Source organism: Ranitomeya variabilis, chromosome 2 (assembly GCF_051348905.1).
Source record: "Ranitomeya variabilis isolate aRanVar5 chromosome 2, aRanVar5.hap1, whole genome shotgun sequence".
NCBI classification, from domain to species: Eukaryota; Metazoa; Chordata; class Amphibia; order Anura; family Dendrobatidae; genus Ranitomeya; species Ranitomeya variabilis.
Window position 1 is genome coordinate 33,435,892 of NC_135233.1, and position 72,089 is coordinate 33,507,980.

Here is a 72,089-nt window from a genome sequence, read left to right on the forward strand (position 1 = left end):
CAGTTAATTTATGTTTTATGGGGGCAATCACTTTGTCACACAGGGTCCGGTAGGTTTGGATTTCTTTTTCCTTAATAATAAAGACCTTCATTTAAAAACTGCATTTTGTGATTACTCATATGATCTTTGTATAATATTTAAACTTGTTTGGTGATCTGAAACATTTAAGTGTGCCAAACATGCAAAAAAAAATAGGTAATCAGGAGGGAGGCAAACACTTTTTCACATAACTTTATGTATGATCAATAAGGTCCCATATTACCCACTAAAAAAAAAAAGAAGTGGTCACAGATGCGCACTACCGCTCCTTTGATTGTGGAAAGTAATGAGAAAGATAGATGCATACAGCGCCTGATTATTTCTGTCAGTCCTACGGACTTTGAATGGTGGAATAGTGCGCCTATGTGACCTCATACCATTCAAATGAAGAATAGATGATCAGGACCCCCAACTATTGCACTTTTATCTCCTATGAATAGTTAATAGATATTGTTCGTGGGTCAACCCTTTTAAGCAGCAAGAATGCTCTGGGCCCGATTATCTCTTCACTCCATGTCTTTTCTTCCTTTCCATGGCTCAGAGTCCCCTAAGCCACTTAAGAAGACAACAGTATTATAACTGGTAGGTGGGAGCCCACAGATTTGGCATTGGTGTCCTGGTCCTGGTGTTATCCCTCAACCCTATAGTAACTACTGTACCTGCTGTCCTGAAACCCACACTCAGTCATCAGAGACTGAGTCCCAAGAATGGAAACCTCTCTTAGTCACCTAGAGCATGCCAAAGGCAGCGGGCTATGGAAGAAAAACCTACATTTGTATCTATAATTACAGAGGTTGTCGAGTACTTTAACACTGATGACCTATCTTGAAGATTGGTCATCAATGTCTGATCGGTGAGAGTGCGACACATGCCATCCCGCCAATCAGCTGTTCTAGGTGCCAGCGGCTGTTGGAAGTGCTGAATTACGGAACTGCTCCACCTACTGATAGCAGCTGCAGCTGGACACTGCACATCTAACCCTATAGATTGGAATAGGGGTGCATGTGCAGTACTTGGTCGCGGCCACTATCAGTAGATGGGGCAGCTCCGTAACTGAGCACTTCCAACAGCCGCCAGCACCAAGAACAGCTGATCGGCGGGATGGCAGGTGTCGCACCCCCACCGATCAGACATTGATTGTCTATTCTCAGGATAGGTCATCAAAGGTAAAGTAGTGAACAACCCCTTTAAGTCTTCAAGGTCCTTTTTACACAGAGCCCATTGGATCTAAAAATTAGTGAAGAACACAAGTCATATGTTTCTATTCACACAACTTTACAAAGTTTTTTTTAACATTATGGTTGGAAATGTCCTCTACTACGTATTTGCATCAAAACAATATACCCCTTCTACAGGAGGACGAGATTCGGGGTCTAGAGGAGGAGTTTACACTGGAGGAGGTTTTGGAAACTATCAAAGACCTGAAACAAGGGAAAAGTCCGGGTCCAGACGGGTACTCAGCCGGTTTTTATAAATCATTCTCCTCATTATTGAGCCCGATTTTTCTTGAAGTGTGTAATTCGGTCTCCTCGGGTGGTTCCTTTCCCCCTCAGGCTTTGGCCGCTCATATCACGGTCATACCAAAACCAGATAAAGACCCCTCGTTACGTAATAATTATCGTCCAATATCTCTTATAAATTTAAGGTACCGTCACACTAAGCAACGTCGCCAGCGATCTGTGACGTTGCAGCGTCCTAGGGAGCGATATCGCTGTATTTGACACGCAGCAGCGATCAGAATCCCGCTGTGAAATTGCTGGTCGCTGCTAGAAGGTCTGCACATTATTTGGTCGCTAGGTCGCCGTGTATCGCTGTGTTTGACAAGCAAAAGCAACCATACCAGCGATATTTTACACTGGTAACCAGGGTAAACATCGGGTTACTAAGCGCAGGGCCGCGCTTAGTAACCCGATGTTTACCCTGGTTACCAGCGTAAAATGTAAAAAAACAAACAGTACATGCTCACCTGCGCGTCCCCCAGCCTCTGCTTCCTGACTCTTACTGATCGCCGGCCCTAAACTGAAAGTGAAAGCACAGCGGTGACGTCACCGCTCTGCTGTTAGGGCCGGAGCTCAGTCAGTGTCAGGAAGCAGAGGCTGGGGGACGCGCTGGTGAGTATGTACTGTTTGTTTTTTTAACTTTTACGCTGGTAACCAGGGTAAACATCGGGTTACTAAGCGCGGCCCTGCGCTTAGCAACCCGATGTTTACCCTGGTTACCCGGGGGCCTCGGCATCGTTGGTCGCTGGAGAGCGGTCTGTGTGACAGCTCTCCAGCGACCAAACAGCGACGCTGCAGCGATCGTCATTGCTGTCGCTATCGCTGCAGCGTCGCTTAGTGTGACGGTACCTTTAGACATTAAAATCTACGCTAAAATGATTGCGAATAGATTGAGCCCTCTCCTTCCAAACGTGATAAACCAGGACCAGGTTGGTTTTGTCCCTGGTAGGGAGGCGCGTGATAATACCATTAGGACCATCTCTTTAATAGACAGGGCGGGACGGGAGGGGGGTGATCCCATGTGTATCCTGTCGATTGATGCTGAGAAGGCCTTCGACAGGGTACACTGGGAGTTTTTGATCTGGGCGACAACATGATGCATAGAATAAAGGCCTTATATACCTCCCCTAACGCCCAGGTGAAGGTGAATGGCACCCTTTCAGACATGTTCGAGATACGGAATGGTACAAGGCAGGGGTGCCCGCTTTCCCCTCTCCTATATATCCTGGCAATGGAATACCTGGCCACCGCCATACGCAATAACCCCTCCATAAGAGGAGTTAAATTAAGATCAGAGGAACACAAGTTGGCGCTTTTTGCCGATGATATCCTCTTATATGTTACCTCCCCCATAACTAGCATACCTAATATCATTTTAGAATTATCGAAATTCGGTCACCTAAGCAATTTCAAAATTAATTCCCATAAATCCATGGCCTTAAACATATCCCTACCACCATCTGAGGTGAGTGGGCTGCGAGCCTCTTTCCTGTTTGGATGGCGCTCCGATTCACTTCCATATCTGGGGATCAGAATAACAGCCAAAACAACTGGTTTGTACGATGCAAACTTTAAAAAGGCGTTGCAAAAAGCGGAGCTGGACTTAGAGAAATGGCATAAACTTCAACTGTCTTGGTTTGGTAGAGTTAATGTAATTAAAATGGACTTATTGCCTCGCCTTTTATATTATTTCCAGACAATCCCGTTATATCTTCCCGCGTCCTTCTTCTCGCGACTCAAGAAAGCGGTCATCCGATTGGTCTGGTCTCATGCTAGATCAAGAATATCACATTTTGTATTAAGCAGGTCCAAGAAGAGGGGGGGAATTGGCCTACCAGACTTCCTAGTATATAGTCGTGCCACATTAGGTACTTGCATTTTAGACTTATACCACAGCAGTAACAACAAGAAATGGGTGGGCCTGGAGGGTGATCTCGTTGGCGTGGATCCTCAGACGATACTATGGAACACGGGAGGGGGGGGAGGTCGAACCTTCCATTCATGACTAGGAAAATGCTTCTACTTGTACGACAGAGTGGCAGAAATACTATAACCTCTACAGCCCCGGGTCCACTAACCCCAATTTACGACAATCCTCACTTCCCCACAGGTCTCCGTAGGGAAAATTTCCTGAGTAAAAATAGAGCTTCAAGACCCATTATATTTGACTTCATAAATCAGACAGGTATTAAGTCCCTACACGAAATATACCAGGGGAGGGAACCTCCTGAGGGCTCTTGGTTCTTTTACGAACAGCTAAAGAGTTTCATAGGCACATCATTTAAACTTAATAAGTCCATGGGGGTGTTGACCCCTTTCGAGAAAATTTGTCTCGCTGAGGAGCCCCCGTCTCATAAGGTGTCCCTCTTATATAATATTTTCCAGGAGAGTCAGACTCCAACACATGACTTCCCAATGTTTTTCTCAAGAAGGGAGAGTGACTTGGGGATTTCTTTGTCCCAAGAGGAAAGGGACAAGATTTTGCTGTTCACCTTTAGGACTTCGCTGTCGGCTGTGTCACAGGAGAGGAGTTATAAGGTTCTGTCGAGGTGGTATAGATGCCCCTGCCGGGTACACACTATGTTCCCGGTGATACCGGATATTTGTTGGAGCTGCACATCAGAAAAAGGGACTTATGTCCATATCTGGTGGGAATGTCCACCCATAAAGAAATTCTGGATGCCAGTTTTCGTTCTCCATAACAAATTATCCTTTCGCAAAATACAACCCACAGTGGAACTAGCCCTCTTGTCTCTGTGTGACATGTCGATATCTGGTTTTAAGAGGAGTCTTCTCAGACATTTTCTTACGGCTGCCAGGAATTTGATTCCTAGATACTGGAAGCAGGATCGTTACCTTTCAGGCTCAGATTTTGTTGCGGAGCTTAACAACATTTACAGAATGGAACAATTGATAAGTGAATCCATAGGGGATTCGGCTAAATTTTTTAACACTTGGGCTTCATGGATTGTATTCAGGGAGACCCCGGAGTTGGACATTTGGTTGTCCAGGTCCTAATCCATATCTGGAGCCGATTTGGGAGCGCTCGCGTAATGGCTGTTGCCCCTATCCTCTGGCCTGCTGTCGTGGCCTAAAGCCAATGTTGGTGACTTAATGTTCTTCTCTCCACTACATGGGGCCTGGGGTCGGCCCGGGAGGGATACCGCATTCCTCATACCTAGCGTACCCTCTTACCTTCACCCGCTTTCCTTACCCCCCCCCCTTTTTTTTTTTTTTCCTTCTTTCTTTCTCTCTTTCTCTTCTTTCTTTCCTCCTCGTTCTGTTTCTTTACTTCTTTCTACCTCTGCTTACTTATTTCTAGCGACATTTTATACTAATATAAACGATTTATTATAGCTAGTAATGTTTGATTACCTTTGATGCTGTTTATATGTTTCAACTATGAAAAGTATCACTGCTAACTTGAAAGTTTTATCGTTGGCTGTGGCCAACTTCATTTAATATTTGCTGAGACTTTCTTCTTTGGTGCGATCTACGGGTTGTACCCTGTTGAGTTTAACAATTGTTTCAGCACTGTACCATTGTTTGTATTGTTTATTTGCTTCAATAAACCTGATTTATACAGAAATGTCCTCTACTTACCATTCCAAAGAGGAAATATTTAGCCCAGTAAAAACATTTGTAAAAATCAACATATTTGAGTAAATGTAGCATAACATTAGTTTGGATAATGTCTTAAGTACTAGAGTATGTGTCAGTAAACATCATGAGTAGCGTCTATGTCGTTTTCTATATTGTTTTCTCATAAAGAACTTTTTGGAATCACAGACAACTGACGAGCTATTTATCATATGTCCTGCGGGTGACAGCTGAAGAACTGTTAATAAAAACAAATTCAGCGCTCTTCAAAGGGAAGGAGAGAACTAAAGTAACCAGATCCTCCGTACAGTATTCTCGTTACTAAGCTGAGAAGCTTTGAAGAATCTCTCACCAAGCATGAGCATACATTGGAAAGAAAAAACTTAATAGATATCTGCGGCAGAAATGTTTAATGGAGGTCAACCATTTATACCTTATGTTGAAATATATATTATGCAGATAGATTTTTCTTCTAACAGATTCATTTCGAAACATCTGCAAAAAATTAGTTGCTATTCTTAAAGAGGGGCTCAAAATCTAGAAACGATTAAGGATAAAAAACAGAAAAACTCATTTGTCAGTCTTCGAGGGTCTTTGTAAGCTTCTGAAACAGTCTTGGAAAAATCTAGCCAAAAATATAAAAAAGGCCCTTCATTCCCGTTCACTTTATGTTCGACTGAAACAACCTAAAAGGTTTTGCTTAGATCAGAAAATTACCAATTGTTTAAATCAGGCTTTTGCGTTACATGTATTTTTTTTTTTTAAATGTTGGCAATTTTTTTTCCCCCCGAAAATGTTTACATTAGATATATGTCTAAGAGGATAACTTATAGAAGGCTAACAAAATACTATTATTATTTAGCGGCCTTCAGCTCGATCTCAAGCCATGGCAAATTGATGGATGAGCGATCTGTAGAAAGTCGCTCCTGTGCAAGACTAGATAGGTCCATCAGGGTCTTCTACGTTATCTTGATTGTATCAAGCCATCGGGTTGCTGGTCTTCCTCTTCGCCTTGTACCTTCTATCTTCCAATTATAATGCCCTTCTCCAGTGATTGCTCTCTAGGTATAATATGTGCATAGTAGGCAAGTCGTAGCTTGAAGATCACTTCTTTGAGTGACATGTCCAGCTTGATTGTTCCAAAATTAGTTTGTTCTTCTTGCCATCCATGGTATTGGTAACATCCTACTCCAGCTCCACTTTTCAAAGGCATTGATTCTTCTTCTGTCTTGTTTCTTTATTGACCAGTAGTGATGGGCAAACTCGTGGATGTTCGGCCCATCACTATGCATATGAATGGGGGGCACGAACATCCACGCTATCAGCTGAATGACAGCGTCTCAAACATGGGCTCTGATTGGCAGTAAGACTACTACTGACAGTCAGAGAGCTGCAGTTCTCATGCTATCAGATGACAGTGTGAGCCAGCAGCTGTGATCAGCGATAAAAAGGTTACCTCCGATCAAAGGTGTCTGATGAGAGAGTACTACTTCCATCAGCCTACGTCTGCTGTCACTGAAAACAGCAACAGCGGGCGCTGCTGATAGAAGTATTCATCAGCCGGCACCTATTCTATAAATAAATAATAAAAAAAATGACGTGTGGTCTCTTCTATTTTTAATAACCAGTGCAGGCAAAACTGACAGCTGCGGGCTGCAACTTTCAGCTGTCAGCCTTATCATGGCTGGTTATCAAGAAGAGAGGGATCCCCGTGCTGTTTTTTTTTAAATTATTTAAATAAATAAATACACACCTTACGCCTAATCCACCGATGCCCATGTTCCCTCTTAAAAATGAAAAATAATAAACAACTATATATCTCACCTGTCTGACGTGAAGATAATCCATACTGTCCCATGACGATCCGGATGATTTGAATAGCGGACACATCAGTGATGAGACTGCTATCTGCGTAATCGCTCCTGCAGTCTGTAAGCGCTGAGCTGTCTTGAGAAAGTTCACTGGAATTCAAAGCTGATGAACTCCGAAAATGTAAAAAGAAAAAAACGCATAGGGATCCCCTGTAATTTTCATAAGCAGCAGAGGGAAAGTCGACGGCTGATGTTAATATTCTGGGAAGGAAAGCAATATCCCTAAAGATTCCCAGGCTATTAATATCAGCTGCTTGGTTAGCCTTTACTGGTTATTTTATGGGGAGCCCACAGAAAAAAAATGGAATAGGGTCCCCCCATAATTTCATACCAGCAAAGGCTAATCATATAGCTGTGAACTGATAGTAATAGCCAGGGAAGGGGCAAGGGAATTTGGCTCTCCTCCAGGCTAAGAACATTGGCCCTCAGCCACCCCAGAAGTGGCGCATCAATAAGATGCGCCAAATCTGGCACTTAGCCTCACTCTTCCCACTTGTTCTGTGGTGGTGGCAAGTGGGGTAATATTTGTGGGGTTGATGTCACCTTTATCTTGTCAGGTGACATCAAGCCCTGGGGTTAGAAATGGAGTGGTGTCTATAAAATGCCTCCATTACTAACCCCATAGTAAGTTGGAAAATAAACACAGCTCTGAGACCATGGTGGACCGATCTAAACTCGCACAAAATTAATCTTCCAACTGAACGTTCATCCATGAAGTCGTCATTGCTCGAGATTGAGTAGTAATACTAAGTATTTCTAATTGTTTGTGCAGACACATGCACATTTGTGGCCTGCTGGAGCTCATTTTGCAGGGCTCTGTTAGTGCTCCTCCTGTTCCTCCTTGCACAAAGGCGGAGGTAGCGGTCCTGCTGCTGGGTTGTTGCCCTCCTACGGCCCCTTCCTCCTGGTGTACTGGCCTGTCTCCTGGTAGTGTCTCCACACTACGCTGACAGACACAGCAAACCTTCTTGCCACAGCTCGCATTGATGTGCCATCCTGGATGAGCTGCACTACCTGAGCCACTTGTGTGGGTTGTAGAGTCCGTCTCATGCTACCACGAGTGTGAAAGCACAACCAACATTCAAAAGTGACAAAAACATCAGCCAGAAAACATTAGTACTGAGATGTGGTCTGTGGTCCCCACCTGCAGAACCACTCCTTTATTGAGTGTGTCTTGATAATTGCCAATAATTTCCATCTGTGTCTATTCCATTTGCACAAGAGCATGTGAAATTGATTGTCAAATAGTGTTGCTTCCTAAGTTTGATTTCACAGAAGTTTGATTTACTTGGAGTTATATTCTGTTGTTTAAGTGTTCCCTTTATTTTTTTGAGCAGTGTATATAATATATATTTAACACAAAAACCTGATTTAAACAATTGGCCATTTTCTGATGACAGCTTCCCGTTAAAAAAGTAGGGAAGGTTTCTTCTGCAGAAGGTTGCCTCCTTGACCAAATTAAACAGGTGGAATTTTACATGCCTGTAATACTGGGAGAAAACAATAAAACATAAGGTAAAACCCCCCTTTTTCTTATTTGTAAGACTGCAATTAGGAATATAAGAAATACTCCAGCAAATAAAAGTCCAGATATCCAATAAGGACTGACACTCATTGACTATTTTGTGAACGTGGGATGAAAATCCACACAAACATGTGACGAAAGTAGAAGCTGCATGGAGAGGTTGCCCCTAGTTGGATTTAATCCCAAGACCTCAGGAAATTTTATACTGAAAGTCCTACAATTAACATTTATTGAATTCAGTAATAGGTACAAGTAGTTAAAGGAGTTTTCTCATCATCGACAATGGCAACACATGGGTACCATATAATACCAATGCCTGATTGTCAGGGCGGTCAAACTGTCTTGACCCCGTCAATTTGCAGATCAAAGTATTAGAATGGCTATGAAAGTGTTGTGATTTTTTGACTTCATTGTCTATGCTTTTTAGAAGTGGTGACATGAATAGCCAGTTACCATCACCATGGCATTGTCATTTGACAAGCAACTTTAAAAGTGATATACCAGAAGAAAATGTTGAAATATGAAGACTTATAACAATAAAGGTCCATATAGAACTACATTTTATTCTTAACGGAAAATTCTTATTCCCCCTAGACCTCAAGAGACCCTATAAAGAAGAACCACTGATCCGTGTATGTCCTAGTGGTCAGACCCCACTAATCAATGTTACCTATCCTGAGATAGGTGATAAAGGCTTTGTCCGATGAAAAAAGTTATGAATTAGTTTTCACATTATTAATGTACAAGGAATGACCTTCTCCTGTAGGGTCTGTTTTAAGTTCTAGAAGACCCAACTTAGGGCTTGTTCACACGATCCTTTTTTTGCTGCGGATCCGCAGCTGTTTTGAGGCTGCGGATCCGCAGCTGTTTTTCCATGCAGGGTACAGTACAATGTTACCCTATGGAAAACAAAAACCGCTGTGCCCACTATCCTTTTTTTCGCAGGCAAATCCGCGCGGATTTGCCTGCAGAAAAAAAGAAGTACCATGTCTATTCTTTCTGCGGATTCCGCTCCTGTTTTCAACATGCACCAATAGGAAAGTGCTGTTGAAAACCCGCAGAGGAATCCGCAGAAGAATCCGCAGGAAAATCAGCACTGCAAAAGCACCGCGGTTTTGCACTGCGGATTTTCAAAAACAGGACCTGAAAAATCCGCAGCAAAAAAAGGATCGTGTGAACATAGCCTTAAAGTAGGTTCTCCTTACCTTAAGGGAAGCCAGGGCCCCGGGCTGTTCAGACTCTGGGCCCCCTGTCATGTGACGGGGTCATGCGATGGGGTCATCATATACCTGAACCAGATTATTCCAGAAAAATAGTTGCTGAGTGAAACTCCACTTCTCACCTATCACACATTAACAGTTCCCATCACCAGATCACACATATAACCGGCAGCTTTTGTTTTGGCCAAAAGATTTTTCAAGCCGCCGCCATAACACGGTAGACACTTTTGGCCGGGCCCTACTGTACTGTAACCTGTTAAATATTTGTTAAAATAAGCAAAAATATTTAGTTATATTTTTATTTATTTTTCAATTTTTAAAATGACCAATAAATATCACATACCAGGAACAAATACAACACCATGACCAGACCACATATTACCACCAGTGACTGAATAATATCACGTACAAAGAACAAATACCACCGCACCATGACAAGAACACATAGTACCACCACAAAGTGACCAAACAGTACATACAAGGAACAAATACCACAAACACAGACCACATATTACCACCACATAATGACCTAATACTGCAATACTGATCAGTAATAAAAAAAAACACAATACTATCACCATAAGTGCCATTATACACAGGAGATCTGTCCTTAGTATGCAGTGTCTGTGTAGAGGTAATACAGTGATTCCTGGTGATATTATGCACAGGAGCTCTGTATATAGTATATAGTGTCAGTGTACAGGTAACACACTGACTCACCAGTGACGTCTCTAGATGAAGTCCTTCATCTTTCATCCAGCACAGACCGCCATCACTTCTTCCAGCCAGGGCTTATCTCTGCAGGAAATAACACAGTTATCTCGAGCTCCACTTGCAGAACACATTACTAAATTTTTCCCAACTTCTACATTACACCACATGAAGAAAAAGAGGCAACATAGTGTCACTCTACACAGTAACAGGCCTGCCCCCTCTTTTAAAACAGTATACTCAAAAGGTTAAATAAATACATCACTGCTGTAATAATATCCCTAAATTAGTCCCTTTGGTAATAATATCCCCCATCCTGGCCCCGTGTGTCTCATTCCTGGCTTCAGCCATATGTTCTCCCATCCTGCCCTCATGAGTATCCATTCTGTCCCATATGATCTCCCCATCCTGCCCCATCTGTCTCCATCGTATCCATCCTGCCCCATGATCCTGCAAGATCTGTCTCCAATCCTGCCCCAGTGTCTCCAATCCTGCCCCGTATCTCCATTCTGCCCATGTCTCCAACATTCTGCACCGTGTCTCCAGCATTTCTGCCCCCAGTGTCTCCAGCATTTCTGCCCCCCCCCAATGTCTCCAGCATTTCTGCCCCCCCCAATGTCTCCAGCATTTCTGCCCCCCCAGTGTCTCCAGCATTTCTGCCCCCCCCAGTGTCTCCAGCATTTCAGCCCCCAGAGTGTCCAGCATTCTGCCCCCAGTGTGTCCAGCATCTCTGCCCCATCTGTGTCCAGCATCTCTGCCCCCAATATCCAGCATCTCTGCCCCCAGTTTCCAGCATCTCTGCCCCCAATGTCCAGCATCTCTGCCCCCAGTGTCCAGCATCTCTGCCCCCAGTTTCCAGCATTCTGGCCCGGGTCCCCCGGATTGCCGCTCTCAATAATAAAAACCCAAAAAACGAGTTCTTCTCACCTGACCGCGCTCCTTCGGCGAAGCTCCCTCCTCGCAGCTGAAGCGCGCACTCGCTGGCGACTGCCAATGACATCAGGCGGTGGTGATGTGTGCCCTACTGCTGACGTCAGCTGCCAGCCTCCGATTGGCTGGCGGCTGTTAACTATTGACGTGCGGGCGCGCACGTCAATAGCGTTAAACTGTCACAGCGCCGGTAGGGGCCCGGTGAGCAGTTGGGGCGGGGCCTGATGCGGGCCCCCTTTGCCCACTGGGCCAGTAATGCCCTGATGGTGGTGGTCAATCTGAGCGGTAGCCCAGGGTCCCTCCCCACACCATTGGGCCCTGGGCTACTGCCCAGACTGACCTCATTATAATCCGCCCCTGAAGCTCCACCAGTTTGATGTCACCTTCAGCCCAGTACACCTGCTCGTTTCTGAGCTGTATGAACAACGTTCACTTTAATGATCGTATTTGATCTTTATTCTGTCCTTTCAAGTCACGGAATGCGTGAAATAACACATCAAGAGAATATAGTAATCTCAGTTTGATGTACGCTTGCCTTCTTTCAACTTCACCGGCTAGTTCACAGCGCATACGATTTTCAAATTACTCGTCGAGGGGAAATTACATTTGATCGTTTTTTTATTCTAGTTTTTGTTTCAGAAAAAGTTTATATGATGAATAATATAAGAATTAAACATAAGGTGAATTTGGCATAAAGGCTACCAAGTCTTTTAATCTGTCGTAGGGAGAAGAGTTATTCGAAAACGGGAGGTTTTAGAACGGCTTCATGTTCATCAACTTTTCAATGTGCCAGGAGTAGTTAAATTCCCGGCAGATGATCAAATGGAGGTTTCGTGCATACACGAGGTCTTTGTCTTTAACCGCTAGGATTAAAAATAAGGGTTAGGGCTTTTGGATTTGGGTTAAGCTTTCTTCATAATGTCTTTGTTACTTGACCTGTCAGACACCCATCCGTGACAAGTGAGTGTATCAGTTTCAAAAGAAGTCACTCTCCTCCTGAAATTGCACAGAGGCCGTGTTGAGGCAGCCGATTCTTGTTTTCATGGGCTCATATTCTGCGTGCTTGTCTGGAAATATTTCAGAAGTTTTTTTTTTTTTTCACAAATCTTCTCTTCATGTCTTCAAATGGCTCATAACTGCATTCGGGACATTTTAAGAAATGAAGGCATCGTAATGAGAAGAAAATAAAGAAAGTGAAGGCTGATATTATATAACCCACTCAATGTTTTTTATGGATTTTTCTACGGGCCAAAAAACGCCCACGTTTTCGAGAAGCAAGCTAGCGCGGGCAGAATATTTGTATCATATTTAACCCATTCCGTCTCTTGGCAGCAATGGAAGCACCTGACATTTATTTTTCTCTAAACTGGTTTAACTTTCCCCAAAAAGCAGTGCTCAGAGGGCGATTGCAAGACTTTGCAAAACTTTTCAGGTTAGGTTCAGGACAAGAAAAAAATGTCCTCTGATGTACTGCCCCATTTACAAGAACCTATGAAAAATCTGCAGTTTGGGTGCGCAATTTGCACTTGTGAAGTTCCATGAGACATTTTTGGCAACATGTTTTTGTAAGATTTCTTTATTAGAATCATATGAGATTTGTGAATCTACGGGGGCCCAGTGACGACAATTGTAACGCCGAGGTCCTGGCTTTGGATCTAACCAAATGCAACATCTGTATGGAGTTACTATGTTCTTCCCGTATTTATGCGGGCTTCTTCCAACGCTGTATAAACATACTGACAGGTTAATTTCGAATTTACATTGTTTGGTCCCTTTCCCCATTGGGACCTATTTCAGTGATGAGACTCCGTACAGAATTTTTTGAGACTTTAAAAAATAAATTCTATGGTTGTTCAGTTATTGTAAAAAGGGATTTGAACACATTTCTTTTAATTGACATATGGTCCAAGAGTATAAAAAATAAGAAATAGCGCGTATCACTCCATGGATGCCCTTCCACTCCTCAGTCATGCTACCCAACGTCTATCTCCACTCTCATCTCCTCTTCCAGGTTGGTCAATGCCTGACCGCTATTGAAAATCAGTAGTCGCATTGGTGACTGATTGACTGCAGCTCCTGACTAGGTGAAAAGGGATTAGAACAGTGGTAGACATAATCCGCGAGTCGGAGGAATGGTGGGGTATCCATAAATGAGTGGGTGCGATTACTTTATTTAATAGCGCACTTGGGACACAAGTTAATTGGAAGGAAAATAGAGAACCCCTTCAAAATTGGCAAAATAAGAGGGAACTTGTCATTAGGTTATCCTTTCATAAACTGGCTTCACCACATTATGACACATTGTTTTACTTACCTACACTGTATTACCCACAAAAAACTGTTGGAAACTATCTCATGCTGATAATGAGCCCCGACTCATTCAGTGGGTGCCCCCTTTGTACCTGCGAATGCAACCATTGCTCCCCTAGCTAACGTAGATGACGTTTATTGTATCACTCTCAGAACTAGTCAGTTCTTGAGCTTGAGATTGGTACATGCGTGATTCTCTCTGCCGTGCTAAGGGCATGGCAAAGTGATTTTCTGTGCATGTTCCAGTCTTTGGAGTAAATTGCTGGAGATTTCTCTTCCGTCAGTCATTGCTCACCAACAAGAAAAGTTTAAAAAAAGCAGATAATCTCTACTCACCAATCAGAAACCTGTTGTCACGCTATAGTACTGAGGGTTCACACACAGGTAGCAGCACCAAGATATAGCAGCCTGGACACGGGAACGAGGCAGGGAAAGTTAACCCCTGACATGATCAGACTGGGAAAGACAAAACCCGGCCTGGATCCTGACACCTGTCCTATGAATGGCAAGGACACTAGATCAGGACCCAACTACCCTGTAAAATACATAGGCACATTACCACCACCTATTTTTCCACATTACCATAAGTTATCTTTTTTGCATACATAATTATATTTCTCGGTTACGGGGCAAATATCCCATAAAAGAACCCAACAAATATTCTCATCTAGTAACCCCAGTTGCTTTTTTTATTACATTGAATAGAAAAAAAAAATGTATGAAAAAGGAGTAGCGAGTCATGCCCATGCATATGGGCCACCTCCGATTTGTACAGAGCTGCAATGCAACCTAACATTTACCAACATTGATGTTGCCAATTCAAGGACTCATTAGTTCACCCAGAAATGCCCATTTGTAGGCAGACTTTTGTATATCGCAACCCCTTTCCAGCCCAGGACACCACACAGATGTGACAGTATGGTTTCTAAAAAAATTGGGACAGTCAGAATGTAAGCAGCATCAATATCAGTCTATGGGGCTATACACTCAGATCTACCTCTCTGGCCCAGATGTCACCTCTCTGCTGTCCTGAATCCCAGAGTGTCTATTAGCCATATCCTCCTTCTTCAACTCTCGCTTCCTAAAACTCAATGTAGACAAAACCGAACTCATCATCTTTCCCCTATCTAGTGTATCCCCCCTACCTGATCTATTATAGTAAACGGCATCACGCTCTCTCCCGCACCTGAAATTTGCTGCCTCGGGGTAACTGTCGACTCTGCCCTGTTCTTCAAACTGCACGTCCAAACTCTTGCCACCTCCTGTCGCCTCCAACTCAAACATATTGCCAGAATCCGTCCCTTCCTCAGCTGAGAATCTACTAAAACTCTTGTGCATGCCCTCATCATCTCCCACCTTGATTACTGCAAGACCCTCCTCTGTGGCCTCCCCGCTAACTCCCTAGCACCATTCCAGGCTACCCTCAACTCTGCTGCCCGGCTAATCCACCTCTCTCCTCACTTCTCCTGTGCTACTCCCCTCTGCAAATCCCTCCACTGGCTCCCAATTCCCCAACGAATCCACTTCAAACTACTAACACTGATCTACAAAGCCATCCACAACCTGTCTCCTCTCTATATCTCTGAACTAATCTCCCACTATCTTCCCTCACGCAATCTTCGATCCTCCCAAGACGTCCTACTCTCCTCCACACTTATTCTTTCCTCAAACAACCACCTCCAAGATTTCTCCCGAATATCCCCCATCCTCTGGAATTTCACGCCTCAACACATCCGATTATCCACCACCCTCGGATCCTTCAGACGGAACCTGAAAACCCATCTCTTCAGGAAAGCCTACAGCCTGCAATAACCATTCTGCCGCCTTACCAACCACCCGAGCTGCCACCTCACCAACTACCCGAGCTGCCGCCTTACCAACCGCCCGAGCTGCCGCCTCACCAACCGCCCGAGCTGCCACCTCACCGCCACCAGAGCTGCCGCATCCCCGACCTTCTGTCTCTTCCCCAGTATCCTGTAGAATGTAAGTCCTCAAGGATAGGGTCCTCTCCCCTCTGTACCAGTCTGTCATCATAAATTTGTGTACTGTAAATGATATCTATAACCCTGTATGTAACCCCTTTCTCATGTACAGCACTATGAAATTAATGGCGCTATATAAATAATAATACAGCATTTTCCGTCACATTCATACTCAACTTGTAGCAATGCGTTGCCTTATAGACGTTCCATAATGAGTGCCTTTGGCTCTGCACATTAGTGTTAAGAAACCGTATACCACGAGGCCTAATACTACTGTGAATGTGGCGATCTGATGCATGGTTAGTAAGCCATATACGTTAGAAATTAATGCCAAAAATATTCACTCGTGAATCTACAAAACACCTCTACTCAACGTCATAGCGATCGTAAGCTTTCTCCTAGGGCATTTCTCAGAAATTTCTCTTTTAGCTTAAAAAATCTCAGCTTTCTCAGGGGATCCCTAGCAAATAAAGCGAATGCGTGTTTCTTAGCAAATTTCTTTTCAGGGATATGACCATTACCTAATAAGATGGTGTTCCCTAGATAGGTCTGTAACAGACCCTCATCGTGGCATCGTAAAAAGAAACAGCAGCTAAAAGTGAGAATGTCAGAAATGTGGGTAATAGACGGTCCCCACGGGGCCAAGTCCAACTCTATTGTAATTGTATGAAAACCAGATGGATTGTTGACTTCACGAGAAATGTTCATGGAAGGACTGACTATCAAATAGTTCATAGAGGATTTCTAGGCAGCAGCGAATACTCCTCTTTGGAGATGCACATAATATGGATTTTGCACATTATCGCCTGATTGACCAAGACAAAGAATAAGTTTTGGGATTGATTCTTGGCTCTACCGAAGTCTGAGATATAAACATCCTCATCATCAGGGTCCAGACCCCAACTGGAAAAAGATTGTCCTAAATCAACCTATGTCACACTATCACGGTCTTCGGTAAGGAAGGCGGGGGGCTAAAACTGCCCCTGAAACTGGGACCCTAATTATCCTTGTCCTAGGGGTATTCTTAAAGGTAGAGAGACCAGAGTTTCCGATCTTACTGTGCTCCTGTTAATGTCCTAGGCTGTCACCCCCCTACCCTAGGAGGCCTGGTACAAATAGGTTAGTGTATATACAGGTAAGAAACAGGGATAACAAAAAGCAACTTATATACAAAAACACTCACCAAGGGTAGAGAGGAATAAAGAGAATTATAGGAAGGTACAAACCAAATGTGAATAGGATAATAGAGAAAGCATACACGCAAAACAGCATACAACAATCTCCAGCAGCACTATAAACTCCAACTTCAGCACACCAACTCCAGCAAGCTAGAAAGTAAAACTTTCACAGGCAGAGATGAGGTCTGGCCACGTTCTATAGAGAGAAAACAAGCAGGTCAGGAGCACCTGTGAGTTGGAGCTGCATGTCCCTAACCAGCATACCAAGAGTTGTTAACCTCTTTAGCGCCAAAAGAAACAAAGTCCATTTAATATGAGGAACAAAACACACAGGCTAAATGGAAGACCTGCGATTCATAGTACATAAAGATCGTCTAACCCCAGATCTCCCAGGAGGGTATGACACACTCGTGACAACAAGTGATGAGCGAGTATACTCGTTGCTCGGGTTTTCCCCGAGCACGCTCGGGTGGTCTCCGAGTATTTGTGCCTGCTCGGAGATTTCGTTTTCCATGCCGCAGCTGGATGATTTGCAGCTACTAGACAGCTTGATTACATGTGGAGATTCCCTAGCAACAAGGCAACCCCCACATGTACTCAGGCTGGCAAGCAGCCGTAAATCATCCAGCTGCGGCAAGGAAAACTAAATCTCCGAGCAGTCATAAATACTCGGAGACCACCCGAGCCTGCTCGGGAAAACCTGAGCAACGAGAATACTCGCTCATCACTAATGACAACCCAAAAGCTAATAAACAAATTTTCATCCCCAATGATTTAACAAGGTCTTCAAATTGAGGAACATTTCACTGGCGACAAAAACACAGCTCGTACGTAGTCTGGTCTTTTCTGTAGTAACATATGGATGAGAAACCTTTACGATAAAGAAGCAACGCTTTCGAAAAGTGGTGATGGAGAAGGATGTTACCTTACCACGGACAGCAAGAAGAACAAACAAATCAATCTTGGAACTGATCGAGCCAGACATGTCACTCGAAGCAAAGATCACCAAGCTACGACTTCCCTACTTTGGACACATCTACGAAGAGAGCAATCAGTGGAGAAGGACATCTTCATTGGAAGAATACAAATAAGGGCTCTTTCACACGTCAGTGTCTCCGGTACGTGTAGTGACAGTTTTCTCACGTACCGGAGACACTGACACACGTAGACCCATTTAAATGAATGGGTCTATGCACATGTGCGTGTTTTCACACGGACCGTATGTCCGTGCTGAAAACACGTCGACATGTCCGTTTTTTACCGGCAGCACGGACCACAATACGGACAGCACATGTGCACATGGAGAACAGTGTGCACTCTCCTCCGTGTGCACGTTCTGCCCGCAGGAGAGACAGCGCTACAGTAAGCGCTGTCCCCCCCGCTGTGGTGCTGAAGGCGGAATTCATCTCTTCTCCCCCGCCGGAGAGAAGAGATGAAAGATCAAGTTGTTTTTTTTTGTGAACAATAAAGTTTGCATGTGCGTCCGCGTCCCCCCCCCAGTGCGCCGCCTGGTCCCTTGCCACAGAAATACTCACCTAGCTCCCGCGACGTCTCCTCTGTCCTCTCCGCGCTGGCCCCTTCTCCTGTGTGAGCGGTCACGTGGGACCGCTCATTACAGTCAGGGAATATTCACTGACTGTAATAAGCAGCACCACGTGACCGCTCACACAGGAGAAGCTGCCAGCGCTGAGAGGACAGAGGAGACGTCGCGGGAGCTGGGTGAGTATTTCTGCGGCAAGGGGCCAGGCGGCGCACTGGGGGGGGGGGACGCGGACGCACATGCAAACTTTATTTTTCACCCCCCCCCCCAAAAAAAAAAGATCTTTCATCTCTTCTCTCTAACGAACGCTGGGGGAGAAGAGATGAATTCTGCCTTCAGCACCACATGCGGGGGGGACAGCGCTTAGTGTAGCGCTGTCTCTCCTGCACGGTCCGTGTGGTCCTCAGGCGGCACACAGGCGGCAAACGGATGCCGCACGTATGTGCCACTTGAGCACACGGACATACGGACACGGATATCTCCGGTACCGGAAATATCAGGACGTGTCAAAGAGCCCTAACAAGGAGATGAGAAAGACCAGCAACCTGATGGCTTAATACAATCAAAGTAACAGCTGGAAAGACCCTGGTAGACCTATATAGGTTTGCACAAAAGCAATCTTCCTACAGAAACAAGTCTATCATTACTGTAACATCTCTGGGGAAATTTGTGGTTAATCCTAGAGAATGAATTGATTTGCTGTACAATGGTCCACTAGTCTCATCAGTAGTCCATGGACACCAGATGAGAACCCTACAAACTGCCTCCCTGGCAACCCATCAGGTTACTAAGCGTCTTGCAACATCATGTGTCTAGTCAGACATCGCGCCTAAGTATTATAAGAGGCACTGGGGATGCCAGCAGTAAGGAGGTGACTAGCAGGACTCCCGTCCAACGGCCATGGAATACTGATGTGGCAGCTGGACTAGGTTCCTGCAAATTTATTCGCTAGTTTCTAATTACTACCTTATATTCCTCTGGTTAATTTGATCCGTTATCCATGCTAGTCTTGAATATTTGTGGGTTAATATCCAATATCCCTGGAGGTCTAGTAAATAACACAAATTATATATATATATATATATATATAATATCCTGCATCATACAGACCCTGTTCTACACAGATGAGATGTATGGACTGTGAAACAGCTGCCTGTATACGAGTCTCTGACTTGTCCGATGATCCCAGTCATATTACCCCTTGATGAGATCAGATATTGGTTTAACGTTGGTTGCCATTAATAGGTGGCGTCTCCTGTAAAGTTTCTTAGTGAAGGAGTTAGTGCTTGAGGTCTAGACCGAAATGTAATTGCAATTTAAAGCGACCCTCCACCCTGAATAGTGACAATATATTTGTCATATATCCAACTGGTGAGCTCCTTTTTGCATCCACTGCCTCCTGCCCTGGCATTCTGGTCTTCCACATCCGCGACGACAACCACAGTAGCATACACAGGGTAGTGGTAAGTCTAAGCCATGCTTCCTATTCCTAACCGGTGGTGGCAGGGATCAGACTTACTACTGCTCACCGTGCCAGTCTGGTTCCCATCTTGGATGCAAGATGACCTGATCGTGCCTAACGGAGGGCACCAGGGTAGAGTGAGTGTACCGGATAAGGTATAGTCACCTTTCAGTACCAGGGTTGACAGTGGTGTTAAGAGAAGAAAGTTATTAGGTCCAGAATAGGAGTTGGAACTCCCCGGTTATAGTCTCTTCAAGGCAGTCCCCAGTCTATGTGTTCTGTTAGGAGATCTGATCCTCATAAAAGTGGATCTTTTGCAGCCAAAGGTATCATACCTCAACTAGAACCATTGATCCTAGGGTAGAATACCTAAGGCTATATGATCCATATTATACAAAAATACAAAACGTGGATTTTCGATACGGTCAAGTACATAACACCTAAGATAGCTCTAAATCGAGGTGGCGTATAAAGCATTTAAAGGGTTTGTCTAGTCTGTAAAATCTACTTTCACAGAACATCATATGGAACTCTCTGCTACTAGATGAGAGCGCTTTGGTCCTGATCCTCATTTCTTGGCCAGAGAGAGGTTATGAAGAGAGTCGCTCGCTCTGGAGAACCAGTCCAGTCAATGACGTCAACGGACAGTATGTAACTCTTAAGTTTTCCTATGATAGTGCTGTAGGGAAATCAAACACTAACTGCAAGGTTTCTCCACTGATACAACTGATGGTTGGAGATCCCAGCAGGACCACACCGTATGATCGATCAAGCTTTTGCCATAAGACCCTTCGGGGTTGTCCAAAGTGAAGAACCTCTTTAAATTAAAAAAAACCCACAAGGTTGGAAGAGATAGAAGTAAACACATTAGAGTTAATGGTTAGCGTATTACTACATTGTTATGGCATGCCGACTTCTCCTTTGAAAAAAAAAGATGTTTTTTGTAAACCAGAGACACCTGGAAAGTTACTTCTCAGCCCTTCCTGGTCTCAGATTTCCTGCTTAATGTTACACATTATGCGGTTAGCTTTTTACAATTTGCGGTTGTTCTCTAGATTGCCTTTCTTTGGTAATACACGGATAAGCTTTGCTTAACACAAAGGAAGTAATCTTTCTAAAATTGCTGACCAGATCATTAAACGACTAGCCAGATTTCACAAGCCGAATGCTGCGAGGAGACGTGCGTTTAAAGGCTTGGAAAAGAGCCGCCGCTCTGCACAGCAAACTCCTGATAATTGGGGATTTAACGAGGCTGCAGATCGCGAGATTTATTTCCGTACAGTCATAAAGCATTTTTTTTTTAACACTATGACATAAGGTCTAAGGAGGGAGCATTCTCTGGATTAAGATGGGGTATACAGAAGTAGCGAAGTTGATTTTGCCATGGGTCATAAGAACAAGAAATATTCTGTTTTCCAAACTAGAAAAAAGTTTACTTGGATATTCTGATTACTATCGGGGAATTACACACACAGTTCGGTTGTTTTTATTGTGCACCGTGTAATACCTTATTTCACCTGCAGTAGTGCTGCAGGAAAACTGTAGGCTTGATAGTGGCTTTCCTTGAATATTGCAGCTGATCACTGTTGATCTCAACTGCAAGAGAGCTTGTAATAAGCATATTTTTAAGGGATTTTATAACAAAAAGGCATTGCCAAATTGGCGAACTCCTTTTAGAGTATTTTAGGGGTTTTTCTTCACATTTGGCTTTGAACCTAAGGGTGCTCCAGTGCCGCCTCTTTGGAGGACTCCACCAACCCAACAAATTACTTGACCTTGGATTCCAAGAGTGGTCTTCAATAATACATAAAACGCCATCAAGCAATTAAAGATCATTTTTCAACACTTGTTATCATCTACCCTCACATTGATCTTAGGGCTTATTCAATGCTAAGCACCAGAATTAAAGTTGTCACTTGGAGAACAGTAGTAATCCTCCATAAGGACCTTCCTTCTCCCATAATCACGAGAGAAGTCATTCTCCGCACTTTACACATCGACATCAGATCCTCGACAGAGGTCATATAACAGCAGCAGATAATGACAAGTGTGGGAAACGAGACTGCACTCTTCCTGGCCTTTATATAACATCGCTCATAGGAAGAGAAGATCTCGAGTCCTTTTACTTCCTCCCGCATCTTATCTGTACAGCAGACATTACACTATAGAACATAATTCAGTGCTACAAGCGCATCATAGTCTTAATAAAAGAACAATTCACATGAGAAAATATTGCTATACAGTTGCAGCATTACAGTCTATTATAGTATTGTATATAAGGGCAGTATTATAGTAGTTATATTCTTGTACATAGGGGCAGTATTATAGTAGTTATATTCTTGTACACGGGAGCAGTATTATAGTAGTTATATTCTTGTACATAGGGGCAGTATTATAGTAGTTATATTCTTGTACATAGGAGCAGTATTATAGTAGTTATATTCTTGTACACGGGAGCAGTATTATAGTAGTTATATTCTTGTACATAGGGGCAGTATTATAGTAGTTATATTCTTGTACATAGGAGCAGTATTATAGTAGTTATATTCCTGTACATAGGAGCAGTACTATAGTAGTTATATTCTTGTACATAGGAGCAGTATTATAGTAGTTATATTCTTGTACATAGCAGTATTATAGTAGTTATATTCTTGTACATAGGAGCAGTATTATAGTAGTTATATTCTTGTACACGGGAGCAGTATTATAGTAGTTATATTCTTGTACATAGGAGCAGTATTATAGTAGTTATATTCTTGTACATAGGAGCAGTATTATAGTAGTTATATTCTTGTACACGGGAGCAGTATTATAGTAGTTATATTCTTGTACATAGGAGCAGTATTATAGTAGTTATATTCTTGTACATAGGAGCAGTATTATAGCAGTTATATTCTTGTACATAGGAGCAGTATTATAGTAGTTATATTCTTGTACATAGGGGCAGTATTATAGTAGTTATATTCTTGTACATAGGAGCAGTATTAGTTATATTCTTGTACATAGGGGCAGTATTATAGTAGTTATATTCTTGTACATAGGGGCAGTATTATAGTAGTTATATTCTTGTACATAGGAGCAGTATTATAGTAGTTATATTCTTGTACATAGGGGCAGTATTATAGTAGTTATATTCTTGTACATAGGAGCAGTATTATAGTAGTTATATTCTTGTACATAGGGGCAGTATTATAGTAGTTATATTCTTGTACATAGGGACAGTATTATAGTAGTTATATTCTTGTACATAGGAGCAGTATTATAGTAGTTATATTCTTGTACATAGGGACAGTATTATAGTAGTTATATTCTTGTACATAGGGGCAGTGTTATAGTAGTTATATTCTTGTACATAGGGGCAGTATTATAGTAGTTATATTCTTGTACATATGGACAGTATTATAGTAGTTATATTCTTGTACATATGGACAGTATTATAGTAGTTATATTCTTGTACATAGGGGCAGTATTATAGTAGTTATATTCTTGTACATAGGGCAGTATTATAGTAGTTATATTCTTGTACATAGGGGCAGTATTATAGTAGTTATATTCTTGCACATAGGAGCAGTATAGTATATTCTTGTACATAGGGGCAGTAATATAGTAGTTATATTCTTGTACATAGGGGCAGTATTATAGTAGTTATATTCTTGTACACAGGGGCAGTATTATAGTAGTTATATTCTTGTACATAGGGGCAGTATTATAGTAGTTATATTCTTGTACATAGGAGCAGTATTATAGTAGTTATATTCTTGTACATAGGGGCAGTATTATAGTAGTTATATTCTTGTACATAGTGGGCAGTATTATAGTAGTTATATTCTTGCACAAAGGGGCAGTATTATAGTAGTTATATTCTTGTACATAGGGAGCAGTATTATAGTAGTTATATTCTTGTACATAGGAGCAGTATTATAGTTATATTCTTGTACATAGTGGCAGTATTATAGTAGTTATATTCTTGTACATAGGGGCAGTATTATAGTAGTTATATTCTTGTACATAGGGGCAGTATTATAGTAGTTATATTCTTGTACATTGGAGCAGTATTATAGTAGTTACTGTATATTCTTGTACATAGGGGCAGTATTATAGTAGTTATATTCTTGTACATAGGGGCAGTATTATAGTAGTTATATTCTTGTACATAGGGGCAGTATTATAGTAGTTATATTCTTGTATATAGGAGCAGTATTATAGTAGTTATATTCTTGTACATAGGGGCAGTATTATAGTAGTTATATTCTTGTACATAGTGGGCAGTATTATAGTAGTTATATTCTTGTACATAGGGGCAGTATTATAGTAGTTATATTCTTGTACATAGGGGCAGTATTATAGTAGTTATATTCTTGTACATAGGAGCAGTATTATAGTAGTTACATTCTTGTACATAGGGGCAGTATTATAGTAGTTATATTCTTGTACATTGGAGCAGTATTATAGTAGTTACTGTATATTCTTGTACATAGGGGCAGTATTATAGTAGTTATATTCTTGTACATAGGGGCAGTATTATAGTAGTTATATTCTTGTACATAGGGGCAGTATTATAGTAGTTATATTCTTGTACATTGGAGCAGTATTATAGTAGTTACTGTATATTCTTGTACATAGGGGCAGTATTATAGTAGTTATATTCTTGTACATAGGGGCAGTATTATAGTAGTTATATTCTTGTACATAGGGGCAGTAATATAGTAGTTATATTCTTGTATATAGGAGCAGTATTATAGTAGTTATATTCTTGTACATAGGGGCAGTATTATAGTAGTTATATTCTTGTACATAGTGGGCAGTATTATAGTAGTTATATTCTTGTACATAGGGGCAGTATTATAGTAGTTATATTCTTGTACATAGGGGCAGTATTATAGTAGTTATATTCTTGTACATAGGAGCAGTATTATAGTAGTTACATTCTTGTACATAGGGGCAGTATTATAGTAGTTATATTCTTGTACATTGGGGCAGTATTATAGTAGTTATATTCTTGTACATAGAGGCAGTATTATAGTAGTTATATTCTTGTACATAGGGGGCAGTATTATAGTAGTTATATTCTTGTACATGGGGCAGTATTATAGTAGTTATATTCTTGTACATAGGGGCAGTATTATAGTAGTTATATTCTTGTATATAGGAGCAGTATTATAGTAGTTATATTCTTGTACATAGGGGCAGTATTATAGTAGTTATATTCTTGTACATAGTGGGCAGTATTATAGTAGTTATATTCTTGTACATAGGGGCAGTATTATAGTAGTTATATTCTTGTACATAGGGGCAGTATTATAGTAGTTACATTCTTGTACATAGGGGCAGTATTATAGTAGTTATATTCTTGTACATAGGGGCAGTATTGTAGTAGTTATATTCTTGTACATAGTGGGCAGTATTATAGTAGTTATATTCTTGTATATAGGAGCAGTATTATAGTAGTTATATTCTTGTACATAGGGGCAGTATTACAGTAGTTATATTCTTATATATAGGAGCAGTATTATAGTAGTTATATTCTTGTACATAGTGGGCAGTATTATAGTAGTTATATTCTTGTACATAGGGGCAGTATTATAGTAGTTATATTCTTGTATATAGGAGCAGCATTATAGTAGTTATATTCTTGTACATAGGGGCAGTATTATAGTAGTTATATTCTTGTACATAGGGGCAGTATTATAGTAGTTATATTCTTGTACATAGTGGGCAGTATTATAGTAGTTATATTCTTGTACATAGGGGCAGTATTATAGTAGTTATATTCTTGTATATAGGAGCAGTATTATAGTAGTTATATTCTTGTATATAGGAGCAGTATTATAGTAGTTATATTCTTGTACATAGGGGCAGTATTATAGTAGTTATATTCTTGTACATAGGGGCAGTATTATAGTAGTTATATTCTTGTACATAGGGGCAGTATTATAGTAGTTATATTCTTGTATATAGGAGCAGTATTATAGTAGTTATATTCTTGTACATAGGGGCAGTATTATAGTAGTTATATTCTTGTACATAGTGGGCAGTATTATAGTAGTTATATTCTTGTACATAGGGGCAGTATTATAGTAGTTATATTCTTGTACATAGGGGCAGTATTATAGTAGTTACATTCTTGTACATAGGGGCAGTATTATAGTAGTTATATTCTTGTACATAGGGGCAGTATTGTAGTAATTATATTCTTGTACATAGTGGGCAGTATTATAGTAGTTATATTCTTGCACATAGGAGCAGTATTATAGTAGTTATATTCTTGTACATAGGGAGCAGTATTATAGTAGTTATATTCTTGTACATAGGAGCAGTATTATAGTAGTTATATTCTTGTGTAAAGAGGCAGTATTATAGTAGTTATATTCTTGTACATAGGGGCAGTATTATAGTAGTTATATTCTTGTACATAGGGGCAGTATTATAGTAGTTATATTCTTGTACATGGGGCAGTATTATAGTAGTTATATTCTTGTACATAGGGGCAGTATTATAGTAGTTATATTCTTTTTAATTGGTGGCTTAATTAATTAATGGAGTTATCCTGTACTTTTATAATGTTCATCTATTCTGACATTAGATCAATAGAAGATGGATGGGATCAAACACCCCACCGATCAGCTGTTATCACCCCTGGAGGCGGTTGGTATAATGTACGGAGGAGCAGCACACCACAGCTCCGTATACAGCTTAGTGGCTGCTTCTCAGTACTCTTTTCAGTTAGAGCAGATCTCCATTGCTCAGCAGTGGCCACTGAACAGTGCGTGGAGCGCTGCGCTCTTCTGTTCACATGCAGGAGCCGATCAGTTGGGGTGCGGTGTGTCGGACCTCCATCTATCTTCTAGTGATGACTTATCTTATGGATTGATCATAAGTAGTGATGAGCGAGCATGTTCACCTCTCGATCGTCCATCAGGGTGCTTGGGTACACGTCAAGTATCGCAGGTGCTCTAGTGCTATGATGGAGTTCCCGCCCAACATTTCGCAGCTATCAGACCGCCAATAAACATGCAGGGATTGCCCGCCCGCCATACACGGTAATGCCGTAGCCATGTTTATTGTCGGTCTAACTCACCCCAGAAAACACTACAGTCAGCCTCCTGCTTGATAACAGGGAGCAATAGACTTATTACTTTTAATTCAGGGATAAACTTTTAATGGATCATATCACACATAGAAGCAACGCGTCAATGCAAAGCACAGTGGCCCAGCTGCGACTGTGCAGCAACGCTCCCCCACAAGGTACCAATTGTAAAGCGTGGCATCCTTTGATAAACGCAGGTCAAGCTGTTTTCTGTTCTTCTAACCTTGGAGAGACGTTCGTGAAAGCCAAGTAGTTACTTTCAAGCAGGATAATTTGAAGCACAGCATCGGGAATCTGTTTCAAGCCCGGCCAGGCCCTCCGCTCTCTGCCAGCAAGAATATAGACATTTTCTACACCTCTACCGCACAAGGTGATGCCCGCGAGTGTATTACCCCCATCTTCTAACCGGCCGTGGAAGGGAAAGACGCGGCCATTGAGGCTAAAAAACACACAAACTCCGCGAGCGCTGGCACCGGGGGTTCACTACTATTGGGCAGCCGCCATTATTTTCACTGCACAAAACATTTTGGAAAAATAAATTGAAAAATTAGATATTTTGGAAAATATTTCGGGATTTGAGACACTTCCAGTTCGGAAAAAAACTTGATTGCGTTGTTTCTGATAGAATATATATATATTCTATAAAAGGTATTTGTGTAATGTCAGAAATGTTATGCATTCACAGAATGAAGAGTTTGTTGTGTCGGATGCGGAGAGATAAGGGTTTTATCTTCAGCTCTCCGGAGTTATCTGTCGGAATCACTTTCACTATCTTCCTTTTTGGCCCGGGGTTTCAGCTTTACGCTCGGCTCTCCATCGCTGTCCTTGTCCCAGTCCTTCATGGACGCCCCCATCATGAAGTCATCGCGGAGAATATTCCATTCTGATGCCTTTTCTGTTTTCACAGAAGCCTGAAATGAGAAAAGAAATGGAAATTAATGTCTAAGTGCAGAAAAGTAGGTATCACATTACAAAAATATATAAATACAGTGATAAAAAGGCATTTTGCATTTAGCGGTGTGATGTAAGAGCTGTGTCCACCTCGAACTGCGGCAATATGTCTATCTATGCAGCTCTCTCTCCCCTCTCACAGCACGCAGTCTCAGACACAAATACTGCAGCTGCATCTCCCTCCTCCCTGCGTAATATTTACTGTATCACCATAAAGACTTTATATGAAGAAAGTTTCTGAAAATCTACAGAAAACAAACTGGGAAGGAAAGAAGGACTACAGACTGACAGAAGGTAAGGAAGATGCCATGTTGCTCTAAAACTGAATGTTTAATGTGTAAATTACTTAGAAAAAAAAATCAGGTTTTTACATTGCATGTTTTTTTTTAAATCCTTTTTTCCCCATATCATAATTTGCATTACAAATAATAAAAAAAATCTTGCATTTCTCAATTTCTCACACTGACAGCTGGGAGCCGTTTTAGACTCTTTCCTGTTCTTTCTGGAAACAACACATGAATATGAGCCGCAATGAACAGACTGGCCCTATCTTTTGTATAGAAGCATCTAATGAGAGTGTGCAAAGGTACTTGTGCAGAAAAGGGGAGGAGGTGAGCTGTGACATTGCCTGTTTTGCGATTTGTGGATCCTGTGTTATCAGCTGTATATTAGGTGTTAAATGTTAGTGCAAGCCTGCTTCTGCTGATAAAGGAGACTGCTGAAATGCTGCCTGAAAAAACAGGAAGTCTAAGAGAAAAAGAAAAAGCCTCAGGGGCTAGTTTGAAAATTGGAAGATTACTATTATTTGAAATCGACGAACATTCTATGTACACAACACTATCATTAATACGATTATCTTCTGCACATAAGGGTATCATGTTCTCGGCAGCACATCACCAGTTTACACGGAACATGTGCTGCCAAGGATTTTTATACCGGCATAAAAACCATCATACACGAAGAAGAAGAGCAAGATAATTGGCAGTCTGTTCAGACAGGACGGCAGGTTGGAACGAGGGTGACCTTGGCCTATTGGCTCGTCTCAGGGACCTACTACACAAACCCTCTTGGTAAGTAAATCAGGGTGCCATGTTCTATTTTTACAGGTGATCCCATCCCTCAAATAAGTGGTACAATTCCTTTTAGTAACCAGTCATTGACCAACACATTCTGCTAAAGTGATGCCTTGATGACGGGTAAGGTATGCATCCCAAAATCTCATACTGTAATACAGGCATTAATCAATTTTATTCATGGATGAGAAGCACATGTGTATATACCATGTTCAGAAACCACATCAGTCACTAAAAGCTATCTGGAGTAAAACTGTAAAGAGTAGAGGGGGAGGGGAGGCATGCAGCAGAAGTATTTGCGCTGTAAGACTCCTGTGGAGGGAAAAGCAACAAAGGGGAGACATCAGATTGGCTCAGACGAATATATGTCTAGAGAAGTACATTTGTACATGCCTGTTCAGAAATCACTTCAGTCACTAAAATCTATCTGGAGTAAAACAGTAAATAGAGAGGGAGGAGGGAGATGCAGCTGCAGTTTTGCTTGGTGAAGCTGCGCTCCGAGATGGGAGTGAATGTAGGGCGATATCTTATTGGCTCAGACTTTTAAAGCATTATACCAGAAATCTCAACCATCCAACTGATGCATGTGAAAAGAATCACCATAAATGCATACGTGATGCACCCAATGTGGCTGCGCTCCATTTACTGCACTAATGAATAAATGCTCTGTAAATGACCATCAGTAGTACCATAGAACTATGTTAATATCATGGATTTTGGTGAATTGTTTTTCTTATACTGCTGCTTCGTTCTGCTCCTCTTTTCTTCGTCCTGAAAATTGACAACTGGGTGTTACCGTTCCTTTTGGCAACATGGGGTGCCAGATCGTCTGACCCGGCCAGCAGTGTTTGGTCAGTGCGCAGTGAGAAAACTGAATTAGAAGGAAAAGACTAACTAACACCAGGTCGTCAATCAATTCAATAATTTCCAGGAAGGATAACAGAGGAACAGCAAAATGCAGAATTCTAAAAAAAAAAAAAAGCCCCCCAAACTGGCATTTTATAGGGTTTATAAGTATTTACTAACGCAGCCGTGCCATGAGAGCGATGTCATCAGGAGCTCGGCATTTATTAGAGGCGCCACCAGGCACTCTCCACCGCCGCACACTCCTAGGACACAATAGTATTATGTACGGCCAGCGGTAACAGCAATTTCAGATTTCACCTCCATTTTTTCCTACTGTCCAGGGATCGGGAAGCGCTTTCTATGAAGCGTTTGACCTGCACACATAGTAGCATTCCTATGCTCTTCCATAAAGATATTTCCAATGACTGTATGTTTAAAGAATAAATAGAATTCGCCAAAAAAGTGTTAACGGGAGCGAGAATCACGCCAATGTGATACCACAGCGCCATCGTGTGGTTAATGAGCCAAGCATTCCACCACGCGGGCCGCCAACACCGTATCTCAGAATGACCGATACATGTTGTGAGCCATGCAAATCTCCATTCCTAGATCTACACAGACTGACCCACGACCCCTCAAACCCCTTAGGTTTACCCCCCCACATAATATCCTGTGCTCCTCTAAAGACGCTCTGCTATTTGCTTGTAAATAGTCAAAATCCAAAAAGTGGTAAACATGTGTAAAAGCTGTTCCCTTTCTTGTCATTGCCAGCCTATAAAGCACACAAGGTCGTCTATTGTCTTCTCCTGCCCTTCTTCACAAGTGGAAGATAAAGATCCCCATCAGTGTGTGGTTTTAGCCTCCTGCACCTGGTGAACACTCCATCATCGAGGCTCATTCCCATGTTCCCAGTGCAAATAATGGAAAGCTAAACTCCGACCATCCAGATTGGACAGATCTTCTTTAACCAACAATGGCGTAAAATATCACAACCAAAAATTAGGTCTTCAGAAATAAATCTTCTCAAGATGATGGATTATTTTTCTTCATGCTACATCCACCAAGAGAAGATTCTGCAACCTTTGTCACGCCCGGCCAGATGACTAGCAGTCACATTCTGTGTGTACGTGGTAAAAGTGGTTTGTAGGAAATCCACTTTGGACTTTGGTAAAAAAAACGGCAAAACACTTTTCTAAAAGTACAATTCATAGACTATCTTTGATTCACGAGAGGAAAGAAACCTAAATATCAGCATGTGCGACTACATGAGAGTCTGTGCCCATAACTGTACTGAACGGCACACAGAATGTGAACTCTACAATGTGGTGGGAGTAGAGAACTACACACGTGGACTGGAGCGAGGGTCACCTTTTTCTGCCATGACAAGTCCATGAATTGAGACGCTGGCGTGAACTTAGTCTTAGGCAATTCTGAGCTAACAAAAAGAGGTTCCCGTGATCAGCACCCTTACTTGCCTTTTAGAGAGGCTACAAAGAAAGATTCTTGCTCTAGAGGGCCCAAAACATCCATGGGCAGACCATTGATGTTCCTCACCCCCTGGCTGCTGTTCGGTAATTGATCACATAATGGGTTCCCTTCTGAAAGGATACCTTTTTTTCAACCAAATGGTTAAACGTGGCCTTTAGATCAGGTAGAAGCTTCCATCCAAAGCATTATCCTGGTTTGGGTACATAATGAGGACACCAAGGACTTTGGGAAAGGCAACCATGCTGGAGTAGATGACCATCAGCAACAATCAGGACAGGGACAAATCACAGAAGGCATGAGCACAACTCTGAGCAGACTTAAAACCTAAGGAGATAAAAACCCAACGTCCGAAAGAATCTCATCCTGTGGTCATCGGGAGTCCAACAAAACCTCACTCTCTTGAGCACTATTGTAGGAGGACACTTCGGTATTTTTATGTTTAATTAGCTGTGTCAATTTGCTGGAGCCTAAAGGGAGGCATTCAAGGAAAGAATATATTGTCCTGTGTACACAAGCCAGATAATGAAGGTAATCCCTGACTATGCAGAACAGAAGGCAAGAGGAATCTCTGTTTACATGAGATGTGAAGAAGTAACATGCTACACTGTCTCCAGACCTCCTCACCTATAAAACCAGTAATGATGGAGACAATGAGAAGGGTAGACCACCCAGCGACTGACTGGACAAAGTGGATGCCAATTACATGGATAATCTGGAATTTCTTCAGACTTTCAAATGATAGAAACCTTGTTTTAGTTTTGGTTAAGGGGCAAGAAGATAAAACAAACGTTCACCTTGTAAAGAAAAAAAATGCAAAAAAACCCCCCAAAACAACCAACCCAACATTTTTTCTTTAATTATCAATATAGGCATCTCAATTTGGTGCAAATGTCCTCTTACTAAACATTAAGACTTAGGTTGGATTCCGACATCAGAGTACAAACTACGATGCACGGACCGGCTGCAGGTCTCCTGACCCGAAATTGACAGCCACATATGTGCCTGTGAGGATTTTAAGGTCGGGTTTGGAGACGCTCAGACCACGACACAAGGATGGAGAAGGTGGATCTATGGGACCGTGAGACAGAGCAGAGCATTAATTGACTATGGGACTACCCAACTGATGACGTATAGGTATGTCATGGCGGTCGTGCGTGGCCCAAGAGCTTTGCCCCAAAAATAGGGATTTTTGTGTACGCACCATAAAATCCTTTTCTCCGAGCCATTCATTGGGGGGACACAGACCGTGGGTGTATGCCGCTGCAACTAGGAGGCTGACACTAAGTGATACAAAGAAAGTTAGCTCCCCTGCAGTATACACCCTCCTGCTGGCTCTCAGCTAACCAGTTCGGTGTAAAAGCAGTAGGAGATCAATAACAATATATGAGCGTATAGCATGTCACATTATATATGAAAGTATAGCATGTCAAATTATAAAACAAGCACAAGCTAATAATAGGGTGGGAGCTGTGTCCCCCAATGAATGGCTTGGAGAAAAGGACTTTACTGTGGGTACACAAAAATCCCTATTTTTCCTTCGCCTCATTGGGGGACACAGATCGAGGGACGTCCCAAAGCAGTCCCTGGGTGGGGACAACATCAGATCAGGCCCTGTGTAACCGCTACTTACAAGTACGCCACCGCCATGCGGACTGGACAAGTCCGCAAGCTTGCAGGCGTGCTTTGCCGACGCCTGGTGCCTAGAATAGGGAGATAGGCTGACATCTAACACTGAAGGATTCCTGGATGGTGAAAAGGATCCACCAGGCTAACATGGCCTGGCTAAACCCTTCCTGTAAACGTCAGGAAGCCTTCCTCTTACTGTCAGGAAGTCCAAATAAAGCGTCCAACCTTCGGAAGGACGCCGTCCTCGTCACGTACCTACTCAGAGCACTCACTTCGTCCAGAATATGGGGAACTCATTCCATTTTGTGGACTGGTGCCGAAAGCGATGAGGGAAGAACGATGCCCTCATAACAGTGGTAATACAATACCACCTTGGTAACAAGGGATGGGGATGGCCTGAGGACAACCTTGCCTTGAAGGTAATAAGGGAAAAAAGTCTGAAAGAACAGAACAGCTAGCTCTGAAGACTCGTCAGGAGGAGGATATCGCAGAGAAAAAAGGGCAACCTTCCCTGATCGTAAAATCTGTCCGGATCAAAAGGAGTCTACTGTAAGACTTCCAGGACCATTAAGGTCCCAATGATCTAGCGGTATGCAATAGGGAAGAACTACGTGTGAAAACTCCCTGCGAGAAAGTCCCTACTTGCAGTTTTGTTGCAATAAGGCGGAAAGATACTAGCTCCGCAAACAAAAAACTGACATGGTCAGTGCGGATCCCCAAGGATCACTGGGGCCCTTTCTGCTTCCGAAAGGCTTTCGGAAGTAGTGGAAAGGGAGTTATGGAAACTGGTACCACGGAAGAACCAGAGCATGCAGTGCAAAATGGCTCTTGGATCCCGAGGCGGAACCACAAACTAGTACATTGGCGTTCAGTCTGGACGCCATCCGATCTACAACTGGAGAGCTCCAGTGAAGGCAGGTCTGATGGAAGACTTCCGGGTGAAGTCCCCACTCACTTGAGGCGGAACCCTGAATGTGTTAGCCGCCCAGAGTTATACTCCTGGGATATGTACTGCCGAGATCACCGAATGATAGATCTCGGCCCATCAGAGAATGTGAGGTACCTCGGCCATGGCGCCTGACCGTGGGTACCTGCTAGATGATTGACGTATGGCACAGTCGTCGCATTATCCAATTGAATTCGGATGGGGGGACCCGCCAGAAGGCAGTGGACCTGCTGTAGGACTACCGTTCAGATCTCCAGAGTAATGATCGGGAGAAGACTGGCATTGTAGTTACTAATAACCATTGAACCGGGAGAAAGGCCCTGGATGAAGAAGGAGCTCAGAGACCACCGTCTGAAAGTCTGTTTGACTTGCTGAAAACGAGCGGAGTGAAGGAAACTGCCTCCATTGTCATCATTTTTCCTCAGAAACCTCCTAGCAAATCGAATGAAATGAGGGGATGAGTGATCAAGTGCGTGAGCTCCCTGTTGAAAGGGCCATGACCTTGTCTCGAGGGAGAATTACCATCCTTCTGGAAGTGTGCAGGATCATCCTCAAAAAGGATATCTGCTGGGCTGGAAATGAGGAGAACTTGTCTAAGTTTAGCTGCCAGCCCAGGTGAGAGGGTATTGCAAGTGATATATACGACTCAGCGTAGTCCTGGTAGAGCAGCTAGACAGTCGACCAAACAGGGCAGGACGACCACGCCTCTAGGGTGCAAGAGGAACATGACAGCCGCCATGACCCTTGCAAACACTCGGTGAGGTAGCAACGCCGAAGGACAAGGTTGTGACTTGAAAATGCTGTTCACGAATGGAAAAGCGAAGGTATTTTTGAAGAGGGGAAAAATAGGAATGTGAGGGTAAGCATCCCGAATGTCAATGAATGCCAGAAACTCCACCTTTTTCTGTTGAAGTAATGGCTGAGGGGAGGAACTCCATCCGAAGAAGGGAGGACCTTGTCAATGGTTGTTAGAAGTTTGAGGTCCAGGATCGGACTTACTTTTCGTTCCCCTTTTTGGAACCAAGATCCCTTAGATCTAGACTGTCCTGGACAACCCTTCAACTGCTGGTTGGGTCTGTAGGAAACATAAGATCCTATGTTAGTCTCCCGTTCAAAAGATTTGATTGGCCAGTTGTACTGTCTTCGGGAAAAGTTTACTGGTGTGAATTAAAGTAGTTAAAGTCTCCAGCCAGGAGACCATTGCTCTAGCAATACATGCGGCGGCTAGGGAGGGTAGAGTGCTGAACCCGAAGCCGCAAGACAGAACGAACCAGATTTGCTATCTGACAGTCCGTGGTATTTTTAACTGATGATGCATCGGGCAGGGATACTGGTAGGTATACCACAGGAGATTCTACCCAGTTAATCTGCCAAGTGGCAGAATGCGCGGCTGCATCCAGCAGGTCATCGTCTCTTGCCATCGCCGCTGTCTTTTGACGTGCAGAGTTAAAAATTAGGAACCCTCGATCCACCATCCTCTTAACAGGGAAGTGGAGAGGGATCGTCCACCTCCTTGCATCATCGGCTAAACAGTGGTGATGCAGAGGGGGGTGCTCGGATGCCTCTGTACATCCACAGAGTTCAGGTCTCTGGGTGGACAGGACAGGTTGTCTGGCGTTAGACCTGGATGCAGAGAGGATACATGGAGGCGACACTCCATGTGCTCATCTGTTGATGGTGTGGGGAGATTGTGCCCTTTAAAGGACCCGTCGCCCTTAAAAAATCAGACCAGGCATGGCATCCCATGTAGAGGCTTCTGTCCAGTGAATCGCTTATCTGGACTGAATGGCAAATGCTCTAAGAGGGAGTTTAGTCTCCTTATGAGTAACACTGCGTAGTCTAGAGCAGAACCAGAGTCCTCGTCAATGTACAGAGATTGGTTGATGATATAAATAGGTGAGTCCATCTTTTACTTAAGCTCTGGCAAGTCCAGGTCCAAGGCAATATCCGATCTATATTCAGTGTTCTCAGCAAATCCTTGGGGAGAGAGATCATGAAATGAAAACTTCCGTTTTCTAGATGCTTGTACGTTTCTAGAAGCCTGTACGTTTCTAGAATACTTGCGGCCACTGCTAGCCGACGCCTCCCATTGTAGGACAGGGACCATGTATATCGGTCCTGCGAGCACTCCGAGCCACAGAGGGAACATGGAGGGATTCAATCTCTTGGTCAGAGAAACCATGGATTGCGGTCAGTGACGAAGTCCACTGAGGGAACTAGGTACTCTGGGATAAACTGGGATTAGCGGTGGAGGGCTCCTGAGCTCATTTAGGGTGACCGGCGTTGGATTGGTCATGTGCTTTTAAAACCAGGGAATACTGGTCATGAGCCTTTTAGACCAGGGAATACTGGTCATGTGCCTTTAAGACCAGGAAATACTGGTCATGTGCCTTTTAGACCAGGGAATACAGGTCATGTGCCTTTTAGACCAGGGAATACTGGTCATGTGCTTTTAAGACAAGGGAATACAGGTCATGTTGCAGTCGTTGTGCCCCTTTAATGCAAAGTCGTTGCCCCTGTGTGAGCCGGCCGGGTGGACCAAGATGGCCACCGGGAGTTGCAGAGGTGATAAAATCTCGCAGAGAGTGAGAAGAGCCAATTCGGGGGGTGGAGCCACTAGACTTCCATGAATAAGCCCAAGCCAGGGCCTAAATTTCTGCAGCCGGCGGGAGCGATACCAGCGGCAGAAGTGAGGGCGTTGTAGTGGCCGAGAAAAACTGAGCGCTTCCGTGCCAGGTGAGAAGCGCCAGAACGGAGGGCAGAGCCGCCTCAGGGTGCCATAGTGCGGGTGCGGCTTCCGGGGTGCGGCCTACACATCGGCCGAAGACGGGGGCTAAATTTTTGCAGCCGGCTGGAGCGTTACCTCAGGGATGTAGGCCACAGGGAAGCCTGAGACTGCCTGTGAGCATGTGAATATCCCGCTGCAGAGGTCCACCTCTGACAGGATCCACTCACCATCGGTGCGCGTCCTGGCATGGAGCTGCTGCGGATGACTGAGTTTGTTCTGCTGCAGGTCAGGTATTGCAGCGTGGATGGTGCAGGGATGGAGGGATAAACGTCAATCCATCACCCCTTTGATAGGGAGGTGGAGAGGAACCGTCCACCTCCTTGTGCCATCCGCTTTAACAGTGGTGGGACAGTGGGGGCTGCTCGGACACCATAGAGAGGGGCCTCTGTACATCCATGGAGTTCAGCCCCCGGGTGGACAGGGCCAGTTGTCCGGCATTAGGCCTGGCTGCAGAAGAGGGTACGTGGAGGCGACACTCCATGTGCTCGTCTGTTGATGGTGTGGGGAGATCAGTGCCCTTGAAGGGTCCCGTCGCCCCTAAGAATCAGCCCAGGCATGGAATCCCACATCGCAGGAGAGGATACGGAGAGGCGACACTCTCCGTGCTCGCCTGTTGATGGTGCGGGGAGATCGGTGCCCTTGAAGGGCCCCATTCGTCCGTGGAAAAAATAAAATAAAAAATGTAAAAGGTAAAAGTAAAATAAGAAAGTTTTGGGTCTGAATAGCAGACCCGTCTGTGTGCCTCCTATGGACATTAAGCAAGAACTGGTTAGCTGAGAGCCAGCAGGAGGGTGTATACTGCAGGGGAGGAGAGAACTTTTTTTTGTATCACTTAGTGTCAGCCTCCTAGCTGCAGCAGCATACACCCACGGGCTGTGTCCCCCAATGAGGCGAAGGAGAAAATAACAAAGTAATAAAAAAATAAAAATAAAAAATGATTCCCATAAATACAAATATTTATGTAAAAAAACAAAACAATACACATATTTGGCATCGCCGAGTCAATTAAAACAAGTACCCATACAGCTCCATCAGCGGAGAAACAAAAAAGCTACGGTAAGTTCAGAGAAGAGCGACCAGGATGGTGAGTGGACTGCAAACTATGTCCTACGAGGAATGGTTACAGTATCTGGGAATGTTTAGCTTGCAAAAAAGGAGGCTAAGAGACTTAATAGCGGTCTACAAATATATGAAGGGCTGTCACAGTGTAGGGAGATCATCATTATGCTCATTTGCACATGGAATGAAACTGAATGGGAGGAGACACATTAGATATTTGACAAACTTTTTGACAGTGAGGGTGATCAATGAGTGGAACAGGCGTCCACGAGAGGTGGTGAGTTCTCCTTCAATGGAAGTCTTCAAACACAAGCCGGGCAGACATCTGTCTGAGATGGTTTAGTGAATCCTGCATTGAGCAGGAGGTTGGACACGATGACCCTGGAGGTCCCGTCCAACTCGAACATGCTAAGCTTATTGTTTTTGCCCATAGAAAGTGATGTTACGTTTGCTGAAAGCAGCGGTCTTTTTCATATCCTGTGTCTTAGCACAGCCGGCCGAACCACTAAGGACACCAGACCATCACAATACAGACTTAGGACTCATCTCGTGATGTACTGAAGCTTCTGTGGAAAATCTAGAAGCTATGGAAAAACCACAAAAGATGATCCACACTAAGTAGAGTGGACTTCGGTGTGTAGATTTGCTCACGTGGCCTGCCCTAAAACCACCTCGCCTCACTCCATGGCCTGGTAAGCCTGCTCACTAACTACTCTACATACACAATGCCTCCAGATATCATGCACTTTGGCTGTAGCCAGGGGAAGGGAATATATAATTATTGTCTCAGGCTTATAGGAAAAATGTTCTTGTTCTGAGCTCATGGATTTTGCTGCAAATTTTGTCTTCCCTAAAGAACTCAATCGGCAAAATATTCAACAATGCAACAAAAACTGACATACTGCACCATTAATGTGCCGCTGTAATCCATTGCCGAATTTTCGGCCTGAAAATCCTGACAGAAAATTAGATCGACTTCAGTTCATGAGAATTTACTGTTCAGGTCTCATATGGAGAAAACTATGTGCCCCCTCCACATGACACTTCCAGGAGCTTTTCTGACCTACCAATCTACATGCATGGATGGTAATAAGGAGATGGTGCCTCTGCGGATATAATGGCTCCTGCTCTTCAGGGAAGGATTGCTACAAGATTCTGGAATTTTTGCTCCTTCACCCAGAAGAGTATTCGGGAGGTCAGACCGTGATGTTGGGGAGAGGCCGGGCTCACAATCTCCGGTCTAGTTCATCCCGAAGCTGTTGGATGGGGTGAAGGTCAGGGCTATTTGCGACCGGTCATGTTCTTCCACACCAACCATATCTGAATGGACCTTGGGAACTGGGCACAGTCATGGGGAACAGAAAAGGATCTTCTCCAAACTGCCCCAACAAAGCTGAAGCGACAATTGTCCACAAAATCTTGTGCTGAAGATTTCCCAACACTGAAGTGAAGGAGCCTCGGCCGCCCACTGAAAACCAAGGCAATAGCATTATCCTCCTCCACCATCTGTACAGGGGGTACAATGCAGTCAGGGGGTAACGTCCTCCTGGGATCACCAAACCCAGACTCCTCCATCAGACGCAGATAGAGAAGTGCGATCCATCACTGCACAGAACACGTCTCCTCCAGAGTCCGGTGGTGGTGGCTTTACGTCACTCCATCGGACGCTCGGTAAAACGACACGCAACGCAATTTCCGGCATTCTTAAAAGACAAAAAACTGGCACAAAAGTCTTCATAAATCCCGCAAAAATTGTTAGGGAAAAAAAAAAGCCAACAATAGGTTAAATATTCCCATCTTCTGGCACCTAACTTTACTTAACCTCAGGAAAACGATGAGCCGTCAGCAGGAGGAATTGACTAAACATCTAACATTTCCAGTAGCCAAGAAGCAAGTCATCAAGAACACGAGCAACATGAGACCGGGGTAGTATAAAACAAAACCAACGCATGACATGAAAACGCTCAGATAGATGTATTACCCTCTTAGATGGAAGTGACTTCATAAACCCCCCAAATACGATTTCTGGAGCAGAGATCTTGGCGAGCAAGAACGTGCGTGTTTGATCTGATTCATTGTTCCCCAAAGGGCCACAAATAAATTAAGTGCCGAGAACCAAAAAAAAAAAAACCCCACAGAACACAGTAAGACCCCGGGAAAGACAATGACAAAAAAAGCAATAGGTTGTATGAGGATAACGAAATGTCTTTATAAAAAGACAGGATGATATGAAAGGGGGAGCGCTGGCCCCAGTCCCAAAAATAATGAACACCATATGGGCACTGTGCTCGGTGGGTGAAGGGGCAGAGAACATAAAGCAAATATTCATCAGATGCTGAAAATATAAACGGGGTGTAAACAGCACTTCTGGTAAAGAAGCACAAAGGAGATCGACAGAGGCAAGATGGGCAGAGCTGGGGGGAGACTCGTTGGAAGTTTTGCAGCTTTATTTCCCCTCCGCGTCCGACGCCTCAGCGTGATTATGTCATTATAATGCGCATGCTGTACCAATGCGCAGAGGAACGGCAGACGTGAGTATCTTTTTATTTTTTTTTAATGTGGGGCCATTATGCTGTATGGAGCACTGTGGGGGTGCATTATACTGTATGGAGCACTATGTGGGCCCATTATACTATAGGGAGCACTATGTGGGCCCATTATACTATACGGAGCACTATGTGGGCCCATTATCCTATAAGGAGCACTATGCAGGACATTATACTATAAGGAGCACTATGCAGGGCCATTATACTGTATGGAGCACTGTGGGGGTGCATTATACTGTATGGAGCAGTATGTGGTCCCATTACACTGTATGGAGCACTATGCAGGGCCATTATACTGTATGGAGCACTATGCAGGGCCATTATACTGTATAGAACACTATGCGCAGCCATTATACTGTATGGAGCACTGTGGGGGTGCATTATACTGTATGGAGCAGTATGTGGTCCCATTATACTATACGGAGCACTATGTGGTCTCATTACACTGTATGGAGCACTATGCGGGGCCATTATACTGTATGGAGCACTATACAGGGCCATTATACTGTGTGGAGCACTATGTGGGGCCATTATACTATATGGAGCACTATGCGGGGCCATTATACTGTATGGAGCACTATGCGGGGCCATTATACTGTATGGAGCACTGTGGGGACGCATTATGCTGTATGGAGCAGTATGTGGTCCCATTATACTATACGGAGCACTATGTGGTCCCAAAATACTGTATGGAACACTATGCGGGGCCATTATACTGTATGGAACACTATGCAGGGCCATTATACTGTATGGAGCACTGTGTGGGTTAGATATATACTGTATGGAGCAGTATATGGTCCCATTATACTATACGGAGCACTATGTGGTCCCATTTCACTGTATGGAGCACTATGTGGAGCCATTATACTGTATGGAGGACTATCTGGGGCCATTATACTGTATGGAACACTATGCGGGGCCATTATACTGTATGGAACACTATGCGGGGCCATTATACTGTATGGAGCACTGTGGGGTGAATTATACTGTATGGAGCAGTATATGGTCCCATTACACTGTATGGAGCACTATGTGGAGCCATTATACTGTATGCAGCACTATCTGGGGCCATTATAGTGTATGGAGCACTATCTGGGGCCATTATAGTGTATGGAGCACTATCTGGGGCCACTATAGTGTATGGAGCACTATGTGGGGCCATTATACTATATGGAGCACTATGCGGGGCCATTATACTGTATGGAGCACTATGCGGGGCCATTATACTGTATGGAGCACTGTGGGGACGCATTATGCTGTATGGAGCAGTATGTGGTCCCATTATACTATACGGAGCACTATGTGGTCCCAAAATACTGTATGGAACACTATGCGGGGCCATTATACTGTATGGAACACTATGCGGGGCCATTATACTGTATGGAGCACTGTGTGGGTTAATTATACTGTATGGAGCAGTATATGGTCCCATTATACTATACGGAGCACTATGTGGTCCCATTTCACTGTATGGAGCAATATGTGGAGCCATTATACTGTATGGAGGACTATCTGGGGCCATTATACTGTATGGAACACTATGCGGGGCCATTATACTGTATGGAGCACTGTGGGGTGAATTATACTGTATGGAGCAGTATATGGTCCCATTACACTGTATGGAGCACTATGTGGAGCCATTATACTGTATGCAGCACTATCTGGGGCCATTATAGTGTATGGAGCACTATCTGGGGCCACTATAGTGTATGGAGCACTATGTGGAGCCATTATACTGTATGGAGGGCTGTGTGGGGAATACAGTGTTTGGGAGCACTTTTGTTTGCATCATAATTTAGTATCTGTATTAGTAAAGGTTTTTTATCCTTTGTTATTACATATTTATATTAGGCCATTACCTTTTTACTGCTCTTACATATCACATTATATTATTCCAATATTTTATTAAAATATCTATTAATTAAAATATACTTTGTTTTTTGGGGCAAAGTTTGTTTAAATAAGAAAAAGTTCATCGTTATATTTAATAAAGAAAAACTTCCTGAATTGTAGACATTTTTTAAATAAATATCAAGGTTGGCCGGCGACTGTCAGAGCTTTTAATTTTGGCTCTCTGTGTATATGAGTTTGACATCCCTGATTTAGTGGATACAAACCACAGGCATAAAGGAAAGGCTGGAGAACATTTTGTGACTTTTTAAAAAGTTGCATTTGATGAAGCAGCTGAAAATATCTGGAGACCTGAAACCCTACCCACAGTGATGGACAAAAAAAACAGAAAAAACAAACAGGCTAAGGTGTATAAAAGGCTTTAAAAAGGTGCAAATTAAAAAAGTAAAGTGCAAACGAAAAATAGGTGAAAAACACCCAACAAATATATTAAAAAGAAAAACAGGAGCAAACGCCGTAATGATTTGGGCCTCGGATGTTTAATGCTTTCTTTTTTGCCCATAATGGTGCCCATTTATACCGCCAGATGTCACTACTCTATTCCCATACAATTTGTGTATTGTTGCAGATTTGTAAACTTCCGTTACTGATCTGTTGGGGCCAATGATGGGGAACAAGCGTTCTTCCAAAAAAGTGGCGTTGCATAACAAAGTGCAGCCACTACTGGGTTAATAATTTGGTAGCCCCAGAAGCAGAGCGGGTCCTCCCGGCTACTGCGGTGAGGTGCAGCTCTTGGAGCCACATAAACCATCGCTGTAATACCTAGAACATGAAACGGCTGCCACCGCCATTGTACAAATTAACAGAAGTGCTGTGTGATGTGGAGGCGCAGTCACGGTAATGTACTCCTGATGAACACGCCGTCCGGCTCGCTTGGCTCTAGATGTGAAGCGCGGATCATAAAAGCCATAAAGTTAATGAAATCCAAAGCTCGAGACGGCACAATCCGTAATAAACTCTTTCAAGGTGTACGGGGAACAGGCGCAGATAACGCTGGAGCCGCCGCTCGCTCATTATGCAGGAAACTACTTTCCTACAGGGTTTCACGTAAAAGCAAAGAAAGCTTTGCTGCAACTTCCAGATAGAGAGACACGATCAGATGTTCTGTGCACTCTGCTGGATGTCAGCGACTGAAACAGTGCTGGCCATAACAGAGGCGGAAAATGGGGAACTCACCCAGCAGAGGCTGCAAATGGGGAACTCACACAGCAGAGGCTGCAAAACCGTCCACAGATGTCTCAGGACCGGAGACAGACTGTCCACCGAGGAGTCATAGGATGCAAGATCCGAGAGGCCAGAACAGGAGAGAGGGACAGAGGACAGGCCTTATACGGGGCATATTCACAGATATGCAGAATAGTGAGTGCAGCTCTGGGGTATAATACAGGGTGTAACTCAGGATCAGTAACGTATGTATACAGTGACTGCACCAGCAGAATAGTAAGTGCAGCTCTGGAGTATAATACAGGATCAGTAATGTAATGTATGTACATAGTGACTGCACCAGCAGAATAGTGAGCGCAGCTCTGGGGTATAATACAGGATATAACTCAGGATCAGTAATGTAATGTATGTACACAGTGACGGCACCAGCAACATAGGGAGTGCAGCTCTGGGGTATAATACAGGATGTAACTCAAGATCAGTAATGTAATGTATGTACACAGTGACTGCACCAGCAGAATAGTGAGTGCAGCTCTGGGGGTATAATACAGGATGTAACTCAGGATCAGTAATGTAATGTATGTACACAGGGACTGCACCAGCAGAATAGTGAGTGCAGCTCTGGGGTATAATACAGGATGTAACTCAGGATCAGTAATGTAATGTATGTACACAGTGACTGCACCAGCAGAATAGTGAGTACAGCTCTGTGGTATAATACAGGATGTAACTCAGGATCAGTAATGTAATGTATGTACACAGTTACTGCACCAGCAGAATAGTGAGTGCAGCTCTGGAGTATAATACAGGAGGTAACTCAGAATCAGTAATGTAATGTATGTACACAGTGACTGCACCAGCAGAATAGTGAGTACAGCTCTGGAGTATAATACAGGATGTAACTCAGGATCAGTAATGTAATGTATGTACACAGTGACTGCACCAGCAGAATAGTGAGTGCAGCTCTGGGGTATAATACAGGATGTAACTCTGGATCAGTAATGTAATGTATGTGCACAGTGACTGCACCAGCAGAATAGTGAGTGCAGCTCTGGGGTATAATACGGGATGTAACTCAGGATCAGTAATGTAATGTATGTACACAGTGACTGCACCAGCAGAATAGTGAGTGCAGCTCTGGGGTATAGTACAGGACGTAATTCAGGATCAGTAATGTAATGTATGTACACAGTGACTGCACCAGCAGAATAGTGAGTGCAGCTCTGGGGTATAATACAGGATGTAACTCAGGATCAGTAATGTAATGTATGTACACAGTGACTGCACCAGCAGAATAGTGAGTGCAGCTCTGGGGTATAATACAGGATGTAACTCAGGATCAGTAATGTAATGTATGTACACAGTGACTGCACCAGCAGAATAGTGAGTACAGCTCTGTGGTATAATACAGGATGTAACTCAGGATCAGTAATGTAATGTATGTACACAGTTACTGCACCAGCAGAATAGTGAGTGCAGCTCTGGAGTAGAATACAGGAGGTAACTCAGGATCAGTAATGTAATGTATGTGCAGTGACTGCACCAGCAGAATAGTGAGTGCAGCTCTGGGGTATAATACAGGATGTAACTCAGGATCAGTAATGAAATGTATGTTCACAGTGACTGCACCAGCAGAATAGTGAGTACAGCTCTGGAGTATAATACAGGATGTAACTCAGGATCAGTAATGTAATGTATGTTCACAGTGACTGCACCAGCAGAATAGTGAGTACAGCTCTGGAGTATAATACAGGATGTAACTCAGGATCAGTAACGTAATGTATGTGCACAGTGACTGCACCAGCAGAATAGTGAGTGCAGCTCTGGGGTATAATACAGAATGTAACTCAGGATCAGTAATGTAATGTATGTACACAGTGACTGCACCAGCAGAATAGTGAGTGCAGCTCTGAGGTATAATACAGGATGTAACTCAGGATCAGTAATGTAATGTATGTACACAGTGACTGCACCAGCAGAATAGTGAGTGCAGCTCTGGAGTATAATACAGGATGTAACTCAGGATCAGTAATGTAATGTATGTACACAGTGACTGCACCAGCAGAATAGTGAGTGCAGCTCTGGAGTATAATACAGGATGTAACTCAGGATCAGTAATGTAATGTATGTACACAGTGACTGCACCAGCAGAATAGTGAGTGCAGCTCTGGAGTATAATACAGGATGTAACTCAGGATCAGTAATGTAATGTATGTACACAGTGACTGCACCAGCAGAATAGTGAGTGCAGCTCTGGAGTATAATACAGGATGTAACTCAGGATCAGTAATGTAATGTATGTACACAGTGACTGCACCAGCAGAATAGTGAGTGCAGCTCTGGGGTATAATACAGAATGTAACTCAGGATCAGTAATGTAATGTATGTACACAGTGACTGCACCAGCAGAATAGTGAGTGCAGCTCTGGGGTATAATACAGGATGTAACTCAGGATCAGTAATGTAATGTATGTACACAGTGACTGCACCAGCAGAATAGTGAGTGCAGCTCTGGAGTATAATACAGGATGTAACTCAGGATCAGTAATGTAATGTATGTACACAGTGACTGCACCAGCAGAATAGTGAGTGCAGCTCTGGAGTATAATACAGGATGTAACTCAGGATCAGTACAGGATCAGTAATGTAATTTATGTACACAGTGACTGCACCAGCAGAATAGTGAGTGCAGCTCTGGGGTATAATACAGGAGGTAACTCAGGATCAGTAATGTAATGTATGTACACAGTGACTGCAGCAGCAGAATAGTGAGTGCAGCTCTGGAGTATAATACAGGAGGTAACTCAGGATCAGTAATGTAATGTATGTACACAGTGACTGCACCAGCAGAATAGTGAGTGCAGCTCTGGGGTATAATACAGGATGCAACTCAGGATCAGTAATGTAATGTATGTACACAGTGACTGCACCAGCAGAATAGTGAGTGCAGCTCTGGGGTATAATACAGGATGTAACTCAGGATCAGTAATGTAATGTATGTACACAGTGACTGCACCAGCAGAATAGTGAGTGCAGCTCTGGGGTATAATACAGGATGTAACTCAGGATCAGTAATGTAATGTATGTACACAGTGACTGCACCAGCAGAATAGTGAGTGCAGCTCTGGGGTATAATACAGGATGTAACTCAGGATCAGTAATGTAATGTATGTACACAGTGACTGCACCAGCAGAATAGTGAGTGCAGCTCTGGGGTATAATACAGGAGGTAACTCAGGATCAGTAATGTAATGTATGTACACAGTGACTGCACCAGCAGAATAGTGAGCGCAGCTCTGGGGTATAATACAGGATGTAACTCTGGATCAGTAATGTAATGTATGTACACAGTGACTGCACCAGCAGAATAGTGAGCGCAGCTCTGGGGTATAATACAGGATGTAACTCAGGATCAGTAATGTAATGTATGTACACAGTGACTGCACCAGCAGAATAGTGAGTGGAATAGTTAAAAAAACGGGACCCCCATTAAAAGCTAATAGCTTGTCAGTAGACGCGGCCAGTAGACGGATCTGTGGGACCCCTTCTGTATCAGGCATGTGTTTCTGAGTATCTACTCCTCAGTAATTTTCAGGGGACCACACAAACAGAAACCACATGACACAATGTTTCTGTGGTAGTTGGATCAAGCATGGCTTCCTGGCATCTGAAAAGCACTTAGATGAAGTAAAGCAAACCCCACAGAGGTGTAAGAGGGGCCGAGTGCAGCCCCCGAGTCTGCAGATCACACAGTGTACCCATCAGCGCGCCACCAGGGAACGGTCTGTAGATCAGGTCTTTGTACGGAGCATTGTCCCGGACTTGTGTAGGATCTGCAGCGGAGATCGGAGGGAGCAGAGCTGCCGCCATTATCAGAAGCGTTCGCGCACTGCCGAGGGGAATGTACGGAAACCCCCGGTGACTACTCGGCACTTGTCAGAAGGGCGATCACGGCACGTTCTGGTCAGTGCTGTAAGGTGAAGGAACGGGAGAGACGAGAAGGAGCCTTGTGCTGGCAGTGTCTACACGAGGAGGACAAGCTGGGCTTCGTCATAATTGGTGCTTAAAGGGGTATTACATAGATATCACCGATCAGTGTAGCGCTCATGTGAATGGGGCAGTCGGGAGAGACAGTCGTCTGTGGCTGAACGTGACCGGGGAGCTACCGATGGTGGTCGTTCTACCCCCACTGCTCCGCTGCGGTGCTCAGCCAGTCCCATAGACAATGAGTGGAGAGGAGATTGAGCGCTGCGCTAAGGCCTGCTGCCGGGACAACTGGGATCCTAGCGGCATCCACTGTCCTGCTTAAAGTGGTTGTTACAGGAGAGATCAATATCTGTATGGGATCGGTGGGAGTCCGACATCCGGAGCTAATAACAGCTGATTGGTGTCGGACCCCCACAGACCTCCTGCAGACAGGTCATCAATAGGGTGTGAGCAGACGAGCCCGTACTTCCCAGCGATGTGCACGGTCCGGAGCCGTGCTATGTATTTCACCAGGTGGTACGCACCTTCCTCAGACTCGGGCGCTCCGCTGTTTCGCCTTTGCTCTCCTTCCCTCTCAGGACATCAATAAAGTCTCTCTTGGTTACAGACATCATCAGTTTACTCTTCTTCCTCTCCGAAGGGCCGGCTTCTTTTACCTTCTCTTTCACGTTACTCTGATGGGTTTTTACAGCATTGAATAATTGTACGACACCTCTGCGGGGACAGAACAGGAAAATGGTCAATGGAAGAGGCCAGAAGAACCCTTTAATTAAATGTAATTGGAGCACAAGTTCAGGAAGCTGCAGTCCTCTGCAAAACGGGCCACCGAGCAGGGCTGCAAAACGGGCCACCGAGCAGGGCTGCAAAACGGGCCACCGAGCAGGGCTGCAAAACGGGCCACCGAGTAGGGCTGCAAAACGGGCCGCAAAATAGGGCCACCGAGTAGGGCTGCAAACCGGGCCGCGAAACAAGGCCACCGAGTAGGGCTGCAAAACGGGCCGCTGAGAGGGGCTGCGAAACGGGGCCGCCGAGAGGGGCAGCGAAACGGGGCAACCGAGTAAGGCTGCAAAACGGCCAGCCGAGAGGGGCTGCGAAACATGGCCACCAAGTAGGGCAGCAAACCAGGCCACTGAGTAGGGCAGCAAACCGCGCCGCCGAGTAGGCTGCAAACCGGACCGTCGAGTAGGGCTGCAAACCGGGCCGCTGCAACCGCCTAGAGTGGCTGTGAAGCGGGACACAAACCGCCAGTAGGGGCTGTGGAACGGCCGGCCGCGACCATCTGGAAGGGGCTGCAACACGGCCCATCGTGACCACTGGTAGAAGGGAACTCTATTGGGAGTCCAGGTTTGTCTACCGGGGGCCGTTTGGTGGTCTAGGCTGAATGAGGCTACTGGGGGAGCTGGCTGTGACTAGTAAGGAGCTGATGAGGACGGCTGAGCAGTAGTCACACACACATGAGAGCCTGCTGTGACTACTGGGGAACCTGCGGACTCTTACACCGGGCTCAGATATTTCTAGACACGACAGATACATAGAAATGTGCACATTTTATCTTTTCCTATTAGACCCTTTGTTCGGCGTCTTCTCCATAAATCTTTCGGCTCCTCTGCGGCGAATGTGGAAAAAAAAGAAAACTCTTATTGGATCCAGATTGCGCTTCATGTATAAACCTTCATTATTAGTTTGGGAGAAAAAAAGAAATGTGAAAAGGAAGTAAACCGCTGGCGTTACCGTGTGGCGATCCTCTGCAGACTGCGCTCGGCTTCCCGATCTTTCACCACGTCCGTCTTGACTCGGCACATCATCTCCCACTGACGCTTTTTATCAATCTGCGATACAAAAGTGAAGGTGAGGGAGAAGGAAGGGGGCAACGCAGGAGACGACTGAAGCGGCTGAAAATGAGGGGGCCGCGCTGCGATCTCTCCTCCCGTCCGTCACGAGGAACCACAAGGAGGCAAACGAAAAACATCAGGAGTCCGAATGAAAAAAAAAAAGGAAAATATTGAGAACTTTTCTGTACTAAGGAATATTTCAATTCCTAGTGCCTGTAACTTGCCATACTCTCTTTTTTTTTGACCAGGGAGATTTCTCTTGGGCATTCTGCCTGCACTATAGGTGCTGGAACTTCCCTTGTTTCCTATTACATATTTCTCCTGCCATTGACCAATCACTTTTCTGTCCTGAACTGATGGTGGTACGCCTCTATGCTATGAAGTTTGACAAATGGCATAAAACGATGGGAGGAAAAAGAATGTGATTCCACCATTATCATTTTGGTTTAGTTTTCACTGATTATTGTGCAAAAAAAAAAAAACGCCGACACGATTCTCCAGGTCAGATGTAAAACTTGCATAGTTTTATATATTTTAGTGACTTTTTTCTTTTTAGGTTGATGGAGCTGGGTGAAGCCTTTTTTTTGCATGTCAAGTGTTTTTTTTTAATGCTTTACAGCGTTTATTATAAGGGTTCAATAAAGTCTAATCTATCAACATAGAAAAGTTAAGAGATGCACAACACCTAATACATTTTTTATTATAACTCCTACATTTTTTTCTATTAGGAAAAGTTGAATGATTTAATCTGATATTACTATTATTAGTAATTTAATGTTTTAATAATAATTTATTTAAATAATAATAATAATTTTATAATAATTAAATTGATTAAATGTTTTATTTTAATTTGATTTCACTCACTTGTCTACCTCTGCCCCCTCTACCTGGGGGGCTATGGTATACAGTAAAAATATTGATCTCATAAGATCAGGAGCCACAGGCTGGGCTTCCTTGGAGTATCAAGATGGCAATCACAGGCCGGGAACAGGGATCAGAGTGACGCTAACTGACTGCACCAGGCAAATGCTGCAGCCAGTATTGACTGTGGCATTTAAAGGAGCCGTGCACAAGTACGACAAGCCCTTGTCAATCAACTGTTTTCATCAAGTATAATAAAAACACCACCTATAGTCGCCTCCGATACCATCCCAGCGGTGTCAGCAGTGACATAATGCTCCGCGAGCCTTGGGAGGCTCAATGCAGGCAGCACCTGAGTGGCGCCCCGGCAGCACCCGAGTGGCGCATAGATGTATTATAAGGGAAAACAGTGTTGGGGAAGAGGTTGTCTGAGTAGTGGGCTACCTCTATAAAAGTTAAAACAGAAATTGCTCCAATCAGTGATGTTAATAGCAAATACTGACTGTAAACCAGTGGTTGGGAGCGGGCTCAACTCCCGAGTCTGCTCCATACATCTTTACAGGATCTATCATTACATCCTATACTGGGAGAGGGTTAAAGGGGTCGTCCACAACTCAGACAACTCCTATAAGCCCCAAAATAACATCCCCTTATTATCACCTTCGGCACCGGCACCGTTCCAGTGTTGATGGCGCCAGGTCTCCGGAGACATTATGCCACGTGAGCCCAGGGGCCAATTAGCGGCCAATTCCTTCAGACAAACCTTGGACGTTCAGCGGAGGTATGAGAACTGCAGCCCATTAGTGACGGCCGATTGGCTGCAGTGGTCACGTGGCATCATATCCCGCGATCCTCAGGAGACCAGGTGCCGACATTGCTGGTACGAGAGGTTCATGTTACCAGAGAGACTATAGCATTTAAGAAGGGGGTTGCCCCAAGTAGAGGACAACCCCTTTAAGGGATTTCCCTGAGGGAATAACTATAAAGTCTTTATGTCCGCTTCTGTGAGGCGCCAAAAGAAAGGTTAAAAATCTGTTCACTATTTTAGTTATTTCTCCAGTTCTAGAAAAGCAAGTGACAAGCAACATGTCCAGACGAATGTTCCCGCCAGCACCATCCACCTTTCCCAGGTTTCTGAATGGTAAATCAGTCTGGTCACCCCCGGATATGAGAACGCGGGGTGTGACTGCACAATTAGGCACATTGCATGGTCCAGGACAGTGGGACGACCCTGGCAGACCGGATCTATGTATTACTTGGCCATTTCTAGGAGTCGCCATGTAATACCACATTTGGCCTGCAGTGGCCGCTGCTGTGGTTTCTCGCTCTGCGCCGATCAGATGATTTCCCTGCTGTAATACAGAAGCTGAAAAATAAGGAAAACTAAAAACTTCACCGAACTGATGAAAGAGGGGAACTCAGGGGCTTCTTGTCTACTGGTCTCACCTCCCCCCACAGGGGGCGGCCACATCTCCCGCTCGTTACTCACCTGCTCCTTTTTCTCCAGCCACTCCTGCTTCTCTTTTTCCTTCTCCTTTTTCAGCTTCTTGCTCTTCACCAGGATGGTGCTGGCCTTATCCGAGGGGACTTTCTTGCTGAGGATTTTGGCCATTGCGTCCGCCCAGCCTTTATTAGGGTCGTCGGACTCCGCCTGGTCATCGGTTTCATGGTCGGACGCATCGTGCTCCTCTCCTCCATCGGAAGGAAAACTGCCATCTCCAAAATCGGAGTCCTCGGAACCTGAAAGCACATTTAATAGTAATAGATAAAAGGAGATTTTAGGTGTAGAGAGATAAATGTACCACAGCAGAGGATGCTGGGAGCTTTGCTTCCGCCATAGAAGTGCTATAAGTCAGCAATGGAGCAACAGTGACCTCTGGTGGACGCTCGGAACCATGCAGCATCACGATGATACATTGTATCAATCTATTAGAACAGGGAAGAAGAGAAGTGTGCGGCCGCTACGTATGTATCACTGGTCAAACTGGAAAACTTTCTGGGCTGTGAGAAGAACCCGGCCTCAAAGTAGAGACAAGAACCAAGCAAATGCAGACCTCAGGTACGTCCCTACCTCGATGCGGAGGCTGATACCATAGCTTGACCGCAAAATGGCGCCCCTGCTCACCGACGGATGATACTGATAAATTAGTATAGCAATTACCAGGATTTACCAGGGTCACTTGGGCAGAAAACTATTTGCCTGCTGTTGGTGCCTCCAATAGGGGGCGCCCTCTAATCTGTACAATAGCCATTACTAGTTACATTATCTGGATCTTCCCTTTTAGATTATTATTTATTATTATCATAGCGCCATTTATTCCATGGTGCTTTAAATGTGAGGAGCGGTATATATAATAAAAACAAGTACAATAATCTTAACCCCTTTCTGACCTCGGACGGGATATTATGTCCGAGGTCAGAATCCCCGCTTTGATGCGGGCTCCGGCGGTTTTGAACAGCTGACATGTGCCCGCAATAGCGGCTGGCGAAATCACGATTCACCCGCCGCTATTAACTAGTTAAATGCCGGTTAAACACAGACAGCAGCATTTAACCGGCGCTTCCGGCCGTTCGGCCCGAAATGAGCGCATCGCCGACCCCCGTCACATGATCGGGGGTCAGCGATGCTTCTGCATAGTAACCACAGAGATCCTTGAGACCTCTATGGTTACTGATCACGGCTAGCTGTGAGCGCCACCCTGTGGTCAGCGCTCATAGCACACCTGCATTTCTGCTGCATAGCAGCGATCTGATGATCGCTGCTACGTAGCAGAGCCGATCGCGTTGTGCCAGCTTCTAGCCTCCCATGGAGGCTATTGAAGCATGGCAAAAGTTAAAAAAAAAATGTGAAAAAAATAAAAAATATATAAGAGTTTACATCACCCCCCTTTCGCCCCATTTAAAATAAATCAATAAAAAAAAATCAAACCTGCACACAATTAGTATCACCGAGTTCAGAATCGCTCGATCTATCAATAAAAAAAAGCATTAACCTGATCGCTAAACAGCGTAGTGATACAAAAATTCAAAACGCCAGAATTACGTTTTTTTTGGTCGCCGCGACATTGCATTAAAATGCAATAACGGGCGACCAAAGAACGTATCTGCACCGAAATGGAATCATTAAAAACGCCAGCTCGGCACGCAAAAAATAAGCCCTCACCCGACCCCAGATCATGAAAAATGGAGACGCTACGGGTATCGGGAAATGGCACAATTTTTTTTTTTTTATTAGCAAAGTTTGGAATTTTTTTTCACCACTTAGATAAAAAATAACCTAGACATGTTAGGTGTCTATGAACTCGTAATGACCTGGAGAATCATAATCGCCGGTCAGTTTTAGCATTTAGTGAACCTAGCAAAAAAGCCAAACAAAAAACAAGTGTGGGACTGCACTTTTTTTGCAATTTCACCGCACTTGGAATTTTTTTCCCGTTTTCTAGTACACGACATGCTAAAACCAATGATGTCGTCCAAAAGTACAACTTGTTTTGCAAAAAATAAGCCCTCACATGGCCATATTGACGGAAAAATAAAAAAGTTATGGCTCTGGGAAGGAGGGGAGCGAAAAACGAACACGGAAAAACAGAAAATCCCAAGGTCATTAAGGGGTTAAACAATACAAGTCACAGCTGGTACAGGAGAAGAGAGGACCCTGCCTGCGAGGGCTCACAATCTACAAGATTGAGTTTATTTTTCTAATTTCTATTTTACTTTATATATTTTTTTTTTTTTGGGGGGGGGGGGATTTTTTTAAAATTTTAAATAATATAATAAAAGTTAAATTGTAATAGGTATTTATTTTGGCTTTTTTTTACCCAGAAGATTTAGCCCACTTCAAAGTTGTTCTCTTTTTTTTTTTAAATGTATTGAAAAGATTGTGTGACGTTATTATTATTAAAAATACCAACAAAAAAAATTTTTTATTTGAGTTAAATTCAAACGATGAGCGCCGTTTGGATTTAGTTGAGCAGCGGAAAAAAAGAAATAAAAGACGGAAAAATGAAGCAAATATTGAACCTGCATCAACCTGGGTCTTTCGGTGATCACTAGAACAGGGGACCCTCATCCGCCCCTCTAGTAACAGGGACTAGTTGTATAGGGCAGACACTGAGCACATGTGTAACCCTTTCCATTCAGGATTATCAGGGTTTATTATTAGTGATCAGAGAACGTGCTGGGGTAAGGTGTTATCTCAGCATGCTCGGGTGCTAAGAGAATGGCTCGTATAATATGTTCAAGTCACCGCGGCTGCATGTCTCACATCTGTTAGACAACCGCAAACAGATAATTCCTGCATGTGTGGCGGCTGTCGATCAACTGCGGGGACTAAAACTTATTTTTTTCGAGCACGCTGAAGACACTCGGTTAGCACCCGAGCATGCTCAGATAACACCTTATCCCAGCACGTTCGCTCATCACTAATCTCGAGCCATGGCAGCTTGATGAACCCTCTGTATGAAGATCCATGTTGCGGAAGCCTAGATCGGTCCAACAGGGTCTCCCAGCAGTTTCCACATCCCCCATAAACTCAGATGAAGCTCTCCATGCCCTTGCTGCAGTCATCACCAGAAGATGTAATGGCCGCAGCTATCCTAGTGTGAACACAGCTGAAAAATAAGAGCAGAATGACTGCAGTCTCATCCACCGCAGGAGCTGCTGCTGCTCAGTAAGCTGTAAGCTATGGTGGGGGCGTGTTCTTCTCTCCTGTGACTGTTGCTGCCTGCTTATGATTGGTCAGCATCCTACAGGGAGAAGAAGGACACGCCCCCAATGAAAACGGTCTTAAGAAAAAAGTTAACTTATTAGGTGCCAAATAGTTAATCGCTGGCAAAAAAATAATAATATGGTATTCAGCTACTACATGGTGCATCCAGATACTTGGTGAAAGGTCCTCATTGATCTTACTGTTATTTAGGGTAAAGGCTGCACACATCTGTCTGACAAACAGGCAAGGTGAGCGGAAAATTGGGCTCAAAGGACTCTCCCCCACAGCCAGCGCCCGCTGCCTGCTTCTACCTTAAACCCCGGAGTTAGAAGGGGCCCTCACCTGCCTGTCCCCCTCCAGTCATGTGACCGCTGCAGACAATCACTACATGGGCATTTGGAGAGAGTGTGTGTGTATATATATATAAATAAATTAAAATCAACCAGATACTAGTTCACACTTCTATTAGGCTGTAAAAGAAGCCTCCTGATTGGTTGCTGCAGACAGATGCTCTACTGTCCCCTTTTCCCCCACATCACGTAATCCCGGCAGATATATACAGGCAGGGTTATGCTATACTACAGTACAGGATATATCGCTAAGCTATACGTGATCGCCGCACATACCGGCAGCTCCGCTCTGCTCCACTTCCATCGCTGCTCAGGGACACACACGTGTTAGGAGAACTGCTTCCGGTTACAGGGTGGGCAGTCCGGGATGACTTCCGGTGGCTGGGAGGCTCGCGTCGCCATGTCTGAGGCGGGCAGCCTGACTTCTTCCGCTCTATCGCCATCTGGTGGTGAGTAGATGCCAGTGTGTGCGCTCTGGGGTCGGGCGGGAGTCTGCTCGTTGCTACGGTCTCGCTTCTCTTTTGTTAGATTCTGTTATTATTGGATTTTTCAGGCCTTTCTTGCACTTCTGTCAGTGAACAGATTATCAGAAGCTGCAGAATGTATAACGTAAGTGATGGCGGTGTAATTCTGCTGCACAGCTGTGTGCATAGTGTAATACTGCCCTAATAACAGTGCCGGCTACTGTGCCCCATAATAGTGTAATACTGCCCTAATAACAGTGCCAGCTACTGTGCCCCATAATAGTGTAATACTGCCCTAATAACAGTGCCAGCTACTGTGCCCCGTAATAGTGTAATACTGCCCTAATAACAGTGCCGGCTACTGTGCCCCATAATAGTGTAATACTGCCCTAATAACAGTGCCAGCTACTGTGCCCCATAATAGTGTAATACTGCCCTAATAACAGTGCCAGCTACTGTGCCCCGTAATAGTGTAATACTGCCCCCATAACAGTGCCTCCTACTGTGCCCCGTAATAGTGTAATACTGCCCTAATAACAGTGCCGGCTACTGTGCCCCATAATGGTGTAATACTGCCCTAATAACAGTGCCTCCTACTGTGCCCCATAATAGTGTAATACTGCCCTAATAACAGTGCCAGCTACTGTGCCCCGTAATAGTGTAATACTGCCCTAATAACAGTGCCGGCTACTGTGCCCCATAATAGTGTAATACTGCCCTAATAACAGTGCCTCCTACTGTGCCCCGTAATAGTGTAATACTGCCCTAATAACAGTGCCTCCTACTGTGCCCCATAATAGTGTAATACTGCCCTAATAACAGTGCCTCCTACTGTGCCCCATAATAGTGTAATACTGCCCTAATAACAGTGCCGGCTACTGTGCCCCATAATAGTGTAATACTGCCCTAATAACAGTGCCAGCTACTGTGCCCCATAATAGTGTAATACTGCCCTAATAACAGTGCCAGCTACTGTGCCCCGTAATAGTGTAATACTGCCCCCATAACAGTGCCTCCTACTGTGCCCCGTAATAGTGTAATACTGCCCTAATAACAGTGCCGGCTACTGTGCCCCATAATGGTGTAATACTGCCCTAATAACAGTGCCTCCTACTGTGCCCCATAATAGTGTAATACTGCCCTAATAACAGTGCCAGCTACTGTGCCCCGTAATAGTGTAATACTGCCCCCATAACAGTGCCGGCTACTGTGCCCCATAATAGTGTAATACTGCCCTAATAACAGTGCCTCCTACTGTGCCCCGTAATAGTGTAATACTGCCCTAATAACAGTGCCAGCTACTGTGCCCCGTAATAGTGTAATACTGCCCCCATAACAGTGCCGGCTACTGTGCCCCATAATAGTGTAATACTGCCCTAATAACAGTGCCTCCTACTGTGCCCCATAATAGTGTAATACTGCCCTAATAACAGTGCCTCCTACTGTGCCCCATAATAGTGTAATACTGCCCTAATAACAGTGCCAGCTACTGTGCCCCGTAATAGTGTAATACTGCCCCCATAACAGTGCCGGCTACTGTGCCCCATAATAGTGTAATACTGCCCTAATAACAGTGCCTCCTACTGTGCCCCATAATAGTGTAATACTGCCCTAATAACAGTGCCTCCTACTGTGCCCCGTAATAGTGTAATACTGCCCTAATAACAGTGCCTCCTACTGTGCCCCATAATAGTGTAATACTGCCCTAATAACAGTGCCTCCTACTGTGCCCCATAATAGTGTAATACTGCCCTAATAACAGTGCCAGCTACTGTGCCCCATAATAGTGTAATACTGCCCTAATAACAGTGCCAGCTACTGTGCCCCGTAATAGTGTAATACTGCCCCCATAACAGTGCCTCCTACTGTGCCCCATAATAGTGTAATACTGCCCCCATAACAGTGCCTCCTACTGTGCCCCATAATAGTGTAATACTGCCCTAATAACAGTGCCTCCTACTGTGCCCCATAATAGTGTAATACTGCCCCCATAACAGTGCCAGCTACTGTGCCCCATAATAGTGTAATACTGCCTAATAACAGTGCCTCCTACTGTGCCCCATAATAGTGTAATACTGCCTAATAACAGTGCCAGCTACTGTGCCCCATAATAGTGTAATACTGCCCTAATAACAGTGCCTCCTACTGTGCCCCGTAATAGTGTAATACTGCCCTAATAACAGTGCCAGCTACTGTGCCCCATAATAGTGTAATACTGCCCTAATAACAGTGCCTCCTACTGTGCCCCATAATAGTGTAATACTGCCCTAATAACAGTGCCTCCTACTGTGCCCCATAATAGTGTAATACTGCCCTAATAACAGTGCCAGCTACTGTGCCCCATAATAGTGTAATACTGCCCTAATAACAGTGCCTCCTACTGTGCCCCATAATAGTGTAATACTGCCCTAATAACAGTGCCAGCTACTGTGCCCCGTAATAGTGTAATACTGCCCCCATAACAGTGCCTCCTACTGTGCCCCGTAATAGTGTAATACTGCCCTAATAACAGTGCCGGCTACTGTGCCCCATAATAGTGTAATACTGCCCTAATAACAGTGCCTCCTACTGTGCCCCATAATAGTGTAATACTGCCCTAATAACAGTGCCAGCTACTGTGCCCCGTAATAGTGTAATACTGCCCCAATAACAGTGCCAGCTACTGTGCCCCGTAATAGTGTAATAGTGCCCTAATAACAGTGCCGGCTACTGTGCCCCATAATAGTGTAATACTGCCCTAATAACAGTGCCTCCTACTGTGCCCCGTAATAGTGTAATACTGCCCTAATAACAGTGCCTCCTACTGTGCCCCATAATAGTGTAATACTGCCCTAATAACAGTGCCTCCTACTGTGCCCCATAATAGTGTAATACTGCCCTAATAACAGTGCCAGCTACTGTGCCCCATAATAGTGTAATACTGCCCTAATAACAGTGCCAGCTACTGTGCCCCGTAATAGTGTAATACTGCCCCCATAACAGTGCCTCCTACTGTGCCCCATAATAGTGTAATACTGCCCCCATAACAGTGCCTCCTACTGTGCCCCATAATAGTGTAATACTGCCCTAATAACAGTGCCTCCTACTGTGCCCCATAATAGTGTAATACTGCCCCCATAACAGTGCCAGCTACTGTGCCCCATAATAGTGTAATACTGCCTAATAACAGTGCCTCCTACTGTGCCCCATAATAGTGTAATACTGCCTAATAACAGTGCCAGCTACTGTGCCCCATAATAGTGTAATACTGCCCTAATAACAGTGCCTCCTACTGTGCCCCGTAATAGTGTAATACTGCCCTAATAACAGTGCCAGCTACTGTGCCCCATAATAGTGTAATACTGCCCTAATAACAGTGCCTCCTACTGTGCCCCATAATAGTGTAATACTGCCCTAATAACAGTGCCTCCTACTGTGCCCCATAATAGTGTAATACTGCCCTAATAACAGTGCCAGCTACTGTGCCCCATAATAGTGTAATACTGCCCCAATAACAGTGCCAGCTACTGTGCCCCATAATAGTGTAATACTGCCCTAATACCAGTGCCAGCTACTGTGCCCCATAATAGTGTAATACTGCCCTAATAACAGTGCCTCCTACTGTGCCCCATAATAGTGTAATACTGCCCTAATAACAGTGCCTCCTACTGTGCCCCATAATAGTGTAATACTGCCCTAATAACAGTGCCAGCTACTGTGCCCCATAATAGTGTAATACTGCCCCAATAACAGTGCCAGCTACTGTGCCCCATAATAGTGTAATACTGCCCTAATAACAGTGCCAGCTACTGTACCCCATAATAGTGTAATACTGCCTAATAACAGTGCCAGCTACTGTACCCCATAATAGTGTAATACTGCCCTAATAACAGTGCCAGCTACTGTGCCCCATAATAGTGTAATACTGCCCTAATAACAGTGCCAGCTACTGTGCCCCATAATAGTGTAATACTGCCCTAATAACTGCCAGCTACTGTGCCCCATAATAGTGTAATACTGCCCTAATAACAGTGCCTCCTACTGTGCCCCATAATAGTGTAATACTGCCCTAATAACAGTGCCTCCTACTGTGCCCCGTAATAGTGTAATACTGCCCTAATAACAGTGCCTCCTACTGTGCCCCATAATAGTGTAATACTGCCCTAATAACAGTGCCTCCTACTGTGCCCCATAATAGTGTAATACTGCCCTAATAACAGTGCCAGCTACTGTGCCCCATAATAGTGTAATACTGCCCTAATAACAGTGCCAGCTACTGTGCCCCGTAATAGTGTAATACTGCCCCCATAACAGTGCCTCCTACTGTGCCCCATAATAGTGTAATACTGCCCCCATAACAGTGCCTCCTACTGTGCCCCATAATAGTGTAATACTGCCCTAATAACAGTGCCTCCTACTGTGCCCCATAATAGTGTAATACTGCCCCCATAACAGTGCCAGCTACTGTGCCCCATAATAGTGTAATACTGCCTAATAACAGTGCCTCCTACTGTGCCCCATAATAGTGTAATACTGCCTAATAACAGTGCCAGCTACTGTGCCCCATAATAGTGTAATACTGCCCTAATAACAGTGCCTCCTACTGTGCCCCGTAATAGTGTAATACTGCCCTAATAACAGTGCCAGCTACTGTGCCTCATAATAGTGTAATACTGCCCTAATAACAGTGCCTCCTACTGTGCCCCATAATAGTGTAATACTGCCCTAATAACAGTGTCTCCTACTGTGCCCCATAATAGTGTAATACTGCCCTAATAACAGTGCCAGCTACTGTGCCCCATAATAGTGTAATACTGCCCCAATAACAGTGCCAGCTACTGTGCCCCATAATAGTGTAATACTGCCCTAATAACAGTGCCAGCTACTGTGCCCCATAATAGTGTAATACTGCCCTAATAACAGTGCCTCCTACTGTGCCCCATAATAGTGTAATACTGCCCTAATAACAGTGCCTCCTACTGTGCCCCATAATAGTGTAATACTGCCCTAATAACAGTGCCAGCTACTGTGCCCCATAATAGTGTAATACTGCCCCAATAACAGTGCCAGCTACTGTGCCCCATAATAGTGTAATACTGCCCTAATAACAGTGCCAGCTACTGTACCCCATAATAGTGTAATACTGCCTAATAACAGTGCCAGCTACTGTACCCCATAATAGTGTAATACTGCCCTAATAACAGTGCCAGCTACTGTGCCCCATAATAGTGTAATACTGCCCTAATAACAGTGCCAGCTACTGTGCCCCATAATAGTGTAATACTGCCCTAATAACTGCCAGCTACTGTGCCCCATAATAGTGTAATACTGCCCTAATAACAGTGCCTCCTACTGTGCCCCATAATAGTGTAATACTGCCCTAATAACAGTGCCAGCTACTGTGCCCCGTAATAGTGTAATACTGCCCTAATAACAGTGCCAGCTACTGTACCCCATAATAGTGTAATACTGCCCTAATAACAGTGCCAGCTACTGTGCCCCATAATAGTGTAATACTGCCCTAATAACAGTGCCAGCTACTGTGCCCCGTAATAGTGTAATACTGCCCTAATAACAGTGCCAGCTACTGTGCCCCATAATAGTGTAATACTGCCCTAATAACAGTGCCTCCTACTGTGCCCCATAATAGTGTAATACTGCCCTAATAACAGTGCCAGCTACTGTGCCCCATAATAGTGTAATACTGCCCCAATAACAGTGCCAGCTACTGTGCCCCATAATAGTGTAATACTGCCCTAATAACAGTGCCAGCTACCGTACCCCATAATAGTGTAATACTGCCTAATAACAGTGCCAGCTACTGTACCCCATAATAGTGTAATACTGCCCTAATAACAGTGCCAGCTACTGTGCCCCATAATAGTGTAATACTGCCCTAATAACAGTGCCAGCTACTGTGCCCCATAATAGTGTAATACTGCCCTAATAACTGCCAGCTACTGTGCCCCATAATAGTGTAATACTGCCCTAATAACAGTGCCTCCTACTGTGCCCCATAATAGTGTAATACTGCCCTAATAACAGTGCCAGCTACTGTGCCCCGTAATAATGTAATACTGCCCTAATAACAGTGCCAGCTACTGTACCCCATAATAGTGTAATACTGCCCTAATAACAGTGCCAGCTACTGTGCCCCATAATAGTGTAATACTGCCCTAATAACAGTGCCAGCTACTGTGCCCCGTAATAGTGTAATACTGCCCTAATAACAGTGCCAGCTACTGTGCCCCATAATAGTGTAATACTGCCCCCATAACAGTGCCTCCTACTGTGCCCCATAATAGTGTAATACTGCCCCCATAACAGTGCCTCCTACTGTGCCCCATAATAGTGTAATACTGCCCCCATAACAGTGCCTCCTACTGTGCCCCATAATAGTGTAATACTGCCCTAATAACAGTACCAGCTACTGTGCCCCATAATAGTGTAATACTGCCCCCATAACAGTGCCTCCTACTGTGCCCCATAATAGTGTAATACTGCCCCCATAACAGTGCCTCCTACTGTGCCCCATAATAGTGTAATACTGCCCTAATAACAGTGCCTCCTACTGTGCCCCATAATAGTGTAATACTGCCCTAATAACAGTGCCAGCTACTGTGCCCCGTAATAGTGTAATACTGCCCTAATAACAGTGCCAGCTACTGTACCCCATAATAGTGTAATACTGCCCTAATAACAGTGCCTCCTACTGTGCCCCATAATAGTGTAATACTGCCCTAATAACAGTGCCAGCTACTGTGCCCCGTAATAGTGTAATACTGCCCTAATAACAGTGCCAGCTACTGTGCCCCGTAATAGTGTAATACTGCCCTAATAACAGTGCCAGCTACTGTACCCCATAATAGTGTAATACTGCCCTAATAACAGTGCCTCCTACTGTGCCCCATAATAGTGTAATACTGCCCTAATAACAGTGCCAGCTACTGTGCCCCGTAATAGTGTAATACTGCCCTAATAACAGTGCCAGCTACTGTACCCCATAATAGTGTAATACTGCCCTAATAACAGTGCCTCCTACTGTGCCCCATAATAGTGTAATACTGCCCTAATAACAGTGCCAGCTACTGTGCCCCGTAATAATGTAATACTGCCCTAATAACAGTGCCAGCTACTGTGCCCCATAATAGTGTAATACTGCCCTAATAACAGTGCCAGCTACTGTGCCCCATAATAGTGTAATACTGCCCTAATAACAGTGCCTCCTACTGTGCCCCATAATAGTGTAATACTGCCCTAATAACAGTGCCTCCTACTGTGCCCCGTAATAGTGTAATACTGCCCTAATAACAGTGCCTCCTACTGTGCCCCATAATAGTGTAATACTGCCTAATAACAGTGCCAGCTACTGTGCCCCATAATAGTGTAATACTGCCCCATAACAGTGCCTCCTACTGTGCCCCATAATAGTGTAATACTGCCCTAATAACAGTGCCAGCTACTGTGCCCCGTAATAGTGTAATACTGCCCTAATAACAGTGCCAGCTACTGTGCCCCTTAATAGTGTAATACTGCCCTAATAACAGTGCCTCCTACTGTGCCCCATAATAGTGTAATACTGCCCTAATAACAGTGCCTCCTACTGTGCCCCATAATAGTGTAATACTGCCCTAATAACAGTGCCAGCTACTGTGCCCCATAATAGTGTAATACTGCCCTAATAACAGTGCCAGCTACTGTGCCCCATAATAGTGTAATACTGCCCTAATAACAGTGCCAGCTACTGTGCCTCATAATAGTGTAATACTGCCCTAATAACAGTGCCAGCTACTGTGCCCCATAATAGTGTAATACTGCCCTAATAACAGTGCCAGCTACTGTGCCCCATAATAGTGTAATACTGCCTAATAACAGTGCCAGCTACTGTGCCCCATAATAATGTAATACTGCCCTAATAACAGTGCCAGCTACTGTACCCCATAATAGTGTAATACTGCCCTAATAACAGTGCCAGCTACTGTACCCCATAATAGTGTAATACTGCCCTAATAACAGTGCCAGCTACTGTACCCCATAATAGTGTAATACTGCCCTAATAACAGTGCCAGCTACTGTGCCCCATAATAGTGTAATACTGCCTAATAACAGTGCCAGCTACTGTGCCCCATAATAGTGTAATACTGCCCCCATAACAGTGCCTCCTATTGTGCCCCATAATAGTGTAATACTGCCCTAATAACAGTGCCTCCTACTGTGCCCCATAATAGTGTAATACTGCCCCCATAACAGTGCCAGCTACTGTGCCCCACAATAGTGTAATACTGCCCTAATAACAGTGCCAGCTACTGTGCCCCACAATAGTGTAATACTGCCCTAATAACAGTGCCAGCTACTGTGCCCCATAATAGTGTAATACTGCCCTAATAACAGTGCCAGCTACTGTGCCCCGTAATAGTGTAATACTGCCTAATAACAGTGCTAGCTACTGTGCCCCATAATAGTGTAATACTGCCCTAATAACAGTGCCTCCTACTGTGCCCCATAATAGTGTAATACTGCCCTAATAACAGTGCCAGCTACTGTGCCCCATAATAGTGTAATACTGCCCTAATAACAGTGCCTCCTACTGTGCCCCATAATAGTGTAATACTGCCCTAATAACAGTGCCAGCTACTGTACCCCGTAATTGTGTAATACTGCCCTAATAACAGTGCCAGCTACTGTGCCCCGTAATTGTGTAATACTGCCCCCATAACAGTGCCTCCTACTGTGCCCCATAATAGTGTAATACTGCCCCCATAACAGTGCCTCCTACTGTGCCCCACAATAGTGTAATACTGCCCTAATAACAGTGCCAGCTACTGTGCCCCATAATAGTGTAATACTGCCCCCATAACAGTGCCTCCTACTGTGCCCCGTAATAGTGTTAGGGTATGTTTCCACGTTCAGATTTGCTTCAGGCTTTGGTCAGGATTTTATGCAGGTAAAATCCTGACCAAAAATGCACCTGAGGTCACTGGCAGGTCACCTGCGGTGTTCCTGCGTGTTTTGCTCATTGTAGCAACATGCTGCGTTCTGGAAAAAACGAAAAAGTATGCGTTTTCGCGGGAAAAACGCATGCGTTTTTTAATGCACAGTGGAGACGGGATTTCATGAAATCCCCTCCACTATGCTGTAACATCTGGACGCTGCGTTTTTTACGCTGCGGCTCAGCACTGCGTCAAAAACGCAGCGTTTCCTGAATGTGGACACATACCCTAATTTTGCCCTAATAACAGTGCCAGCTACTGTGCCCGGTAATTGTGTAATACTGCCCTAATAACAGTGCAGGCTACTTTGCCCCATAATAGTGTAATACTGCCCTAATAACAGTGCCAGCTACTGTGCCCCATAATAGTGTAATACTGCCCTAATAACAGTGCCAGCTACTGTGCCCCGTAATAGTGTAATACTGCCCCCATAACAGTGCCAGCTACTGTGCCCCATAATAGTGTAATACTGCCCTAATAACAGTGCCAGCTACTGTGCCCCGTAATAGTGTAATACTGCCCTAATAACAGTGCCAGCTACTGTGCCCCGTAATAGTGTAATACTGCCCTAATAACAGTGCCAGCTACTGTGCCCCATAATAGTGTAATACTGCCCCCATAACAGTGCCTCCTACTGTGCCCCATAATAGTGTAATACTGCCCCCATAACAGTGCCTCCTACTGTGCCCCATAATAGTGTAATACTGCCATAATAACAGTGCCAGCTACTGTGCCCCATAATAGTGTAATACTGCCCCCATAACAGTGCCTCCTACTGTGCCCCATAATAGTGTAATACTGCCCCCATAACAGTGCCTCCTACTGTGCCCCATAATAGTGTAATACTGCCTTAATAACAGTGCCTCCTACTGTGCCCCATAATAGTGTAATACTGCCCTAATAACAGTGCCAGCTACTGTGCCCCGTAGTAGTGTAATACTGCCCTAATAACAGTGCCAGCTACTGTACCCCATAATAGTGTAATACTGCCCTAATAACAGTGCCTCCTACTGTGCCCCATAATAGTGTAATACTGCCCTAATAACAGTGCCAGCTACTGTACCCCATAATAGTGTAATACTGCCCTAATAACAGTGCCTCCTACTGTGCCCCGTAATAGTGTAATACTGCCCTAATAACAGTGCCAGGTACTGTGCCCCATAATAGTGTAATACTGCCCTAATAACAGTGCCAGCTACTGTGCCCCTTAATAGTGTAATACTGCCCTAATAACAGTGCCAGGTACTGTGCCCCATAATAGTGTAATACTGCCCTAATAACAGTGCCAGCTACTGTGCCCCGTAATAGTGTAATACTGCCCTAATAACAGTGCCAGCTACTGTACCCCATAATAGTGTAATACTGCCCTAATAACAGTGCCTCCTACTGTGCCCCATAATAGTGTAATACTGCCCTAATAACAGTGCCAGCTACTGTGCCCCGTAATAGTGTAATACTGCCCTAATAACAGTGCCAGCTACTGTACCCCATAATAGTGTAATACTGCCCTAATAACAGTGCCTCCTACTGTGCCCCATAATAGTGTAATACTGCCCTAATAACAGTGCCAGCTACTGTGCCCCGTAATAATGTAATACTGCCCTAATAACAGTGCCAGCTACTGTGCCCCATAATAGTGTAATACTGCCCTAATAACAGTGCCAGCTACTGTGCCCCATAATAGTGTAATACTGCCCTAATAACAGTGCCTCCTACTGTGCCCCATAATAGTGTAATACTGCCCTAATAACAGTGCCTCCTACTGTGCCCCGTAATAGTGTAATACTGCCCTAATAACAGTGCCTCCTACTGTGCCCCATAATAGTGTAATACTGCCTAATAACAGTGCCAGCTACTGTGCCCCATAATAGTGTAATACTGCCCCATAACAGTGCCTCCTACTGTGCCCCATAATAGTGTAATACTGCCCTAATAACAGTGCCAGCTACTGTGCCCCGTAATAGTGTAATACTGCCCTAATAACAGTGCCAGCTACTGTGCCCCTTAATAGTGTAATACTGCCCTAATAACAGTGCCTCCTACTGTGCCCCATAATAGTGTAATACTGCCCTAATAACAGTGCCTCCTACTGTGCCCCATAATAGTGTAATACTGCCCTAATAACAGTGCCAGCTACTGTGCCCCATAATAGTGTAATACTGCCCTAATAACAGTGCCAGCTACTGTGCCCCATAATAGTGTAATACTGCCCTAATAACAGTGCCAGCTACTGTGCCTCATAATAGTGTAATACTGCCCTAATAACAGTGCCAGCTACTGTGCCCCATAATAGTGTAATACTGCCCTAATAACAGTGCCAGCTACTGTGCCCCATAATAGTGTAATACTGCCTAATAACAGTGCCAGCTACTGTGCCCCATAATAATGTAATACTGCCCTAATAACAGTGCCAGCTACTGTACCCCATAATAGTGTAATACTGCCCTAATAACAGTGCCAGCTACTGTACCCCATAATAGTGTAATACTGCCCTAATAACAGTGCCAGCTACTGTACCCCATAATAGTGTAATACTGCCCTAATAACAGTGCCAGCTACTGTGCCCCATAATAGTGTAATACTGCCTAATAACAGTGCCAGCTACTGTGCCCCATAATAGTGTAATACTGCCCCCATAACAGTGCCTCCTATTGTGCCCCATAATAGTGTAATACTGCCCTAATAACAGTGCCTCCTACTGTGCCCCATAATAGTGTAATACTGCCCCCATAACAGTGCCAGCTACTGTGCCCCACAATAGTGTAATACTGCCCTAATAACAGTGCCAGCTACTGTGCCCCACAATAGTGTAATACTGCCCTAATAACAGTGCCAGCTACTGTGCCCCATAATAGTGTAATACTGCCCTAATAACAGTGCCAGCTACTGTGCCCCGTAATAGTGTAATACTGCCTAATAACAGTGCTAGCTACTGTGCCCCATAATAGTGTAATACTGCCCTAATAACAGTGCCTCCTACTGTGCCCCATAATAGTGTAATACTGCCCTAATAACAGTGCCAGCTACTGTGCCCCATAATAGTGTAATACTGCCCTAATAACAGTGCCTCCTACTGTGCCCCATAATAGTGTAATACTGCCCTAATAACAGTGCCAGCTACTGTACCCCGTAATTGTGTAATACTGCCCTAATAACAGTGCCAGCTACTGTGCCCCGTAATTGTGTAATACTGCCCCCATAACAGTGCCTCCTACTGTGCCCCATAATAGTGTAATACTGCCCCCATAACAGTGCCTCCTACTGTGCCCCACAATAGTGTAATACTGCCCTAATAACAGTGCCAGCTACTGTGCCCCATAATAGTGTAATACTGCCCCCATAACAGTGCCTCCTACTGTGCCCCGTAATAGTGTTAGGGTATGTTTCCACGTTCAGATTTGCTTCAGGCTTTGGTCAGGATTTTATGCAGGTAAAATCCTGACCAAAAATGCACCTGAGGTCACTGGCAGGTCACCTGCGGTGTTCCTGCGTGTTTTGCTCATTGTAGCAACATGCTGCGTTCTGGAAAAAACGAAAAAGTATGCGTTTTCGCGGGAAAAACGCATGCGTTTTTTAATGCACAGTGGAGACGGGATTTCATGAAATCCCCTCCACTATGCTGTAACATCTGGACGCTGCGTTTTTTACGCTGCGGCTCAGCACTGCGTCAAAAACGCAGCGTTTCCTGAATGTGGACACATACCCTAATTTTGCCCTAATAACAGTGCCAGCTACTGTGCCCGGTAATTGTGTAATACTGCCCTAATAACAGTGCAGGCTACTTTGCCCCATAATAGTGTAATACTGCCCTAATAACAGTGCCAGCTACTGTGCCCCATAATAGTGTAATACTGCCCTAATAACAGTGCCAGCTACTGTGCCCCGTAATAGTGTAATACTGCCCCCATAACAGTGCCAGCTACTGTGCCCCATAATAGTGTAATACTGCCCTAATAACAGTGCCAGCTACTGTGCCCCGTAATAGTGTAATACTGCCCTAATAACAGTGCCAGCTACTGTGCCCCGTAATAGTGTAATACTGCCCTAATAACAGTGCCAGCTACTGTGCCCCATAATAGTGTAATACTGCCCCCATAACAGTGCCTCCTACTGTGCCCCATAATAGTGTAATACTGCCCCCATAACAGTGCCTCCTACTGTGCCCCATAATAGTGTAATACTGCCATAATAACAGTGCCAGCTACTGTGCCCCATAATAGTGTAATACTGCCCCCATAACAGTGCCTCCTACTGTGCCCCATAATAGTGTAATACTGCCCCCATAACAGTGCCTCCTACTGTGCCCCATAATAGTGTAATACTGCCTTAATAACAGTGCCTCCTACTGTGCCCCATAATAGTGTAATACTGCCCTAATAACAGTGCCAGCTACTGTGCCCCGTAGTAGTGTAATACTGCCCTAATAACAGTGCCAGCTACTGTACCCCATAATAGTGTAATACTGCCCTAATAACAGTGCCTCCTACTGTGCCCCATAATAGTGTAATACTGCCCTAATAACAGTGCCAGCTACTGTACCCCATAATAGTGTAATACTGCCCTAATAACAGTGCCTCCTACTGTGCCCCGTAATAGTGTAATACTGCCCTAATAACAGTGCCAGGTACTGTGCCCCATAATAGTGTAATACTGCCCTAATAACAGTGCCAGCTACTGTGCCCCTTAATAGTGTAATACTGCCCTAATAACAGTGCCAGGTACTGTGCCCCATAATAGTGTAATACTGCCCTAATAACAGTGCCAGCTACTGTGCCCCGTAATAGTGTAATACTGCCCTAATAACAGTGCCAGCTACTGTGCCCCATAATAGTGTAATACTGCCCCCATAACAGTGCCAGCTACTGTGCCCCGTAATAGTGTAATACTGCCCTAATAACAGTGCCAGCTACTGTGCCCCGTAATTGTGTAATACTGCCCTAATAACAGTGCCAGCTACTGTGCCCCATAATAGTGTAATACTGCCCTAATAACAGTGCCAGCTACTGTGCCCCGTAATAGTGTAATACTGCCCTAATAACAGTGCCAGCTACTGTGCCCCATAATAGTGTAATACTGCCCTAATAACAGTGCCTCCTACTGTACCCCATAATAGTGTAATACTGCCCCCATAACAGTGCCAGCTACTGTGCCCGGTAATTGTGTAATACTGCCCTAATAACAGTGCCAGCTACTGTGCCCCGTAATTGTGTAATACTGCCCTAATAACAATGCCAGCTACGGTGTCCTGTAATTGTGTAATACTGCCCTAATAACAGTGCCAGCTACTGTGCCCCTTAATAGTGTAATACTGCCCTAATAACAGTGCCAGGTACTGTGCCCCATAATAGTGTAATACTGCCCTAATAACAGTGCCAGCTACTGTGCCCCGTAATAGTGTAATACTGCCCTAATAACAGTGCCAGCTACTGTGCCCCATAATAGTGTAATACTGCCCCCATAACAGTGCCAGCTACTGTGCCCCGTAATAGTGTAATACTGCCCTAATAACAGTGCCAGCTACTGTGCCCCGTAATTGTGTAATACTGCCCTAATAACAGTGCCAGCTACTGTGCCCCATAATAGTGTAATACTGCCCTAATAACAGTGCCTCCTACTGTACCCCATAATAGTGTAATACTGCCCCCATAACAGTGCCAGCTACTGTGCCCGGTAATTGTGTAATACTGCCCTAATAACAGTGCCAGCTACTGTGCCCCGTAATTGTGTAATACTGCCCTAATAACAATGCCAGCTACGGTGTCCTGTAATTGTGTAATACTGCCCTAATAACAGTGCCAGCTACTGTGCCCCGTAATTAGCAACAAATATAGCCAACTAACATGGTAGCAATAATTAACTCAAAAATCTGTACCATTAATATGAAAAGGACCTAACGACCTATCATCAAAATACATATTATCAACGAAGAAACAGATGATACAAGGTCAAACACAGTATCATATGAAAATATAAACTTTATTGAAAATTACTAAAAACAAATGCATGGAGGTGATACAAATGGTGGCGCCACAGCGAAACACGCTGCAAAAAAACGCCGGAGGCGCGTACACAGGGATACCAGTCCTCAATACCTAGTATGCATTTTATTTAAAGGTATAGTCCAAAAAAACAAAATAAAACATCCAAAAAAAAAGGCCTAAAAAATAAGCAAAAAGAAACTAAATATAACAGTATATAACATAATCGTAATTGTGTAATACTGCCCTAATAACAGTGCCAGCTACTGTGCCCCGTAATTGTGTAATACTGCCCTAATAACAGTGCCAGCTACTGTGCCCCGTAATTGTGTAATACTGCCCCCATAACAATGCCAGGTTCTGTGCCCCGTAATTGTGTAATACTGCCCTAATAACAGTGCCAGCTACTGTGCCCCGTAATTGTGTAATACTGCCCCCATAACAATGCCAGCTACTGTGCCGGGTAATAGTGTAATACTGCCCCCATTACAGTGCCGGCTACTGTGCCCCATAATAGTGTAATACTGCCCCCATAAGACTACCCGCTACTGTGCCGGGTAATAGTGTAATACTGCCCCCATAACAGTGCTGGTTACTGTGTCCCATAATAGCGTAATACTGCCCCCATTACAGTGTCGGCTACTGTGCCCCATAATAGTGTAATACTGCCCCCATAAGACTACCCGCTACTGTGCCTGGTAATAGTGTAATACTGCACCCATAACAGTGCCAGCTACTGTGAAGATGACGAATTGGAAGACGACGTGGTCGATGATGAGGCCACTGATCCAACCTGGCACGGTGACATGCCTAACGAGCACCGCAGTGCAGACGGATGGATCTGTAGCACGAGAACAGGCAAGAAGAGGTAGTGGATTGACCAGAGGGAGAACTAAGTCAGCTATTCAATAGAGCCCCTCCACTTGGCCAGATAACAGGCCAAGGGTGCGTTGTTCCCCTGTATGGTAGTTTTTTTCTGAAATTCCCTCAAACAAAACAACTGTAATTTGCAGTATCTGCCAAACCAAGCTAAGAAGAGGTAAGAACACTGCCAACCTGAGCACCACCAGCATGCAAAAGCACATGGCAGCCAAGCATCCTAGTAGGCGGGCGGAACGCCTGGGTACAAAATCTGTGTCTGAGGGTGAAACAACTGCCCCTTTCCCTGTGTTACGGCCTTCCCAATCTGCTGTCCATGAAGCAGGCACTGATGCCTCCTGCCCACAACCTGCAGTTTCACAGACACAGCAGTCAGCAACCACGTCCAGTTCGTTGTCCCAGCGAAGCATTCAGTTGTCCCTGCCCCAGACAATTATCAGAAAGCCGAAATATCCACCTACCCACAGGCCAAAACGCTAAACACCCACATTCCCAGATTGCTAGCCTGGAAATGTTGCCGTTACGGCTTGGGGGAATTGAGTCTTTCCGCGACCTCTTGGCGGTGGCAGCCCCACGGTACTTGATTCCCAGACAACACTATTTTTCCCGGGGTGCCGTCCCCGTGTTACATAAGCACGTGTTACACAATATCAGCCGTGCTCTGTCCAACGCAGTCACAGTGAAGGTCCACCTAACCACACACACTTGG

General features: G+C 44.4%; 1 protein-coding gene across 1 annotated transcript; it reads right to left on the reverse strand.

The window, feature by feature from the left end:
• Nucleotides 1-27,008: 27,008 nt before the first annotated feature.
• Nucleotides 27,009-55,476, reverse strand: RRP15 (ribosomal RNA processing 15 homolog). Its single transcript, XM_077282254.1, has 5 exons — nt 55,367-55,476; nt 51,522-51,772; nt 49,071-49,168; nt 47,864-48,053; nt 27,009-27,865 (listed from the first exon to the last, which is right to left on the reverse strand). Exons 1-5 carry the CDS (start codon nt 55,392-55,394, stop codon nt 27,701-27,703), a joined length of 732 nt encoding a protein of 243 aa, XP_077138369.1. The 5' UTR covers nt 55,395-55,476; the 3' UTR covers nt 27,009-27,700.
• Nucleotides 55,477-72,089: the final 16,613 nt, after the last annotated feature.

What these genes read in the sequence shown, in the direction of transcription:
- RRP15 (XM_077282254.1), bottom strand. Translation starts at nt 55,394, where the DNA reads ATGGAAGTGGAGCAGAGCGGAGCTGCCG. An exon ending in GGAGCAGAGCGGAGCTGCCG is followed by an intron (nt 51,773 to 55,366) that starts GTATGTGCGGCG and finishes ATGTGCTTTCAG; the next exon opens with GTTCCGAGGACTCCGATTTT. An exon ending in AGCGCCCGAGTCTGAGGAAG is followed by an intron (nt 27,866 to 47,863) that starts GTGCGTACCACC and finishes TTCTCATTTCAG; the next exon opens with GCTTCTGTGAAAACAGAAAA.